Genomic DNA, 72,089 nt, shown 5'->3' with positions numbered 1-72,089 from the left:
GTTTAAATCTTGAGATTGAGATTCTCCTCTAAGTAAATGAGACTCTGAGACACTGAAAAACTTGCTGAAGAATTCAGAACTTTGAGAATTAAAGCCAGGATTTCAGTCACAAGCCTGTGCTCTTCCTAATACATCTGTCACCTGTTTCAAGTAAACACTCAGGTGTCGAATACATGGAACTGAATTTCACATCACTGAATGAATGGTTTGATACAAACATTTCTTTGGTAGTGTAGGACAGACTTTTATACTTTCAAACCCTTTTGTTTTGGCCAAGTCAAAGTTTGTACATTTGTTGAAGTCAAAGGGGGGTTTGTGAAAGAAGAGATGGTTCTGCCTCATTAATTCTATGAAAGTAAGTTCTAGAGCTTTTGACTCCATGACCAATTGGTTTGGTGTATTTTTTAGGATATAATTTAATTTTCTTTTACAAACACAAGGAATAGGTATAAGGCATAAAATTAGCTCTGTTAACTCATTTCTTTTGCCTTTAGCAGGCATCATACTCTACTACTTTAAAGTGTTCAATATATGTAATCTGCATCTAGAAAAGGTAGACTTTGGCATTAATATATATTTGACATTTCACTTCCAATTCAATTATCTGAGAGAAAAAATAGTCACAATTATTATAAGGAGATCACTAAAATGAGGTAAGATGTGAATTACATGTATGTGTTGTATATTAGCAAATAGAAAGTAATGAATTCTACACTCTTGAATAAACATGCTTTTACTCAGAACAAGGTAACCAAAATAGCCAGAGTTTGCTGACATCTAGTTTCTCAACAATGTCACAACAAAAAAGATAGGCAAAAAAGGCAGTTTTAAGTTTGGAATTTCCTAAGACAAAGTAATAGCTCTCTTCTGAGACTTTATTTGGGTGCCCCAGAAGACCTATTTTTGTGTTGGATGCTTGCCAGCTGTGTGGGAAGTTTCTTCCTGTATGCTGAATTCTTATAAGGGCATGGAGTCCAGGAACTCATCATACCATGAAAGTGCTGTAGTACACAAAAATTGAGGGTCAATTAGAGATTAATAACATCTTGGCAAATGTTTTGAAAGAATGTTTTTTGATTCTTTGACCTTCCTGATCTAAACAATTTTGGGGGGACCTGAGTACGTAGTATGGATGAAAATGCCTCTCTCCTAGTTAAACTCCAGGTAAAGGAAAGGAAAGGAAAGGGAAAAGGGAGGAAGATAGTAAGAAAGAGAGAATATGAGGTCATTTGATCAGTTTAGAATCACTAGAAAATTTTGGGTCCTAGCAGAAGTCCAACAAATCCTTTGTACCTTAACTTTCAACTATCCTGATACCTTTGGTTCCCTTTTACTTTCATTCTCAGTCTCTGCTGACTTCTTATATTAGAGGAAGGTATGATTCGGATACAATTTGTTTCCAATTCTTATTCTTTCTAAGTTTCAGTGCATTGACCCTGAACAACTAGAAGTTTTAAGGGACAAAAATGGCAGCCTTCTTTCCTTGCAGTGCTAGGCTTTTGGCTCCTCATACTCACATTCTTACAAACATCATCTATCTAGGTGTCTGTGAATTTCAGTAAAAGCTGTACATCACATTGAACAGTTGAAACTTACTCTGTGGAAATTAGAATGATACACAATCATTTCCCATTCACAACATCTAAAAAATATAGTGTGTTTATCTCATGCATTCTTCTAAAGCATTGCTTGCTGCTTCAATACAAATGAATGATACTTATGTATCTACACAGAATAGAAAGTATTATTGATCATTTTGAGTTATTATAAGAGAAAAAGCAATTTCTTTTTGTATATGTGTTGTACCTTTTCTTTTTTTTTTTTTTTTTCTGATGACTTACAGATGTGTTTTTCTAGTTTGGCTAACTTTTAATGACATTCCACATTCGTATGTAGTACAAACCTTTGAAAAATCGTATATTTTGACAATTTCTTTTGTCAAATATAACACAAGACTGTGTCTTTCACTCATATCTTTATGCTGAAGCCTCATGTCTTTCACTCATACCTTTCTCTGCATTGGTATCCAAAAGTTAACAAGGGGTAGACAAAATGTCTTTTTGGCTTTACGATCAATGATCTATATTGGTAAAATCTAAAATCTAACATGAGTCATTTAAACATCAGTTTCTCTTTGAAAAATGTGCACAGGGCTATTTCTGTTTAGTCAGGAGAAGCAACAGCAACAAGAGCAATCAGGTTCTATTTCAGGAGTGAGCAGAAGGGCCACTTGACCTACACTGATAGAGGAGGTATGTAAATGCTGATGTTTAGATTGGAACCTAGATCTCTATCTATATCTGTTCTATAAACAACTATATTTTGATGCCTCATGGTAGCTCACGTAAGCATTCTAGGCCATATTTTTTGCTTTGGATTTTGCATGACTAGTGGTCTTTGTGAATGTCCTTTTTCTGGTGTTTGAAAATCGATGCTAACTCTAGAAGTGATATACCTTGTATGTGAGGGAGAGGAAGTGATGCTGTAGAAATATAATGCCACAGTAGTGCTATATAACAATGCCACCTCAAAATTCAGTGGCTTAACAATAAGCATATGTAATTTTACACACAAGCGTATGAGCTTGATGGACCGTGTTTCTAGTTGGTTCTCACTCACACATGTGCCTATTAACACTGAAGCTTTGCTCATCTTTGCAAAGCTCTTTCCTATTTCTGGGTTTTCAGCTGGGACAGCTAGACTGAATTGTATCTGCTCCATATGTTTCCTCTGACAGTATAGATCAGGTAGGAATCCACAAGAAAAAAAGAAGACAGAAAGCAATGAAGGCCATTAGGCCCAATTTTGATACTGGGATATCATCACTTTCACCATACTCTATTAGCCAAAGCAGATAAAAAAAAAATCTATCTTTGAGTCATTGTGTAGAGAAATAGATTCCTCTTGTGAAGTCATTTCATTGTGTATAGCAAGACACATGGAGAATTGGACTATTTTATTCAATAAATATACCACAAGGAATTCTACATATACTTCAAAAGATAAAAAAAAATGTTTTCTTATAAATATTCAGTTCTCATTTATAGTCTTCACAATTCACTAAGAAATTACTTGAAATTAATTTCATTTATCTAAATAAAAAATTTCAACTAGATTTTTCTATCATTCTTAAAAATAGAATGCTTGTATGCTAATGTCAGCAGGTGAACAACATTAAAGTTACATCTCTGTGTTTCAGATCTAACACTCATCTGTATAATTACTGATCTCCTAAAAGAGTGAACTCAGCAACTTGGTGTTATGCTCTAGGAATCCCTCTTTGGAACACACGTCAATGTAGCAAAACATTGTTTTTAATTAACAAAATGCCAGGTCCATATGTTGCCCATGTCCTCACTGAAACTCCTGTTGACATCAACAGGAATATTTTACACAGCATATGGTCTTAATAGGTAACAATTTTTATTTTGAATAATGATTTTAAATCCCAAGCAATAGAAGCTTTAAATTATAATTTTGCTTTTTCCTTCAATTACCATTCTTTTAAGGGGTCTTAGGTTTATTAGCAACAACATCGTAAGACATTTTAAAAGCCCATTAATTTGGACAGAAGACAGTTTTGCAATGCTGATATGTGTTATAATAAAATATTATGCAAAAGTAATAGTTGATAAAAAATGTGTTATAGAAGTAAAAACAATTCCCTGTAATTTTACTTACTCATTTCTAACTTTTCTGATTTATTTATTTTTAAAAATTTGTATATGTTTATATTTACTTTGAGAGAGATACAGTGTGAGCAGAGGAGGGCAGATAGAGAGGGAGACAGAATCTGAAGCAGGATCCAGGCTCTGAGCTGTCAGCACAGAACCTGATGCGGGGCTTGAACTCACGAACCATGAGATCATGACCTGAGCCGAAGTTGGACGCTTAACCAAGTAAACCACCCTGGCGCCCCTGATTTTATTTTTATACATGCTTGCTATTTGAGGAAGAAAAATATAGATGAGTTCATAACTAAGTTCACAAGTTTTATCTGAAAGTAAAATGGACAGATACTTACATCATAACCAATTTATGATTTATTTTACTAAAGTGAGTTTTAGTGGACTAACACCATCCAAGAATGAACAGAAAAAAAATAGAGTTCAAGACCTCAAACAGTAGTGTCTGACAGAATAGGTATTAATTCAAACTCTGCAGTAAAATGAGCTGGTAAGTTTTCTTACCAAAGTCACAGTATTTTTACCTATGATATGGAAAAACAGTGATTCCGTAAGTAGATGATGACATGAGGATTAAATGACCGCATGCATAAAAAAGATTTTGCTTAGTACTGGACAGAAACAATCACCCAATAACAAGAAAATGTATCCTAAGTAAACTGAAGCTTTTGTGTTTTGTACCTATACTTGTCATTATTGTGATAACCTTCTCACATAGTTTTACTTTCTCCATCTTTCCCTTCTTCTACTTTCTTCTTGCTCCTCTTCTTCCTCTTCCTCCTCCTCCTCCTTTTCATTATTAATATTAATATTAGAGGGGCGCCTGGGTGGCTCAGTCATTTAAGCACCCAAGTTCGGCTCAGGTCATGATCTCAGGTTCCTGAGTTCGAGGCCTGCCTTGGGCTGTGTGCTAACAGCTCAGAGTCTGGAGCCTGCATTGGATTCTGTGTCTCCCTTTCTCTCTGCCCCTCTCCTGCTCGCACTCTGTCTCTCTTTCTCTCAAAAATAAGTAAACGTTAAAAAAAATTAAAAAGAAAAGAAAATGTTACCACTACAGATGTAATAAAACTAAGTTTATTCACTTTATTATTTTATAATTTTTCCCTTCAAGTAAGCAAACAGAGCAATATATAAGATCACATATCTAGTTAGCATTCCTTTTGGTAACTTGACATGGTTTATTCTTTCCTCATTCTGGTTGCAGATCTTTCACAAAAGGCTTTTCATATATCAGGCATCAACTCACTCCAGAGAATCACTAAGTGACCTAGCAAGAAATTCACTCTCACTTTTGCAAATTACAAGAGCCCTTTAGTGAGGTGGAAAATGAAGATGACATTTAAGGATGATTTCCTTTTAGGTTTTCTTCAGTAAAATATTGGACTGATGAAAACTGAGTAGTATGTAGTTCACGATAAGGGCTGCAAGTGAGTTAATTAAATATGTACAGTAATTTTTCCTTTTTCAAAAACAAACCTATAAAAATGTAAAAAAATTATTTTGTTAAATACATATTATTTACATAACCCTACATAAATTTGTTTAAAATGTATTTTTTAAACTATCACAGATGAAATGCTTCAGAATAATTTAGGAAAAAAGGACTTCCATTATCAGTGGTTGTCAGTTTTCTTAATCAGCATATGTAATAGAAAAAAAAAGATAAATGCTACATCACACAGTTTGTGGAAACAAATATTTATAAATACCAAATATCTGTATTGACCGAACCCAGGTAAGTAGGTAAATACTACTCATCTGGGACTTGCAAAAAAAAAAAAAGTTTGACTCATATAAATAAATTTCTAGTTCTGTTACAATATGATTATTAGGATATTTAGAGTTTGGTTGAAATTTTAGTTTAGTTAATTGGCTTTTTAAGTCTGCTATGGAAATAGATTTCATAGCAGTTTACCATTCTCGTTTTATACAAATATGCCACTTGGTAATTCATTAGTTACCAGTTGGTGAGTTTGAAGTTCACATTGACACTTGGAAGCAATCATGGTGTGGTATCTCTTTGTGGGCATATTTATACAAGAGAATGGGGAGTGATGGAGGAGGAGAAGTGTATAAAGGATGTGTCAGTTTCCAATTCAATTAAAATGAGTGAAGAGGAGAGATTTTAGATAAACACCCTATCAGTGCTCTCTCTGCACGCCTAATGAATTGGGAATGTAGGTCTCAAAGCACAAAACTACCTTGGGAACCAAAAGTTCTACCTATTTTTCCAAAAGATAACCACTATGTTTAATAGTGAATAATAATTTTATACTACACTGTAATTTTTAACCTCTGGAAAAGTGTGATCAAGACCTTTTGTGGTTCTTTTAATCATAATATTTTTTTTTAGGTTATGACCAGAAGAATTTTAAAATAAATACCAAGACTTTGTTGTGTTTATTATGAAGGTTTAAAGTATATAGATGTATATTTATACATCACATAATTACAGATCCCCTCCTACAGTTAATCATGCATGCATATCCATTACACTCAATGCTTCCATTCCTTAATCAAGCATTCTGTGATTATGCAAATTTGAAAGATAATGAGGTACACCCTATAAGAGATAGCAAATCAGCGGTGTTAAATAAGTCCTGAAAAATGAGAAAATTGACTCTTTTGGTCCTGAAAATCTTAGGGAACTTTCATAATTAGTGGATTATTCACATAGAGGAAAGTGGCACATTGTTTTATCTTGGTTTTCTCTTTGCATTTATTGGGATCTTTTCTTATGCTGTATGACTAAATATTCCCAAAATTTCTGGTCACATAAGTTATCAGAAAAATTAGGAAGTACATAAAAGAGTACTTCAATCCAGATACATACTTGGCATGTCTATAGCCTATTTTTAGTTAAGGATTGCTTTTAGAGTTCATTGTCCATGGATTATTTGCCTAATGAAAGTGTGATACTTTGAAGTCGATGCTAGAATTTTAGGTTTTAGTATTTTCTCAGCCAGCATATATTTGACAGCAGACTGTTTTGCAAACATCAAGCAAATAACTGCCTTCCCCCCCCCCCCCCGCATTTGCAGTTTCTTGTGCCACTGTTGATCTGTTGCATGTAATTTAGCTTTAATCATTACAATGGACTATGAAATGGTTATTTGAGAGTTGAAGGGCATTTTTTTAATGTTTATTTATTTTTGAGACAGAGAGAGACACAGCATGAGCAGGGAAGGGGCAGAGAGAGAGGGAGACACAGAATGTGAAGCAGGCTCCAGGCTCTGAGCTGTCAGCACAGAGCCCGACGCGGGGCTCGAACTCACGAACTGTGAGATCATGACCTGAGCCGAAGTCGGCCCGCTCAACCGACTGAGCCACCCAGGCGCCTCTGAAGGGCATTTTTGTTGAAAGTTTTCATTTCTTTCCCTTTTCAGAAAGGAATTTATAGCTTGGGAGGAGTTGAAACAAAATGTTAATGTGTTATTTTATTGAGCTGTTTGTGTTAATAGGTCTTTGTTAAGGAATGGGTTTGTAAATACTTCATCCTCAAAAACTGGGAAACATCACAATATAAACATTTTCTGTAAGAGATAGGAAGAGTGTTACAGATTGTTTGAAGAGCGCAATAAGTATTCAGCAATGTAATGTGGCTTGGAATTACTAAGAGGCCTTTCCCATCCTAGGACATTTTCTCTTGCTATATGTGATGGAGCCTGAAATGTTGGTTACTCTTTCAGTTAACATGTTAGTAGAGACAGACCCAGTGAGCAAACCATGCTCAGATTCCTAATAGTTAAAAATAAAATTGTAAGATATTTGATTTCATTATATATATATTTAAATAAATAAATGACAACAGTCATTCTTCTTCAGAATAATATTAAATGAGATATAGGTCTTGCTCTTAAGAAGAGGGAGAAAAAAACGACAACCTGCAGAAGTCCATGAAGAAAACAGTATTTCAGAAGATAAAATCAGATTCCCTCAAAAGTCTGTCTCATTGGCTTCAAGATGATAACTGGAAAACCTATTAGAATATTAGAATATTATATCATTCTAATATAGAATATATTTTATAGTATTAGAATTTAGAATATTATAAAAGAATAAATTATTTTTTTGTGGAAGAGGCATATTCATTTAAGGTCGAATAGAAAGTTGAAAGTGTAAGAATAATATCCAGTTGCCAGTAGTTTTGGTCTTTATTTGTTAAGTTGAATTCTCTCAAATACATTGCACTTTGTTGATTATTTGCATCAGATAGTTACATTTGAAGAGGCCCAGAGTGTTTGTTTTACTTTTCTAAAATTCCCATTTTCTCTTTCTTCAATAGTCTCTTATGTCTTTGTCATTAGAAGGTTTAATTTATATTTCAAAGGCTTTTTGATCCCTACTACAATGTTCCATTAAATTTTATCATGGGATAATATTTGAAGATTTTTAAACAAGGTATTTTTTTATTTTTCCAGATGTTTCTTGCCATTCAACAAATGATATTTCCCTCCACTCCAGGAGGTAGTAGGTAGGATCTAGAGTAAAAAAGTCAAAGTAATGAAGAGATGCTTTAGCTTATAGTTGGTACTTTGATTTGAGATCAAAGTGCATGATCAGTGCATATAGACATGTATATGTTGAATTCCAGAGGCTCAATTTGGAATATTCAGGCAGGCTCTATTCTGCTAGAATCTAGGTTATTGGAAAATAGATTTAATGAGAATAAACTATAGAATAGGGATGGTGCAAATTAAGCCCGAGGCCTGAGGCCTGTGGAAAACGTAAGTCTAGATATGTTGAGGGTCAATCCAGTATCAGATGGCTGTTCCCTGCTTGCCATTTAAAGGGCTGGCAAGAGACCATCTTACTTCAAAACGGGAAATCCATGGGTTAAGTCTTACATTTTAATGAATATATACTCAAAACAGTCAAAGTTTAAAACAGAAGTGAGCCCATATCTATTAGTAAAGACTATTATAAAATGGGAAATTTTAATGCTTTATTATACAGTTATTGAGCATCTGGTATAACATGTAGAAATAAAATAATGTCCCTAGTCTTATGGAAGTCACTTATAGGAAGAATGGTGGGCTGAAGTTAAGAGTTTTTAGATATCAACAGAATTAGGTGCTTCTCAGCTAAGTTGAATTTGTTATGGGAAATTAATGTTACATTTCTGTGCATCTGAGCCATGAATGTATATTTAGAATATAACTTTAGAACTTATCCATGTTATCTAAGGTTTCTGACACAGAGTTCAACTATTTTAATCCTTTACAAAACTTTTAAACTTAAGAGAAGTAAACAAAGGCTCAGAAGCAGAAGCAATCACATTTTTTAAAACTACTTTTTTAATGTTTATTTATTTTTGAAAGAGCGGAGTGGAGGAAGGACAGAGAGAGAGAGACATAGTATCTGAAGCAGGCTCCAGGATCTGAGCTGTCAGCACAGAGTCCAGTGCAGGGCTCAGACTCATGAACTGCGAGATCGTGACCTGAGCCAAAGTCAGATGCTTAACCCACTGAGCCACCCAGGCACCCCACAGAAACAATTACATTTTTAAAAGCATCACTACTGCGTGCTATTTGTCAGAATTGACAATTTTTCATTAATAGCAGTTGTTTTCACATGACTCCTATTTTTTCTGCATTTCTTGTATGGAGGTTATCAAGAAAAAAATCTTATCTATTGAAACCTAAGGAAACATTCCTACAAAACTTAGATAAAAAACGAGTGTACTTTTGAGATAGATAGACAGACAGACATAGTTTTGTTATCTTAATAGCGCCTCCTCAGGAACAGATTCACTAGTTATTTAATTGTTAATAACTCTTAAAGTTACTAACACCTTGTAGATGCTCATGCTATGCTTTAAATGTATTTGCTTATCTCAGCAGTTATGAGATGTGTTGCACTATGGCTAGGTTTATAATGTTTACTAATTTAGTGAATCCTGTGTATGTGTTTTCATCTTAGTTGCATATTCCCTGAAGAACTATAACTAAAGTTAGCAAAATTACCATTGTACTATAGAATAGACGGAGGGCCTTGTTAGTCAGTAGCACTATACTCATGGGGAGCTAGAGTTGACCCTGATCTAGTAAAAGGAAAAAATGAGAATGTTAGACTTTACACAGAAACCCAGAAACAGAAGAGAGACACATTGAGAAAGTTGGGGGAGTACCAAAGACACGCTTTCCTCTATTATGCAATTTTGCCCAGGGCTTGCTTTGTTTTCCATTTATGATTTATGACTGTGGGAGATCCCCAAGCACTTACATGATTTCACATTATCATCTTTCTGCTTTCTGGAAAGATTTAAGTACATTGGAACAGCTGACATTGACACAAAGTTTTGTTTAGCATGGAAGTGCTCCAGGAATTTTAGTTCATATGTGGGAGACTCCTTGTCACCTAATGGTATTTTACATGAAACTTATGTGAAGAAATTTACAATACTTAAACATCTGCAAATATACATGAAACAATAGGGTGAGTGAAGACACACGACAGTGTTTTAATTGCCCTTTTCTTCCTTAAAGTGGAAGAAGTTTACCTTCCCTGTCTCTACCACACAGGAGGTCACTGCTGCTAAGTGCCAACACTGTCACCAACACAGTGTTCATCAAAGATTTGGCCTTTATCATAAATGGAGCCAAGGCAGGAAGTTCTTGTTCCAGCTAGCAGTGATTTCTGGTCTGCCCTCCTCCAAGAAGAATACTTGTAGTAAATGCGGGCTCTCATTTTATCAACAAAAGACCTCACCATAAAAATAGAGTGCCTTGAACAACTTAGACCTAATTGGTAGAAATGGTTCAGAGAAAAGGTGCCAAAGGAATTTTTTTTCTTCTTCATGAATAAGTGATTGTACAGGAAAAGGAAACAGAACTGATAACTAGTGAAAGAGCTAGAAAACCGTTGTTCACTCAACTTTTGGTTAGTTGAGTATATATAACTAGAAAATAAAGCCTGTCTTATGGGTTTAATATACCACAAAAGATAATCACTGAAAGCACATCAACTTTACTTGCAAATCTGTGAATAGTTTTGCATGGCCCATTTTTAGGTTTGGGAAAACATCACTATCATCATTATTATTAACAATACAAATTTTATTAGGAGACTAAGTACAAAAAGTCCTAGGCTGCACTGTGCTATATCCAAGTAAAAAGGGAAATATTGTTAGATAAAAACAAAAGCTTACAAAGTAATAAGAATAAACATTTGGTTTGCCCTGTCAGTTGCAGTAGGAAATCCCAGTGATTTTGAGACAAGCTGATTGGGAATTAAATTATTTTTAATAAGTTTAAATCTTAAATATTTGATTTTTGACATTTATAGTGGCATTTAGTATCGGCATGGCAAGGAAGGAAAATCATAGGATGATACCAGTTGACATAGAAACAACATTTGACAGAACATCCACTGAACTCATTAAAATGGCTAACTAACATCATACTTAGTGATGAAAAAGTGAATATGCCCCCCCCCCCAGGATTGGGAGCAGCACTAGAAGTTCTAGGTACTATAAGTCAAGACAAATAAAGGTATAAAGAATGGAAAGGAAAAAATAAGCTGGTCTCTGCAGATGACATGATTGCATATGTAGAATAGCTTAAGGATCTAAAAAACACCTGTGCAACTAATAAGTTTGCATGTCAGAGTTGCATGATACAAGAATGTAATGAGGGGTCTGACTTCATTATTGATACTGATTGTGAGAGCTTCTATGTGTCGCTCATCCTTTATTCTCTTGTGACCCACATTTGGACTAGCTGATGAAAAGCCTGGGCAGTCCATCCTTTGATACATGCGAGGAGTTCAAACCATGCAAGGAATTCACTGTATAGGAGCACTGTCCCTAGCTCTACCCCCTAACTATGATATAAAACTAAGCCAGCCTTCTTTCCTTGTTCTCTCAAGCCATTTTGGACCTACTTGAGAGGTCTTTTTTCTTCCCTCAGAGACTTCAGTAATATAATAAACCTTTCATACCTTCTTGGTGTATGCGTTATATTGTCATATCAAAATTTGAGCTAAACATTATGTAGTGTCCATCTGCCTCTGCGGGTAACTATTAAAAAGACCAATGTGTTAACAATTGCATTGCCATATATTAATAATGAACACACAAAAATGAAAATTAAAACCACAAAACCATTTATAGCTATGTCAAAGAAAATGAAATACTTTAGTAAACACTTAATAAATATTTCTAGGAACTATATGCTAATTTAAAGAAATCCTAAATACATAAACATACTATGTTTATGGAGTAGAAGACTCAAGATAGCAAATATGTTATGTTTTCCCAAATAGATATTCATGTTTAATGCAATTAATATAGAAATTCCTGCAAAGTTTTTGTAAACACAGACAAAATTATTCAAAAATTTATATAGAAAGGTAAAGAAAATGTAATAGGTAATGCAATCTTGACTAAGAGTGAAGTGGGACTAGTCACTCTACTTAGTATTGAGTTTTGCTATATAGCTACAGTAAACAAGAGAGTTGCTATTGGTGATGTTATAGACACATAGATAAATGAAACTGTTGTATAATCACAAATATGCCCACCTGATTTTTGACAAGGTGCAACAAAAGCATATCAATAGAAGAAAGATAGTCTGTTTGATAAATGGTGCTGGGACAATTGGTCATCTTTAGGTGAAAAAATGAACCTCAACCTGAACTTCACATAGGATAAAAGAATTAATTCAAAATGGATCACAAACATAAATGTAAAACATAAAACAATGCAGCATTTAGGAGGGAAAAAAGAACATGTCTGGGGCCTGTCACTAGTCAGAGTTCATTATCTAAGGATGAAAATACCGCCCATAAAAAGAAACATATATGTTGGATCTCATCAATATTAGCAACATTTGGTCTACACAGGTCAGTGTGAAAGTCCTGCAACGTAATAGCAAAAACAAACAACAAACAAACAAAAAACCCCCAAAACCAAAACCAAACCAAAACAAACAAAAAAAAACAAAACCAGATTAAAAAATGAACAAAGAATTTGAACAGGCATTTCTCCAAAGAGAACATACAAATGGCAAACGGGTATAGTAGATGCTCCTACATCATGAATTTTCAGGAAATGCAAACCAAAACTACAATGAAATGTCACTCCACACTTTTAGGATGGCTATTATCAAACAAAATAAAAGGTAAAAAGTGTTGTCAAGGATGCAGAGAAAGGGGAACCCTTGAATATTGTTAGTGGGAATGTAAATTGGTATAGCAGCTATAAAAACAGTATGGATATTCCTTTAAAAATTAAAAGTAGAACTGTCTTATGATCTAGCAATCCCACTCTGGGCATGTATATCCAAAAGAATTGAAATGAGGATCTCAAAACTGTATCATCATTGCAGCATTATTCACCATCACCAAGATATGGAAACTATCCATGTGTCCATTGGCAGAAGAATGGATAAAGAAAATGTGATGTGTGCATCATTCCATCATTCCATGTGGAAGAATATTATTCAGCCTTGAAAAAGAAGGAAGTCCTGACATTTACAACAAAATGGATGAAGGACGTTATGCTAAGTGAAATGACCTAGTCACAGAAAGACAAATATTGCGTGATTCTACTTATATGAGATATCTAAAATAAACTCATAGAAGCAGAGAATAAACAGTGATTTACAGGAATTGGAGGATGGAGGAAACAAGGAGACGTTCCATGGATATAAAATATCACTGATCCTAAAGAAGTAAGATTTAGAGATATGTTATACATCATAGTGCCTATAGTAAACAATGCGGTATTGTTGTACCATAATATTTATTGAGGGGTTCCTGGGTGGCTCAATCAGTTAAGCATCCAACTTCAGCTCAGGTCATGATCTCACGGTTCATGGGTTCTGTGCTGACAGCTCAGAGCCTGGAGCCTGCTTCGGATTCTGTGTCTCCCTCTCTCTCTGCCCCTCCCCTGCTCATGCTCTGTCTCTCTCTCTCTCTCAAAAATGAATAAGCGTTAAATTAAAATTTATTGAGGGTAGATGTCACATTAAGTGCTCTTGCCACAGAAAAACAAAACAAATAAGAAACAAGAAAAAAAGCAAAGGCAAATAAGGAAAATTGGGTAGGTGTTGGATATGTCTGTTACATTGCTTGTGGTGAGAGTATCACAGGTGTTTGCATATGCCCAAATGCATCAAATTATGCACAGTAAATATATTTAGTTCTTTGTATATAAGTTAAACTTCAGTAAAGTGGACTTAAAGAGGCCTATGTGAAGAAGATGAAAGACAAGCTACATTCTGGAGGAAAATATTTGCAAGTATCTAAAATAGGATCAATATCTATAATACACAAAGAACTCTCAAAATTCAACAGTGGAAATTAATTAGGAAAGAAAGTGTAATTTGGAAATAGACAAAAGACATGAACAGACATTTCACTGAGGATATTCAGCATCATTAGCCAGCAAGGAGAGGAAAATTAAAATCACAATGAGATGTCACTACATACTTCCCAGAATAACTTTTTAAAAAATGATAACAAATGCTGGTGAGAACAGGGAGAAATTGGATCACTCATAATTTGCTCATGGGAATGTAAATGGTACAGTCAATCTGTAAAACAGTTTGCCACTCTCTTAGAAAACTAAACACACAACTACCATGCAACTCAATAGCTATACTCTTGGTTATTTATTCCAGAGAAATAAAATTTGTGTTCACACAAAAACTAATGCATAAATGTTTGTTGCAACTTTTATTTATAATAGACAAAAACAAACAAATAAACTGCCGTGTTCCCAGATGTTCTTCAATAGGTAAATGGTCAAACAAACTGTGTGTATGTACACGTACACCATGTAGCACAACTCAGCAATAAAAAGGAACAAACTGGATGTATTAACAATTTGGATGAATCTCTGTGAAATTCTGTTGAGTGAGAAATACCAGTCTCAAAGGGGAAGTATAACACATGATTCCACTTAATCTAACATTTTGTAAATGAAAAACTTTTAAAAGTGGAGGACAGTTTAGTGGTTGCCAGTGTGTAGGAACAGGCAGGAGGGGCATGGGAGAAGAGCAATAGGAGGGAGTCTTTGTGATACTGGAACTGTTCAATATTTTGTCTGTGTAACCTGAGTTTAGAAATAAGTACACATAGACAAATGAATACAAGTAAAACAGGAGAAATCTGAATCAGATTGGAAGATTGTATCGATGTAAATATCCTGGTTTTAATATTAAACTATAGTTGTGTAAAATATTACCATTGGTGGACATTGGATAAAGTGTATGTAGGTTCTGTATTTCTTATAACTTGCATATGAATCTAAAAATCATCTCAGTACCAATTTCAATTACAATGAAATGAACTAAAGACCAAAAAACTAAAAATGCTTTTAATTATATTAAAATGTATTGAATCACAGTGTATAACAAATGTTTCACTATCTTTCCTGTACAGTCAAAATATTATTTGTTAAACTGCATGTTCTTCAACCATAAATCAAGTTATTCCCTAAAGAGTTCCAGTCATTGTGTCTTTAGTACAGTGAGTGCCTTTCTTTGTACTTGCTCATACACACATTGGACTTAGTGAAAGTATATGCAACTAAGATCCATTAAATCTGGAGATATAAGCATTAATTTATGATCTACAAGGGGAAAATATAAAATACTTTTAGTCATTTTTCAGGTTTCCCAATATTTGGATTTTTTTCTTTTATCTTTTTGGCTATTACATTTTTGAAAAATGTAGGGCAATTATTTTGTAGAATATCTGAATTTGTTTTTCTTATGTCTTCTCATGATCTGATAATGATTATGCAGTTTTTGCAGGAGCATCACAGTTGTGATTTTGCCTTCTCAGTGTCTTATATTCAGGAGGCCTTTGAAATTGGTTTGATGCAATATTGATAATGTCTTTGATCACTTTGTTAAATATACACTAGATTCTCCATGTATAGTTGTAATGCATACTCTTATAAATTGTAAGTGATTTGTGGAAAGATTCTTTTAGACAATATAGATCTTGTTCTTCATCAACTTTTCACCATACCTGCTCTTCACTGATGAGTGTTTAATGTCATCTTTAGAAGAGATTTTCCTTCTTTTATTTATTTATATTTTATTTATTTATATCAGAAATAAATTGTTCCTATCATTGTAGAACTTAAAAGATATATATGCTTATATATAAATTTATAAATACATTTAAATATTAAATGCACATTTATATATATTTAAAATTCCAAGTAGATCTTTAAAATTTTTATTGTGTAATTTTTATTCTAATTGCACATTTATTTGCTATTTGTTTTGTTTTTTATCATTAGTCTATAAAGTTTAACATATATCCATATGATCTACCTAATATTTTGCACAACCAAAACTAATGTATGTGTTTACGGTCAGATTAGTGGTTACCTTTGGACAGGATGATTTAGTAGCTTTACATGTTTTATTTGTACATTTTCAACATTTTCTAAAACTTTATAAAAATAGCAAGAAATTCTTCACAGAGGTTATTGATATGAGCTCTGGAAAAAGAAAAAAAAAAGACTTTCCTCTAGAATGCGCATGGCAGATTTCTATTGCATAAATAAGGTCATGCAATTTCATTAGTGTTTGAGTGAAATGTCTGGAAATATATGTAAGTAACAGGGTTAAAATTAATTAGAAATTAATGAAATATTCATTAGGCAACTTTTTTTGCTAAGCTTTAAGGCACTTGGGGCATTTTACAAAGGGATACAAGAATAAATACGACATTACTTCAAAGTTACACAGTTGAGTGGGAGAGATAGGAGAGAGAAAAAATACCCCACAACTCTCATATTTCATATGAGGTTATTGCTCAAGTTGTGATATCAACCAGCAAAGGATGCTGACAAGAAATTCTCAGAAGAGTTGGGAGGAGTGACCTTGGGGATGAGAATGACAAACAAAAGTGATGAATTAAAATAATACAAGAGGTCATTGGATACTTTGAGGAAGAGCATTTTTAGTGGCTGTTGGGGAAGAGGAAATATTAGGTGAAGATGAAACATACTCTTTTGTTGAGTTTGGATAGAAGAAGAAAGAAACTATTTTTAAACTTGATAATTATAAGAAATTTTGAAGTAGATGGTGGCTTGAGGGTAGAGATACCACCAGAAAAGAATAAAGAAATTGAAAGAAAAATAAAGCTTGAATACTTGGACTGTATTTCTGGGAAGACTGTAGAGTAGAGTGATTATCATAAAAAGAACACCTTTTGTCAGCATATCAAATACAGTGACAAGTAGATGCAATTAAAGAGACTTGAAATAAAAATTATTTCCTGGTGTTTTTAATTTTGTCTTTACCTATGAATCCCTGGCCACAATTCGCTGTTTTTTATTACTCCCACACGCTTACTTTTTCTACCTCTGTTCTCCATTTCTTTAGTACCTCCAATCCCTGATCCTCACTTTTTTACACTCTCTTCTAATCTGACTGACTCTGCCACTGGATATGTACCTGATTAGTTACTGTCACTTCTTCTTTCAAATTCCATATTATCCTATCACTCTTAACAAATCCTTTCTTTTATCCTCTCTTCTGTAGTTTGACTTCTCTCTTCCTGAAATAGAAAGCTGTAACTTCCATGTCTCCTGGACTAGGAAAGGTCCAGGCTGAAATCACAAAAGGTGACTGGAGTAGACTGGAGAATGGAACATTACTGTGAAATCCGGCTCCCACACAACAGTGGAGAAATTATCTCAGATGGTGCCAAAAGTTGGATTCAGAGGGAAGGGAAATTGTAAACCAGGTGTTTGTTAATACATCATCTAGAGGTTATAGTCATAAGTTGGGGTTTGAATAGTGCTCTAAAATCATATGAGATTCAGTCGGGGAAGATTTGTTTGTTGGTAGGAGATGGTGGATTGTCAGCGGGGACATGGAAGTGCAGCCTGACTGATGCATGAGGGAAGGAATGAACTCCTTTTCAGAGAGCTCTAAGGGATACTGTTTTGAGGGGAGGGAGTATGTAGAATTCCTGTTAGTGCAAAGAGGGCATGGGAAATAGGGGTACTCTCTAAGTTCCCAATATTTCCCACCAAAAAATGTCTTTGCAAAGTTGGCAGAGGTTCTCATGAGCTGGCCAAGTCTTGTCTTCAGCTTCCAAACCAGTTGGAAGCTATCAAAGATCTCAGAAAGAGCCAGCATGGGGAATCTATGGTAGAAAGTTTCCTCTTTGTGTTTTTCTCTTTTTCTTTGCCTAGCATTCAGCTACAGAGGGCATCCTTCTATATCAGTGTATATTCATGGCCTGTAAACTGTGGGAATGGAGAGAAAATTTGTTCTTATTAAGGATCAGGGACTATTGCAGAAAGACTAGACCAGGACTCAGACCTACTCTTCTGTAACAACCAGAGTTACCAAAACTTAACAAGAAGTAGAAGGTAATAATGAAAAGTTTTAAAAGAGGAACTTCTGAAGAAGCAAAGAGAACCTGGATGATGAAATCCCAGCCTTCCTTTATATCTAATTCCTTCCGATAGGTCCTGGTCAAAGCTGTTGCCTTCACAGGAGACGATTAGACTCCCTTGCCAAGCCCACTCACATACTTGTTTTAACATAGGATAATTTAGATGCTGTAGCTTGTTTCCCTAAATGTCTTTCTAAGACCATTTCCTGTTTTTATGGCCAGATTTAATGTGCTGCCATGTTTTTGGTAGTTGGCTGCCAGACACTATTTTAATACTGGCATATCTCTTGCAAGGAAGCAACCTGATTCATTGTTATTAAGTTATCTTTTTTGGCAGTAAGTTCTGTGTGGCTCAAAGATTATGTAGAAGAAGAAGAATGTCCTTTCACAATCATGGTTGCCTCCTTGACGTTTCTCTGATAAACTTGTTTTGTATTATCTTCTGTTTTCTTTGTACAGCTTTTCTTCTAAGATTTCATTACAGTCAGGGTGACAAGGATTTTGTTGTTGTTGTTGAAGTGAGGTGGCATGTGCTAAATTGCCTCTGATAGAAGAAGAACTCAATCAAAACTGACATTGTCTAGTGCTTCACTAAAAGTCCACTAGGTTGTGATATGTTTTAGTGTTTAGACTTCAGTTCTGCAATGAATATTAAATCAACAATTCTGGTTCGCATACCAATTCGGCGAATTAGCACAGAGCTCAGAAACTCTTGAAAATAAGGTGTGACCCTGCTGAAGATAATTCTGGCTTCCAGGCTTTCATGGAGGATATATTAATTCATTAAATTATTCAAGCATGCTGCATACAAATGCTGACAGGGACTGAAAGGTTTGTTGTCTCCTATTAATCACTTTATTATTCATATCATTCTTTCACTAGAGGCATTAGAATATGTTTGATTAATATCTCATTTCTCTTGTTTTTGTGAGCAATGTTCATTGGCTCTGCTCTAAAGAACTTTGTTTTCTTTGAAATAAATGTGAACAGAACAATAGGTAATTATCAAATCTTGGTGTTGTTTTCTGTGATTGCACAGTGTCTCCTAACAACCATGGCTATCACAGCCTGTGTTTAGGTTGGATGATGGTGATAGGTGGTGTCTCATCTTAACCTGACAAGAAATGAAGAGTCCCTGAAGATCACTTGACTTCAGGCAAATCTTAGCAACCACTTAGTGTTAACTGGCTACCTTATTGTTCTCTAATTTGTTGGCTTTTATACTGAGATCCTATCCACTTGGTTTGAATGTCAGATCCAGAGATACTGTTTCTACTAAACATAAAGAGAGTTGAGGGAAATTCTAGAAGATTCTTGATGCTCCAAATGTTGAGCTCAGGTTTGCATGTATTACTTGCTCTAATCTTTTTTTTTTTAATTTTTTTTAACGTTTATTTATTTTTGAGACAGAGAGAGACAGAGCATGAACGGGGGAGGGGCAGAGAGAGAGGGAGACAGAATCGGAAGCAGGCTCCAGGCTCTGGGCCATCAGCCCAGAGCCCGACGCGGGGCTCGAACTCACGGACCGTGAGATCGTGACCTGAGCTGAAGTTGGACGCTTAACCGACTGAGCCACCCAGGCGCCCCTTACTTGCTCTGATCTTGAAGGCATAACCATTAGGTAAATCTTAATGGTTTATATGCCAGGTAATTTGCTTTGCTTTTTGAAGCATAAATTACTCTAGAGCATGTTTTGAATTGATATAGGAAAAACCCAGATTTGGTTGTGTTTCATGTACAAATGTTATAAATCAGTTTTTGAATATTATTCTTAATGTTTTAATAAGAAAAAAACAACATTTACTATAAAAAAGAAGGTGAGCAAACTAATCCTGGAGAATAATGGAAACACAATGCACACAGAAGCATGTTTCATAGCCCAAAATATCCATTCTCAGTTGCTAGTTTTTTTTTCTGTATCCCTAGATTTAGCATCTATTTTATTTAATATAGGTAGTTGCCCCTGACATTAGGGTTCTTCTCTCTCCAAATTGCTTTACCTTTTATTCCCTGGGCTGAGTGGCTCACCACAGGAAGCTCCACAGAACATGCTGCTTAGAGCTAACTCCTCAACATCCATATGGCTCGATCCAGGTCCTTTACAAGCTTGATTGCATGTACATTGTACCTGGTATTTATTGACGCTGCTGCTTTCCTTCTGTTTACCACATTGCCATTGTATGCTTGTTCTTTTTCAGCCTTCCTGAAGTTAATAAAATATCAACCAATTGGGAAGAAGATTGCCCCACAGAAGCTAATGCCATCTCACTTATCCTAATTTCAGTTTTCTGTCTTAATTCTATACAATTCAGGTATGAACAACCCCAGATGGGGAAGAAAAAGTCATTGAATAAGAGCTTAGATTTATAAGTGAGGGCAAGTCAGCATAGTACTGTAAGGGAAAGGAGACTACCAGAAGCATTGCTGCTTTGGGTAAATTATTTCATCACTTTGGTACCATTCTTTACAGTCTTTTGTGTGTTATTAGAAGGGAGGTAGGGAGAAATAGGAAGAGAAACAGCACTTAGGGAGAGGGCATAGGATAATGGAAAGTTCATAAGTTGTTTTTTTTTTAACGTTTATTTTTGAGAGACAGAGAAAGAGCATGAGCAGGGGTGGTGCAGAGAGAGAGAGAGAGAGAGAGAGAGAGAGAGAGAGGGAGAGAGGGAGAATCCGAAGCATACTCCAGGCTCTGATCTGTCAGCACAGAGCTGATGGGGGACTCGAACTCACGGATCACGAGATCATGACCTGAGCCAAAGTCAGATGCTTAACCAACTGAGGCCCCAGGCGCCCAAGAAAGTTCATGGGTTTTAAGTTCAGAGAGACAAAGTTTCAAATGTTGGCTCTGTCATTTATGACACTGTCCAGTTATTTAAAGTTTTATTCCCTTCATCTGTTAAATAGAAAAATACTACTTTATGTTTATTTACAGGTTTTTGTGATTTCATCTGAAGTTTTTGACCCATAAATATATCCTTAATGATTGAAATGTTATATTTTCTTTCCTTTAATTTTATTAGTCCAGGTTCCCCTTTCTTGGGGACATTTCCACATTGTATGATACAATGTCATTTTCCTCACTGTATCTTTCACATCTGGAAGGTGGGAAGAACCCAATAAGCATGTGTTATGTGAATCTATGAATGGATATGTAATGCACAATGTTCCTTTAAAGAAATATTGGACTTTTGTAAGATATCTTTATAACTCCTAATCTTTTCTAATAAGGCTAGTTATCTCATTTTCCAAGATTCAGGAAAAATGGAAAAAGCAAATTAGACTCAAGCTTGCAGACTGTTAGTTAGGCACATAAATAATAGTAAAAGTTACAGCTGACAGGTTGAGGATACAGAAAAACGGAAAAACACTTGAGTGTGACCTATTCTATAGCTCCCCAAGACACACTGATCCCATCCACTGTCATATTACAGAATAGATTGGCATTCATGTAGATAGACACTTTGAGCTTTAATGGAAGGGTAAAATTATATCAAATTCATTCTGCTTTAGAAAGCATAAATGTGTGTAATATGTTTTAGAAATATTTCTATTAAAATGGTTACTTTCAGTGCTTGAAAAGTTAGGCTTCTATTATCTGTAAAATTAACATATGTGTACAGATCATTCTCCATCAATGTCACATTAATAGAGTGTTCTGCCTATTGCCATTACAAGTCATTCTGCCACCACCCTTTAGTATTTTTCCCCTTACCAAAGTGTGCTACAGTGATGAGTAGATTTTTTCTTTTTTTTAAGAAAGATTCCTCTTATGGAAGGTAAGAAGATCTGCTTTAAAATTAGCGAAAGCCATCCTAGACCTGGTTCATGTGATCATTCAAACTTATGTTTCACTGTGAGGTCAAGGAAATTCCCAGGCTCAGCCTGGCATCAGTGCCATTGTATGCGCTAGTAATCTGAGCCAGACATCTGTGAGTGAACTCAACAAGCCCCAGGGCAGGAAGGCTGGCATTTTTCCACCTGAATGACTATTTAAGTAAAAGCAGGACAGAGGAGAAAGACAGAGTAGTCTGTTCTCTTTGTAATTGGTGTTGGCTTCAATGTATGCAATTTATAAACTGGCTCAAAGGCTGTTCATTTTCAAGACTACAGTGCTTTCGCATAATGTAGCAATCATCAAAGAGCTGGAAGATACAGTAAAGTTTTAAATATATGAATAATTTAAACTTTTTCTTATAGGTTTTCATTCATACCTCTCCTTCCCAAACAGCTCTCTCCTTCCCAGACAGACCACTACATCATTCACCATATACATACACCCATGTACCTAAAGTATGTGGCAATTCCCTTGCTTTCTTGGCTTATTTGATATATATATACACACACATACACATACATATACGTATATATATATGTCTATATATGTCTATATATGTCTCTATATATGTATATATATATGTATATATATACATATATGTATGTGTATGTGTGTGTATATATATATACCCACACACATATAATATGTAAAATATTTTACCATAAAAGCAAGTTCCAAGTTCTTTTTGGTGGCTTACTGAGTTAAAACAATTATAGATGGCCTGATGAATATTGAATATGAATGAAAAATTCATTAGAAAAAGCATTATACAAATATTTTGATAGTCCTATGTATGTTAGAATTTAGAAATTTGTATGAAAGTAAAAAGTGATTAATAGTGTCCAAAAGTAGAAGGTAAATGGGAGGCTAGTGTCAGTAATAATTTCTGAGGGCAACTTTAATATATTGCTGTGAATACTAGGACAGGTTATTTGGTATAGGGCCAGGCAGAAGGTTCGACTGGTGGCAAATTATGTATGGAGTGGCATTCACTGTTGACTGCAGAGATAAACATACTATGTGGGACTTTATATGGGACTGTATCCTAGCAATGGGACCCTCCTGTATTGCTCTCACTTTTTTATGGGTTTTGTCTTCAGAGAATAAATATTTTGGGCTCAAGCATTAATGAAGCTTAGCCTAGTTGCCAGTTTTGAGGACACTGCAGGGAAATGCTGTCTGCCTGATACTAGCAGACATTAGGGGTCTTCAGCTCCTGTGGACAAATTGAATGTGGGCAGATCCCTTCCCCTGAAAGGACGAATGACAAGTTCCCAGTCCTGATTAGGTCACTGCCAGATAACCTGTAATGAATGTCTATAATTCTCATCTTATTTTCCTAACTGCTTGTTTTCCTAAAGGGTTATAAAATTATTGAATATCAAATTTAAATCTGAGGTTTTAGTATTGCTATTTTAAAGAAAATAAGAATTTGATAAAATTTATTTAGAAAGCATAGAGTTAGGAGGATACTATAATTTTCATCAAACCCTTCATTTTGCATGTGAAAAAAAAAAGAGTTTAAGCCTTAAATACTTGTTGGGAATTTTAACCTTTCTTGGTTTGTGCTTTTAGTCCTAAACCATCTTCTCAATATCTATCAATTTTCCTAAAGTAAAGTAGTTGCACATGTCTCAGGCTTTGCCAGCCACAGGTCACCTTTTTTTCCTTCTAATTTTTATACTTTCTTTTTATACTAATTCTGAGTGAAACAAGCCCCACCAGCTTCACTGACACAAATTAACTTCTGTTAACACATTCTCGGTTACTAGGAGTTTCAAGAAAGGTCTCCAGCTCACACACACACACACACACACACACACACACACACACACAAATTAGTCTGTCAGTTGAAGTTACTATGTGGCATGTGCCCTCTTTTTCTCTATGACTGTGACATTTTCTTTTTAATATCTGATTTTGTGAATCCTCATCTTTGGCTCTGCCGAAGTTTTGATCTACAGAAAAAAGCCACTGGCAGTTTCAGTTAGTGCAAATACTTCAGTCATAAGGGTGCAAAATCATTTCTGTGTTTTCTGAAAAGGCTAAGAGAATGACCTCTAACATACCCCAAGAGCCCTATACAATAATGTTTACTTTAGCTCCAAAACAAACAAATAGAAATCAAACCAATTAAAAAATCCATCAAAGGAGCTGACTAAATAAACCATGGTAATGTATATCTATACTAAGGCAAGGCTCCTCAGATAAGGAAGGGCGTCTGTGGAAAAATCCCCAGATTATTACATTAAATAAATAGATGGTCTCAGCATAGTATTTGTACATTAAGAATAACAATGAAAGTCCGCCATAAAATACAATATTTATGATTTAGGTACTTAATGAACCAAATGCATAAAACAAAAAGGACAGAAAAAAAAAAAAAAAAACAGAGCAAGTTAGAAAAATACTTTCCTCTGAGGAATAAGGAAGGCAATAGGGCTGAGGAAGCTGATCAAAAGGACTTTTATTTAATTTACTTATTAATATGCAATTACAAATTATCTTCTAAAGCAGTACACAGACAAGTAGGTCTTCTTGCTCAGTATCTCTTTTTTCTGTAAACTTCCCTCGGGAATTGTAAGTTGCAATATCAACTCTAGGGAGTTTCAACTGTGCCAGTGTTCCAGGAAAGCTGAATCATTCAAGTGCGCCCTCTGTTGGGCAATATTCAGAGACTGATTTTACTTTGCACCTTTACGGGTCATCTGAAGAAAATGGGAGTAAAAGAATTTCTTGTCTAAGCAGGCAATCCCTTGCTTGAGGACTACAAGTGCTGATGCCTGCGTAAACATTATGTTATTCAGGCAAGCTGTCTTGAACATGTTTCTCCTTAGTCTCCACAGAACTGCATTTTGAATCAGGAACTCCAGTGCTCTTGGTGATACACCAAACTAACACTTGTTAAGTCCCCACCCCTCCCTGTCTTTTTGGTGAATTTTCCCTTGTTCTGCCTTCTGGTTCTGGATCTCCCCATCTCCCCATAGTCTATAGGGGCAAGACCCCTGCTGAATAGGAAACTAATTTAAAGATCAACTCCTACTTGATGAAAATTTAGTAGTTTGTTTTTGTTTGTTTGGCTTTGCTCTTTTAGTAACCCAGAGTAAGTATTTCACACTCAGTGATGAAAGTCTCTGAAGTTACAGAGGTGAATTCTTTGCCAAAGTCCTAAACAAATAATTCAAATAAAGACTCAAGAACTTTCTTTACAAAATGTCAAATGAGTTTCTTCCCTTAGATAAAACCAGTTAAGTTCATGATTGTTCCTTTTCTTACCTCCTCTGGGGTTTTAATTCATTGAAAGTTTTCTCTTTATTTCTCTGTAGTTCTCTTTCTTGTCTCTCTACAGTGAGCTGCCCCTCAACTTCTAAACTTACTCAGTCTTTCATATAAAATTAATGGACTGCCTAACAAATGGAATGTTCCTCAGCTGTTGTTTACTCTCTTTTGCTTCTTGTGGTGCTCATTTCCTCATCTGTCATTCTTTTCATCCCTCAGTTAACTGTAATTTGTTTTGGCTTCTCTCAGTGAGGCAGTCAGGGAATTTTTAGGTATTAAGGTAACACATTGCTCTGAGAATCTGTTTAAAGATTTAGGGTCCCACTCCCAGGGAAAAAAAAATGAATATACCCATAGTATACTCACAAACAAAATTTGGCAGAGGCCTATCTCTCTGTCTGCCCTGACATTGATTAATCCTCAATTAAATACATTGAAAGTAAAATCCATGAGTCCAGGAGACACAGATTTCTTTTTCTCTAGTACATCCTTAACAAGCATAGTTACCAGAAGCTAATAGGCATTTAATAAGCATTAAATGATTAAATCAGTGCCCTAGTTGCCGTGGATTATGAATATTTTTTGCCCTATTAATAACTAGAATTTATTGAATGGTAATAGTGGACCATGCAATGTACTAAGCCTTTAAAATTTTTTTTTAATGTTTGTTTATTTTTGAGAGAGAGTGCGCACACACGCGCGAGCCGGGGAGGGGCAGAGAAGGAGGAAGACACAGAATCCAAAGGAAGCTCCAGGCTCTGAGCTGTCAGCACAGGCTGTACTAGGCTTTTCATATAGGTTTTATATATGTAACTCACATGCATTTTGGAATTAGTATCTGTCCATTATTACCTGGTAGGCATTCAAACCATTCAATTCAAATAGCTACCAAGAAAAAGACAATCCAGTCCTTACTTAAAGCACATTAAAAACAGAATGCAATTCTTAACCTCCAGCATCATTTCTCAGTACCTTAATTTTCACAATTTGAACTTCTCTGAAACTTTTTATCCACTGATAACATCCTAATTTCTCTCCCTGGAACTGCCCTCTATTTATTCTATTTACTTTCATCTTTTTTTCTCCTCAGAATTTAGTAATTTAGATTGGCTTAATCTCTTCATCTAAGTAATTTTCTTTCTCTTCAAGTGTTAATGACTCTGCCTTTTTGTGCTTGTCATATTATACTCTACAAAATTCAGGATTTGTCTGAGGAAGATCAATTTTATACACAAGTTGGAAGAGAGAGGAGGGGGTGTGTGGAAAGAGACAGCATTCTGTTTCTGAACCCTAAGTAACTGTAGGCTTTATTAATACCCTTCTATAACTTACCAGAAACAAAAGCTAAAAGATATAAAGCTGCTTTCTCACAGACTCACCAGGGTGACACCAAGACTCATCCAGATCTATTTGATTAAAAAACAAATTAGCACCATACTTTGCTGTCCACTTGAAATGGTATTTATTCAATACATCTATTATTTACCAGGGATACGGGATTTAACAGAAAACTATATAAAATTCCTGACCTTGTGAGTCTAATTTTCAACTGGGGAATACAAAATAAAGAGTAAAAATAGCAATAAAAATGTATGACATTTACAAGTGCTACAAAATATAGAAGAATATAGAACAAAATGAGGGAGTGTCTGGGGCTGGGAGAATAAAGTTTTAAATAAATCTTTTGAAGTCATCCATATGAGAAGGGGACATTTAAGCAGGGACTTGAAGGAAGTGAGAGAGCAAACCAGAAAGATAATGCCAGGAGGATCATTACTGGTAATGGAATTGTCAGTGCAAAGGCACTAAGTGGTTCTGGCTCTTCAGAAAACAGCAAAAAGACTACCATGGCTAGAGTGGAATAAGCCAAGAAAAGCATAAGATATAGAAATGTATGAAATATTTTGTGTGTTTGTGTATTTTCCTAGATTAATGGCACATTATTAAGTCCTCCAAAGAGTCTTTGAGTCCAAAAAGCTAAATTTCACTGCCTTGGGGGAAAGAGTGTTGGTAGAGGGTTGGGGTACTCATCTTACGCACATTAGCTGCTAAATTTGTGTGTTAGGTACTCCCTGAAATTCTTTACCCTTGTTTCTAAGATCCACTGCTCCTGGATCTCCTCCAGCTCTTGGAATTTGCAATTTATTTCCATCATGAGCTCATATTTCTCAGCCTAAGTGGTTGGAAAATGTTCATTGAAAAACTAAAGGAAAGAGAAACTAATGAATCAAATATTTGGAACCTGTGTATTTAGCAACAAAATAGAATATTGTGTTATAGGAACCTAGCAGAGAATTGATCCATATAGTGACTTTGAACACTTGTCATAAGCTTTCTGAGACGGACACTTGAGAGGCAGGCTTTCTATATTCTCAAAGTTCTGTCCTTGTCAAGAGTTAACTCACCAAACTGGCATTCCTGAGTTAAGTTTTCAGTTGTCCTTGACTTTTAAAGTGAAATGTTTTGTAAAAGAGTATCTACCTGAAAAGTGTATTTTGTCTTGGGAAATTATAATTCAATATATTTTTCAGTAAGTTCTGTTCCCCCTTACGTGAGTACCCATTTGACATAGTTCTTCTGGAACTCATTGAAAGGTAAGTATTTGTTTTACACATTAAGCTTCATGCTATTGTACAATTAAGCCCAACCCTTTTCTTATGTGCCTGTCTTCTGTAGAGCTTAAAACTATATTGAATATTTATGGAAAATCTGTAAGAGGATAGAGATTGGTACAGAGATTAATTGGACAGTGATACTGTTTTCACAAAGCCTGCAGCACAGTGTTATACTTTTGTGTGAATAATCATGGCACAAGAATAAAGTGATAATGACTTTAGTGAGGTTAAGGAGACAGATTACGTTCAATAGTAGAGAACTATAGCAATTAACTCTTAAAAATGAGTATCATAGTTTAAAAATCTTTTTCCTTTTAGTCATTTTATTCTGTATGCCAAAGCTAACTTACATCCTTTCCACAGATAGGCAAGAGATATATCATTGTTAATAAACATTGCAGGCCCTATCATACTTGCAAACCTATATGAGAATGACAATATAAGGACATCACACATCCCAATAATCTTCTATGTAATTTTATTTTATTTTAAATATTTATTTCAGAGACAGAGAGAGAGAGAGAGTGAGAGAGGGAGGGAGGGAGAGAAACAGAGAGTAAGCAGAGGGAGGCGGAAACACAGAATCCAAGTCAGGCTCCAGGCTCTGAGCTGTCAGCACACTGGGCTCAAACTCACAAACCACAAGATGACCTGAGCTCAAGTCAGATGCTTAACCGACTGAGCCACCCAGGTGCCCCTCTTCTATTTAATTTTAGGATTTGTTCTAAATTGGATGCAAACAAAGACAAATGCCACTCTGTAAGAATGATGAAATAAGAAAAAAAAATTAAAGAAACTTCTGAAGATTTTGTGGAAAAGACCAAGTAACAACCTGTTTTGTATTGTATAATTGCTTACCTTTCTTTTTTTAAAAAAAATTTTAATGTTTATTTATTTTTGAGAGAGAGACAGACAATGAGTGGGGGAGTTTCAGAGAGAGAGGGAGACACAGGATCCGAAGCAGGCTCCAGACTCTGAGCTGTCAGCACAGAGCCCAACATGGGGCTGGAACTCATGACCTGTGAGATCATCAGATCATGACCTGAGCCAAAGTCAGACACTCAACTGACTGAGCCACCCAGATGCCCCAAATTGCTTAACTTTCTGAAGTTAAATGAACCAGATAAATTATGGGGTCAGTTGTTTCATAGGTCTCTTTGTTATGCTGTTGATTTTCCAGATTATAGTAAGAGAATCATTGTCTATGCCTAAATATGTATGCAAATGACAAGGGGAGTGTGTGTTGTCCTGTGTCTCCATGTGTCTGTGTGTTTCTATGAGTCTGACCTCTACATCTATATAGGAATTTTTGCTTTGGCATCTGGAGTCTTATCCAAGATTTGGTTGGCTTTTGAGTAAGATTTGACTTAGTGTGAAATAAATAAATTCAGCAACAGGATAAAAATAATAAAGCATGCTTTGGGAAATAAGAGAAAATAAAATACGTGTTTTAGAGGGGGTAGAAGTAATTACATGGTTTTTCACGAAGGTAGCTATCTTCAGATCCTATATGCAAAAGATGGAATTTTGGTGATTTCCATATTTAACATTCAGGTTTTTTTTTTTTTTACGTTAAGAGGAAGTATGCATTTTTCACAAGAGTATTATTTGTTCAATATCTCATTTAATTTCAGAAATTATAGTTTGCTGAGCACCACGGTATTTACATGAAACCCCTACAGAGATATATTCTCTTACTCCCTGTCATAGATAATAGCTAGATGTTGTTGAGGAATTCATAATTACTGGTCAAAGCCTGACTTAGTTGACCTTCAGCACTAGGGCATCATCTCAATTTCATGATAAATGAATCCAAACCACATGGAGTAAACTGCTTTTATGATTAAACATGTGTGTGTGTGTGTGTGTGTGTGCACACGTGTGTGTGTGTACACAAAAAGAATCATGGTTGCTAACAATTTTGGAGTCAGTCAGTGTATCTAGAGACTTTTCCTGGTCCACATTTGCCGTTTTCCAATGCTGCAATCAAGGCTTAGCTTCCCATTATGATTTAAAAAGCTTGTTATAATGGCATGATTCCATAAATGTGATAACCACTGCTAAAGAAGCCTTGGCTAGCTAATTCATCTCATTTCACAGTTGAGGTAGGGGCAGGGTAGCTATGTTTAGAAGTCCTTTAAAATAGGGGTTCCATGGTACTCTTTTTGTCTACACAATAAGCTCTCTGTGATGAAAGAGGATCTTACATAAAATACATTTATGATCTGAAGAGTACATTCTCATTACATTTTTAGATCTCCATTTCAAAGACGTCAGGCCTACTTTCCTCTTATGAAGTAAGACCTCTCTAAAGAGCATCACAAATGGGCTGTCATGAGCTGGGTCACAAACTGCATATTGGTTGATTAGAGAAAAATAAAAGGTAACGTTGGGATTTGCTCCCCTGGAAGTTGGTATTCTTACCAGTGACTTTTACCCTTACCTGTCTTTAGCACCTCTCCCAGCACCCCATCTCATTTCTTTGAGATCAAACTGGTATAAAACATCCCTGTAGGTGGCTTTATTCTCATGGTAAGGCTTGTGAATTTGAGTTCTTTGTTTCACAAAAGCCTGACAAATTCGGCTTTCACTCAGCCTCTGAACACAGTTGTAAACCAACTCTACAAGAATAGTAAAAAGCTGACAGCTGACAGCCTTTGCATAGATTTTATCTGGAAGGAGATATTTCAAAGAATTTGAGCCTGATGATTTTGATGAAAACTTAATTAATTTACACCATACATTGTTCTGTCAGCTGCACCGTAATACTTAAAGGTTGGGGAGCTTTAGGGCTAGGTCAGATGAACCTGAACAATAAAATGTCTTTGTGGTAAAAGAAAGTGATTTGAAAATGTCATATCTCAATCATTTGTTGATTTCCTCCAGAACTCAGTCATATCTCAGACATTCCTATCCCATCTACAGACGGCAGTGGTTTCTGTCTCCTAGGCTTCTAGCTATTCTTAAGGAAAAGGACAAAACAAAGTAAGTAACTGGCTGAGGATGGAGTACAAAAATGAGAGACTTGTGAGAGTGGTTTCGTTAAAAAATACAGTGAGTGGACTTACTAACAACAAGTATATTTTTGGAAACGAATAACCAAAACTTGAATAAGGAAGCATAAAAGTTAAATACTCATGAAAACACAGCTAAGTAATAAACAAAATGTTGTGAAATATTATTAGCGTGACTGATGTGTAAAAATGTCATCAATTGTGGAAAATATCTAGAAGTTAAATGTTAAAAACTGGACAATAGGTTAGAAAAAACAGTTTACTAACACCAATATATAGATTAAAAGACAACACATAAATTTAAATTGTTCTTTCATGAAATTATATTTTTCATAAATTATGGCAAGTTTTAAGTGTGTGTGTGTGTGTGTATGTGTGTGTGTGCCTGTGTGTGTACGTGCGCATGTTTTTCCAGATTACTTTTAAGTACTGGGGAGAGGAATGGGATGGGAGCAGGTGGTTGGCAATATTTTGGGAAAGAAGTTAATTTTGAAGCAGCTGCTGGCAATTTTCCTACAGTATTATTCATCATTTTAAAAAATTAAAATGATTATAATTACCCTGATATGTCACATCATATGTGACTGAAAAGAGGAAATGATGGAGATGGAGAAAATGTCCATATCCCTGAAGTAGATGTTCATTACCTTATAAACTCCTGAGTGACAGGCTTCCATGGGATGTTACCCCGATGAATGAAGCTCAGGTGAGTAATAAAATAGAGCAGAAGGCCTGCAAGTGCCAGTGGCCACCTAATCGGAGCTCATTTAGTGATTGTCATCACTTTGTAGCAACCATGCAGTTAATACCCAGTGTATTTGACACCTGCTATGTTAAATTAGTACTTGCAGAATTAACACCTGCTGTCAGCCACCCAGCAGGAATGTTGCTTTCTTCAGAATAAAAGGGAAATGAATTATTTCCCTAGAAATTTGTGTAAATTATTTTTGTGGATGGAGAATTACTTGGAAAGATCTTGGGACTGGCAGTCAAGATTCCTCTTTTTTTTTTTTTTTTTTTTTTTTTTTTTTTTATAGACTTGGCACTGTTAGTAACTCAGAGTCTTTTTATGGCTGTCAGAATAGAGGTCTCAAAGTGAGCTTCATATCACTAAAATGTATTTTCTAAAGTATTAAAACCTACACAGATGTGATATATTGTGATAACATAGTGATATATTAATTGTCCATTAATAATAAATGTTTTATTTTAAATTTTCATTGACTATTTGTTAATAGGAAAATCTTTATCTCCTGCTGTACATTTTATTAGAGCAGGGCATGGGATAGTTTTTATTGATGTTTCTGTCTCTTTCTCTTTATAGTGTATGTAATACTTAATGTCTTTTCTTAAAATGCTTTATATATAATAATTGATATTAATATTATTCAATTACATATTGTCTTATAAAATATATACACCTCTGCATAAACAGTGGGCAAATTATTTAACTTCTCTAACATGTCTCCCTATACATTAACACTAATAATAATAGTATTATTGTAAAATAAATAAAAAGCACATTAGCACAATGTCTAATATTATAGGAGAGCATTTTCCTGAACAAACGATCAAGCAAAATAAACCAACATAAAACAAACCCAAAACACCATTATACTGCGAAAATGTCTATGGAACTATAGAAAATAATGAATGTCTAATACTTGAAAGTTACCTTTGATTTGCTTATTTATTTTGATTCCACAAAACTGTATTAAATGCTGTGGGAAATAGTATTAAGGAAAAGATACAGTTTCTGATTTAATGCAGCTTAAGATACCATTGGAATAGTAGGAGGGCTTTTTTTTTATTGCAATAGGAGTTTTATTATTTCCTATAATCCAAGGAAAATTAAGTATGTATTCAGAAGGAACACAATAATAAAGAAGTAGAAGTTAGGAGATTTTATTTTGAAAAATAACAGGACATTTATTAAGAGCTTGGAATTAAAGCGAGAAAGTTGCATTACCTCTAAGCAAGTAATTTAACCTTTTGGGCTTGAGTCTCTTTATCAATAAAATGGGGATGTGACAGTATCTGTGACATGTTAGCAGGTGGATTAAGTGTGTGTAACAATGAGTAACACATAGTAAACATTCTAAAGGTATTCATTACATAATTGAAAAATGGGGAATTTGAAAAAGGCTTTATCAACAATTTTAATTTGGGATAGACCTTTGGGAAATTATACTTTAAATCAACAAAATCAATGGGAAACAGTGTGAACATGAGTAGAAGACTTGGAAATGCCTGGCCATCTGTATATTTGTGACAAACCATATGGGGATAAATCTGGAAGGCAGAATGGGGGTCTGCCCATGGAGTCCCTGAAAACCATAATGAGAAGGATACTTTATAATCCATAAGTGATAACAGCCATTGAAGATTCTAGAACAAAATCCCTCTTGTTTTCAAGAGAAACAGTCAAGGAAATTTAGGAAATTTAGGGGGAAACAAAAGGTGTTATCAGATAGAGAGAGAACTGGACCAACAATGATAATAGTTCCTGGTCTCCTGTCAGAATCTAAGTCTCCTTAGTGATTATTACTGAGACAATTACATATAAATAAGCCAGTGACTGGAATCCAAAATATAAACCCATTTATCTTTTTTTTTTTTTTGGTCTGACACTCATGCCATGGTTATGACCTCTAAGCATCTCTTGAGTATTAGCTATGTGGAGAATTCTGTCAAGAACTCATTGGTATTGTGATGTGAGGGCTGCAAAGAATATATGAAACTTGAAGAAACAACAGTTCTAGATATTTAGTTGCCACAAACCTACCACTTCAAGTAGTTTCTAGAAATCTTCTTAGTTGGATCTGCAGGGATCTAGTTTAAGTACATTTTGCTTTGAAAGCTATTCACAGGAATGGAGAGATGCCAGCTTTTGGAATTCAATCAAATCCAATGACTTTAAGTCTAAGATCAATAACATTTTTATAAAAGAATCAAAAATCTAGAGTTAAAGACCATACTGGCAACTTCTCTTTGCTAAAGCCTGACTGAGAAAAAATGAATTAATTGAGCTAATTAATGAAAATTATCATCCCTTCAGAAAATGACAAAAATTCATGTCCAAGTTGGCTTCAAGAGCTCCATAGAGAGAATATATCTAGTAGAATGATCTTAATAAAGGAATAGGATTGTAAGTACAGTGCAGTACAATCCCAGTTATTCAAATCTAACCCTTCTTTTGCCTCGTGGCTATGGTTTTTAGTCCTGTGGAGAGATAGAACATATAGTTTTTAAAAATACAAAAGTGATTTTCTTAAACTCTGAAGTACATTGGGGCATAGTCAGTATTGTATTGGGAATCCTCAGTTATAGATTATTACACAGCTTGAGATTTCTGAAATGGTATTTATGAATCACAATGACCAGAAAAAAAATTAGAAGTATTAAAATGGACTCGTGAAATGCTACAGATTTCTACAAGCACAAAATATGGGGAATATACCTTGTTGACCCTCAAAATAATTGGGATATTTTGCAGAGGGCTGTATTGCTAAAGATTCAGAAAATGAAGACAACTGTCAGTAAACATTGATGTAACTTGTCAATATGACCCCTCTGCCCATTAGACCTCCAGTGGAGTTCAGTCTCATTTTGGGTAAATTCAAAATCTTATGATGGCTTACAAGGTCCAACTGAACTGGCCTCTTCATTATCTTTCTGTTCTTATCTCCTTCAACCAGGGCAGCTTCCTGGGCATGTGACCATAGCCTGTGTTTGATACAACGTTCTGCTGCCTTCTTAAAATTCGTAATAATTGTATCCTTGAACATGTGAGTTATAAGTGAAATCCAATGGATAAGGAAGCAAGTGAGGACATTTGCACAATATGTACATTGTCTCTTGCAGTCCCATTCTCATATAGTCTTTGCAAAGGCCCAGGAACACAGAATTCCAGTGCTTGCATAGTGCGTGAATCTTTATAAGATCCAAAGTGACAATAAGGTCAGTATGTGTCTCTGTGACTGAGCAAGCAGTATGGTGCTGATAGCTGCTAGGGGCTGCTCTTCCATTTGATAACTTAGTTTGAAAGGGAAAAAAAGGCAGTGGGGTTGTATTCTAAGAAACACGCATGGTTAAGGAACCCTGTCGTTCCTTCGTCCTCATGTTCATATTCACGTAAAACATTTCTATATTAACTAACCTCTTACACTAAAAATGGTGGGAAAGAAGGAATGGGAAAGACAGGTCAACCAATACTTCTTTTCTTTTTAGTCCATCTTTACTTGTCAGTAAGCTGAAGGTAGAGAGGGTTGGGAGAACATTTGTATATCAGGAAGTGAAATAAGAACAGTTGAATATATTACACTGTTTTCACTGTTCTGATATATATGTGATACGAAATGCAAATTGTGTTACTTCAGTGATTCTTCATGAGTTCATTGTCTGTATGTTTGCATTTAAAACTGCTGTTTCACAGTATAATCTGTAAAATTAATGTTAATAATTTAGAAGTTTAATTTGTCTTTACTTAGGACAATATTAAAAAGTAAATAAAAAATAACATGACAAGTCAAAGAGAGACCATGGGAAGAAAGGAAAAATTTTAAATTGCAGTGTCCTTACCAGTATGTTTTTTTCAGGCTTTTAAAGAAGGAATCTCATATTTTCATTTTGCACTGGGCCATGCAATTGTTGTAAGCCAGGCCTACCTATTCCTTTACAACTACCTCACCCTTCCTCATGCAGCTACACTTGCTGTCTTGCTTTTCTTTATACATGTGGGTATTTGTACCATTACAAGGCCTTTATATTTACTCTTGCCTTTACCTGGCATGCTCTCTTTCCAAATGTCCGTGGCAGGCTTCCTCACTTTGGTCTCATTATTTCCTCCAATAAAACTTTCCTGTTAAAGCCATCCCTGTCCACTCTGTTTAAAGTGTAATCTCTCTCAACAAAGGAACTCTCAATTTTTCTCAGAAATTTATGGTACTTATCTCCTAACTTGTTATGTGTTTTACTTAATTAGCTTATTATCTGTCTACCCCATAAATATGTATTGAGAGAAGGGATGGATTACCATCTAGAGACAATGGTCTAGGGAGACACAGGGAAATTATTCATGATTTTCCCTATAGGAAACATCATTTTAGCCAAACAGCAAGTTTTAGGCCTCTCACCTTTTAAGTTAGCATTCAAAATGAGATCAAACTTGGTGGTCAAATGGCATCTTAGCCTTAATGTAAAATTTTATTTTTCTGGAAATAGGCTAGATTCATATGCTATGTGTGGAATAAAATTTAATTAAGACAAATACAAGTTAAGATTATAGTTTATTTACCTTTAAGCCTTCAACCAATTTAAAGCCTCTAACTTTTTAGTTTCTCTTTGAAATTAGTGAGTAGTAAGCATTCTGAGTGGCAAATGGCAGGTGTTCATTGTAATTTAACAAAGCAGGTGTCAAATATTGTTTACTGGGGCTAGCTGCTACTCTTGCTGGAAAGCTCTTTACTTTGGGGTTTCTCCTAATTAAACAGTATCTAGCCATCACCTGTCAACTTTGTCGCCATGGAACAGTGAAACCTTCAGGGAACATGACTTGAGCAATCTTTCAGATAAAGAAAGAAAGGGGGAAAATGCCATTAATTATTTAGAGATAATTCTTTCTCTACTTCTAGAATTAAAGCTGCATAATATAATTCACTCCTTCTGGAAAAATATTTTTCAAACTCTGATTTCATACCATCTGATAAGTAAATTAAATCCCAAAGATGATGCATAAAAAAGAGCCAAAAATGCAATGTTGGATTATAAATTTCACATGTCTTGCATTATTCTGTTTTCTATAAAACTTCAAATACTACATACAGGTAGTATGTTCCGAGAATCACCCAGAGAGACACAAAGAGGTCAAGCGTATAATTTAATAATTAATTGTATTTTCTAATAATAGACATGTTCCTAGTTTTTTAACTATAAGATGATACTAATTTCCAGGTAATTAATATTTTGGATCATAGCTTGTACTCACTTTACTGTGATTATAGTATTTTAAATAATTTATATATACTATGATGTACGTTGCAAAGACAGAGCATGTAACTTCCTTTGTCTTTACAAAATAAAACTTGGTTAATGGGACATTTTCATAGAGAATGGTGTTGTGAAGTTAAGGAGTAGTTTTGTTTTAGTACCTGGAAATGTTTATTAAAAAGTTTGCATCTACTCACTAGGTATAAGTCAAGTTTTTACTAATTTTCATCTCATCCTCTTTGAATTCTACCCAATACACAGCTGTATTGTGCTATACTTTCTTAAATATGTAGAGCTCAATTGTTGAGTTCTATCAGTTTCATGAAGTGCATATTAGGTTTAACCATAAAAAACCTGATGAGATAAACACTGCCTATTTAATATTTAACCTAACACATCCTTGCTAGGATTAACTGAACATTGATTTTCAAGTAAGCTTGATTCTGTCTGTTCTTGGGAGAGGTACCTGTAATAACATACATAGGGAATAAGCTGAATGAAGTGTTCTAAAGCCAACTAAATAAAATTTATAAAACTTATTTTCTTTTAGATAAATATTTGAACAACAAAATATGTTTAGTCATCACACCCTATATTTTCCATGGACTTGTAGATTTCATACTTAACTTTTTCTCGGTATGAACTATGGTAGCAGCAATCACACATGCACACACGTTCAAAAATTGCCATTACATTGAAGCTAACCTCTTGAATTATGTATCTTCAGCAACAGGTATAAGATCTGTACATAGTAAATCACTCAAGGTATTTGAAGTGACTGCTGAATTAATTCAAACCCTTTTTAGAAATTAGCAAAGACATTTTCCTCCAAATCCTACTCACCCAAAAAGAAATTTATGAATGAAATAGCATCAAAAAAAGTAAACAGTTTGGTTCTATAAAGAAATTCAGCAGAATCTGTAAAGTTAAGTTCTAGAGTATACAGTAGAGCAGGTTATTAATTCCATTGGATGTTTAAATCCATATTGTCTTTTGTTATCTTGGACTTTTTCTTTATGTAGTTGGATAGAAACTTTATCTTTTATGGATAATATTTTCATGTTTATAGGAGTTAGTTTTTACAATCCTCCTTCTGCTCTAGAAGCTGCAGTGGCCTTGATTTCAAACTGATAGTCAAACACCTCGGCTTCATCCAGTTCAAAGTTACTAAGAATTAAAAAATAAATACAGATCTGAGAAAAAAAGAGCATTACATTAATAGCATAAAAATATGCTGTGACTTCCAGGCACAGCTTCTGGTGTCCCTGTCATGCTGAACTGTGACATATCTGAGGCTGACTGGGTGTGCATTAGCTCATGTCAGTGAAACCATCAGCTTGGGATTCTTTCAGCTGTCATCCCTAGTTGGTCATGCAGCCTCTAATGGGACCTACTAGCTCCCATTACCCAGTGCAGGTGTGCATTTTTCATATAGGTCACTCAGTACATAATACATAGTATCTGCAGTGAATTGTAGATACTTGGGCCTATGCGTAATCTTTAGTGGGCTTTTCATTCATCTTGGATCTGATGAATTTCTCACAATCCCAGGAGTTAATGTTATAAGAGAAAATTACAGATTACATCCAAAGAAGCCCTTGAGCCCACAGCAAAGACCCTAAACCAGTTGCTGACCCTTTTTTTCATATGTAAAAAGTGTAGTGTGTATGACTAGAGTGTCCACTAGGATTTGAAAGGATTAAAATAGATTAATTATTTCTTTACATTTCAAGATGTTTATAAGGATCCCAGAGTTCGAGGAAGTAAAGCTTTCATTTTTTTTCTTTAAAATTAAAGTGATAGAATTGAAATTCTAAACACTGTTACTCCCTTATTATTTTGTAATGGTATAATATGAATGATTGATTTTTTTATATTGAGTACTTTAATTTTTGAAGTCTATATAGTAATCGATGTCAAGTTGAATATCGTGTGCCTTCTGTATAAAAATGTACTTAGGCATACACATAATGAAATTGTAAAAAAGAAAGAAAAGGAAATAATACTGTACACATTTTCTTCTCATATGTTTGCAAAAAACTTGGTCCATTGCATCACTTCCAAATGTACTTTCATATAAAAGTGCTCATTTTAGTAACTGATGAATTTTCCTTGGTTCATGTTGACACTATACTTCAAGGTTGTCACTGTTATTGCCTCAGAGAGCAAACCTATTCTTTTTAACATAAAAAAGTCAATTTTGTATTCTAAATCGTATTTAATGTATTGTTTATTAAATACTTTGACAAAATTCATAATCTTTTATTTTCAAAATGAAACATCTTAATTTGAGTAATGTGAGTTTGATAGCAATTATCTTGTTTTTCTCTCACTTGAATGCAATTGTTAATGTATTAGTCAGAAAAATACATAACTTGTTTCAAATCGTTTTCATAGATTTAAGAAGACTCTATGAGAGTTCTAGGTACATACTATACTGATAAAAGAGTATATTTTACAATTTTAGAAATCTGTTGATGATGGGGCACCTGTGTGGCTCGGTCGGTTAAGCATCCAACTTTGGCTCCGGTCATGATCTCAGGATTCATGAGCTCAAGCCTGCGTCGGGTTCTGTGCTAACAGCTCAGAGCCTGGAGCCTGCTTCAGATTCTGTGTCTTCCTCTGTCTTTCTGCTCCTCCCCCACTTGTACTCTCTCTCCCCAAAATAAATAAACATTAAAAAATTAAAAAGAAATCTGTTGATCACCAAGTTACGGCCTTGGTATTCACGATGGAAGATTCAGGTCAGAGAAAGAATCTTATCTTTATATATTCAGGCAAGTGATGAACCAGTTTTCCTTATTGAAGGAAGAGTATAAGGCACTTAACTCAGTTATCTTGCACATGAAAGTCTCCAGTGTTGCTAACTCTCTTGTTTTAATGTGAATCTGGAGGACTTTGGTAGCAGTGCAAACTATGGGTATCTGTTTAGTTACTTTCATTCAGATTATATAAATCAGTGAGATTCCATTTAACTGCTCAACTGACAGGACCATGTTTATAGAGTATCATAGTAAAAGATGACCAAGCCATGAATAGAAATTCAAGAAGAAAATAACAGCTGGGTTTTGGTAGATCTGATTTGAGTTTAGTCCACTATAAATTAAAATCAGTTAGTGCTTCAGGTGTAAGTTAAGGGCTAACTTGTATTGTTATAATCACAGAGTGTGCTATAAATGTCAATAAAAGTTATCAGATTACCAAAACCATGAAATTGATCAGAATATACTAGCATCGGGTAAATAAACATTCCAGCCTTTTGGACAGATGAAGCAACAACTATATAATCATTTATAATTGGTTTTGGAAAAATCATATATCAGAATTGGTACTTATGAAAAAACAGATTAGTGTCTGGGATTATTATCTTTTATCATAATATTTGTAAGGATTAACTAATAGTGAATTTTATCGACTATAAATTGGATGTTTTAGAGATAAATAAGAGTGTGAGTAAATGGTGCACCAACCCAAATGGAGTTATGATAGATGATTAAAAAAATCTTTATTACTAAAACTACAGTCTTAAAAAAATCATAATAGTAGCCTAAAGCTGCATTTATCTTACATAAAGTTACTTAATTTTAACAAATCCAGAATGAATTTAATAAATTATTCTAGGAAATTCTATATTATAAATCACTTTAAGATCCAATAACCTGTTGAATAGAATGATCAGTAACCATACGCTATTCTTTCTAGTAAAATCACAAAGCATTTCAATATGATGAAAGTAGTTCAATATTGGAGTTTATAAAGGTATAATTTTATCTGATTTTATCTTCTTACTGCCCACAATAATGGCATGGTTATTTTATTCACTTAAATATTAGAACTACTCACTTGAATCAGCTGATTATAGTAAGATTGAGTGCTTGGTATTTGACATTAAATAGCCAATCCATTTTATTATAAAGATCCTGCCTTAGGTTTCCCTTATAGCCATTAAAATTTAACTTGTCTTGTAATTTAGGCAATGAGGGATCTGTTTAATCAGTTGTAATAATTTTAAGTGACTGTGTTTGACAAGCAGTCCTTTCTGCTTTCAATTAGTCCCTAATGTAGACAGCCAGATCTGATAATTCAAAAGTGTTTTTTTTTTTTAACCTGAATTATCTGGTTTGGTTTACTACATTGGCTGAGTTAATTGAAAAGTTGCCAAATATCCACTTCATGCTGTGCTGTGCAGACAGAGCAATAACGTATTTGATATACCAAATGATTTCACAGATAAATATGATGAAAACAAGACACTTTATTGCCTTGTTTATCTTTAGACCTTCAAACAAAGCAAGGCTTTACAAATTTGGTCTCCCATTTTGGTTATCATTGTAATTATTGCCATTTGCCAAAACCAAATTGATGAGTTGACAATTTACAATAATTATCCAAGCCAATAATTTATAATTTTTATAAAAGGAAAATTTGAGGAATTACTGCCTTAGAAATATATACCTAATTATTTAGAATCAATTCATTTAACTGAATATATCTTACTGTGGAAATTTGGTTATTAGACGATCCTTTCAGATTATTTATGTTTCTTTTTTTCCATGTTTTTTTATTTTTAAGAGAGAGACAGACTACAAGTGGGGGAAGGGTAGAGAGAGAGGGAGACCCAGAATCTGAAGCAGGCTCCAGGCTCTAAGATGTCAGCACAGAGCCCTATGTGGGGCTCAACCTCACAAACTATGAGATGATGACCTAAGCTGAAGTCAGATGCTTAACTGACTGAGCCATTCAGGCACCCCATGTTATTTAGTTTTCTATTGATATTTCCTTTGCAGTATTGTTTTATCACATTTGTTTCAACTGCCAATACAAATACTATTCACTGCTTAGAAATTTTTTTAAAGTGTGTATTACACAATTATATAGTTTTTTTTGACAAAGCTTTGTAAATAAATTAGAGTTACCTTTGCTTTGCTTATTGATCTTTTATGAAGCTTCTTAGTGACCAATATATTGACATTTAGAAACTATACATATACTTAAAAAATGGTATGTCATGATAACAAATTGTTGAAAAGTACAGAAACAAACTGGAGAGGATGCTAGCTTTCATGATTTTTTAATATTGATTGTCATTTTTATAGAATGAATATTTGGTTTAACTCACTATACCTAAGTTTTGTCATTTCTTTATTTTCTTAAAACAAAACACAATTTGACACTCCTGTGAAGGAGGCAGGAAAATTGAATCTTATAAATGTTTTCCCGGTTGATGAGACCATGTGGGAATTCTGGGAGGTATGGAGTCCAGAAAAACATGGGCACTTAGTTCATACCAATCACTGTTCAAGTTATCCTTGACCTTGACTAGTACAATCCTGGCTGATTTCAAGTCAGCAACTATTTTCTTCCACTTTACCATGAAAGTGACTCACTACCTCACTCTCAGCCATTAGGTTTTCCACACAGGAGTCAGACTACAGTTCAGTTTTTCTAGCTTACTGCAGGGCATACTTATTAAATTCTCAGAAGAGTTCTCTTAAAGAGAACTTCCTTTCTTTCTTGTCTTTCTTTCTTTCTTTCTTTCTTTCTTTCTTTCTTTCTTTCGTTCTTTCATTCTTTCTCGTCCCTAATTTTTTCAGTTTTAATATTGTAGAACAGAGAATATGAACATTTGGACTATTTTTTTTTCTGATAAACTTTTAACTAATTATCCACCTATCTTATTATTTCAGATAAATAATAATATGTGATATAGCAGGCATTGCTAGTTGCCTACATGGTCTCATATTATTATTAAAAATTATTGTTGTTTTGGGTACCTGGTGGCTCAGTCAGTAAAGGATCTGACTTGATTTCAGCTCAGGTCATGATCTCAAGGTTCATGATATCAAGCCCCACGTTGGGCTCTGTGCTGTACTGTGAAGAGCCTGCTTAGGATTCTTGCTCTTTCTCCACCCCCCCCCCACTCCCAACCCTCCCCTGATCACACTTGTGCTCTCACTTTCAAATAAATAAACATTTAAGAAATAATAGCTGTTGTTTGCTTTTTAGGAAATTATACTTCGTTGTGCAAATGGTATCAAACCGGCTTTAGCCAAAGAAATATGGCCAAAGTGTATGTCATACCCAAGTGTTATGACACTAAATTACTAATTTTTTAGTGTATTTGTTGGTTAAGTTTTTACACACAGACACTCATAGAATCACATGGATCACATAATAAATTATGCTTCTGAAAACAGACTAGTGACTTCTGGATTCAAATAGAGAAATGAAGGGGTGCCTGGGTCAGTTAAGCATCTAAATTCGGCTCAGGTCATTATCTCCTGGTTCATGGGTTCGAGCCCTGCTTCGGGCTCTGTGATGACACCTCAGAGCCTGGAGCCTGCTTCAGATTCTGTGTCTGCCCCCACCCCCTCTGCCCTCCCATGCTTGCACTGTCTCTCTTTTAAAAATAAATAAACATTAAAAAAAAAACAAATAGAGAAATGAAGCCAGTTTATAAAAACTACCTTCATATGAAATCTGATGAAATTAAAATATGAACATGGAAAATAAAAGTAGACCAAAGAAACTACCAGGAACTCTCAAGCTAAGGAAAAGAAAAATTACCATAAAATACACTTAGACATGATCTTTATTGAAAAAGGAGAGACAACTTCAGAAACCAAGACAATTCTTAAAGCAGTGCAGGGAAAGGAAAGGATTTTCATGGAACAGTTGAAAGATCTCATTGATAACTTTCCCTAGTCCTGTGGGGTAACGTTGGAAGCCTCACAGGGAGGAATAGAATTCTCTCTGAAAACTACCGACAAGAAAAAAATTAAAGCAACCACAACATTTTTTTTCTATTTTAATAGAACAACAGAGGAGATGGATCAGTAAATAATGATGATTACACCAATGTATTTATTTAACAAGAAGGTAGATGAATTGTCAACTACTGAATAGCATGTAGAAAGTTAACAATAAGAAACCCTTGTCTTCAACCTAACACAAAAAACAAGACATATGCTAATAAAATCATAGCTATTAGGAAGCAGAAGATGGAAATAAAACCAAAGACCTGAGGAACTAAAATGCAGAGAGTGATTTTATAGGATAGAGATGACCTGCAACTCTTTTCAGCCCAACTGGAATAATGGGACAAGGTGGACTCCTACATGGATCTCTGGAACACATGGGTATGAGTAGATTGTTAAGTAACTTTCCTTCAGGGTCTGAAATTAACTGTGGTGTTGTAATTAACCATTCAATAATCGCATCCTAAAGAGAACCAAATACAGATAGAAGTTAACAGGAAAATAGATATTAGGAAATTAGGAAAATAAGAGTAGCTAATCATAAGGGAACAATAGCCAAATCATTAATGTTTAGACTGGTTTGATAAAAAATAATTCTGAGTTACCCTAGTCACAGAGCAAGTCTGCAGCTCCTTGTTATTGTTTTTTATAGACAATTCCTGAATGAATATAGATATCAGATGGTATGCCAAGATAAAGGGCAGGGCAGGTGAGCGGAAAAACATAGCCCCTCAGATACATGAGAGATGTTCTGTACCTACAGAGCAGTGGAAACTGAAGTTTGAAGACAGATCAGAAGAGCTAATCCAGGACAGGCAATGTAGATTTTTTGTTCAGAGGCAACTATATACGGGTCTTTGGCATTTCTGCGTATCTTGTGATTTGAGATATTGACAGCCTTTTATCATGGATTATCTTTTCAAGAATGTTTTATAGCAAAAAGCCTTGAAAAGAAAAGATAGCTGTTTGCCTCTAAACAAGAAGACGATATTTTGCTGTCCAGTATAACAAACACAAAATGTCTCTTTAGGACAAAGGTTCTACAGGTTTGCTTGCAGCTATTATAAAGATTTGGGTTTCCTAAGCTCAGTGTTACTCAGTTGTGACGCACGCCCACTATGTGTGTAGCATCCAGCTGGGTCTACTACCACCTTGTAACCATAGGACTTGGTGGGGAAAGGGAAGCAGTGTGAACATGCAACAAATTTGCCTACTATCTTGTGACCCAGGAACCTCCTGCCTTTTTCCAGCATACGTGAAATTGTAGCAGACTAATATTTTAGCTTGCAAATAGAGAAAATTTTCACACTAAGAATCTTGATAATTTTCACCAGTTGTAAGGCATAAATTATTAAAGGCTGGGATCAAGAAAGCATAAATGAGAGAGATTTCACAATGTGTGGTAAGACCAAAGAGATTCTGGAGACCAAAGAGAACTTTCCAGTGACATCAAAATATGACAGACAATTGGAAATCTCTAAAAAAAGATCATGATTGCACAAACTTTAAGCTCTATAGAAGGGAAAGTTCTGATATCGCATTCAAAATCAAAGCACTCGTGAACTGTATCAAACTAAGACTGCAACAAAGTCCAAATGCAACTGAATTAAATAAGAGAGTCAGCACTACAAACTACCAGTTTCCCACAATAAATGGTGTACTCTTTTATGAAAATATATGACATGAAAATATTGTTAATTTAATTAAATCTCTTGGCCAAGAGAAGAAAGCATCAGTAAAGGAGAATCAGAAATTGCCTAAAGATTGGAATTATCAGAAAGATACTTTAATAACTTTAATACTGATAAATACATTAATATATAAAGAACAAAATATGGATACTCTGTATTGGTAAGGGTGCTTCAGAGGGAGGAAAGTACAAATTATGTAACCAATGAAAGAAAAAATATGAAATAGAAAGTACAAAATACGAAAAAAATGATACATTTAGCAGTAATTCACACATAAAATGAATGAATCTGTGTGGATGAATATAGAGTCAATAGAAATGATAAAAGTGAAGTATCAAGAGAAAAAATGTGAAGAATATAAAAATGTATATTTGAGATATGTGGTCAACAATAATTGGTATAATATTTGTGCAGTGAAGTACTCAACAGGAGAGACAGAAGAAGATATTTTAAAAAAAATTATTAAAGGGATTTGCCAAAACTGTGGAAATACTATAAACAACAACAACCAAAAACAAGCAAGCAACAAACCTCAGCAAACATACACAGAATGAATACAAAGTAAGACACACTGATGCATACCAAATCAAGTCACAGAAAACCAATTAAAGAGAAAAAATTTTAAATATTCAGTAGAGGAAAAAAAAAGACCCATGATGTATAAGGGAACAACAGTTCAAATCCAAATCAGAAAGAAAGAAACAAATGGCCTCTGTTTGCAGATGATATGATCTTATATATTGAAAACCCTATAGGCTCCCCCCCCGCCCCCCCCCACAATAAATACTGTTAGAACTAATTAGAAAATTCCTAGGAGCACCTGGGTGGCTCAATCGATTAAACATCTGACTTTGGCTCAAGTCATGATCTCATGAGTTGAGGCCCACATCAGGCTCTGTTGACAGCTTGGAGCCTGGAGCCTGCTTCAGATTATGTGTCTCCCTCTCTCTCTAACCCTCCCCCAGTTGTGCACTCTCTCTCTCTCTCTCTCTCTCTCTCTCAAAAATAAACATTAAAAAAAAACTAATTAGAAAATTCCTAAAGTTGTAGTATACAAAATTAATATACAAAAATACTTGTTTTTACCCAATAATAATAGACTATCTCAAAGAAAGAGAAATTAACAAAAATTCATTAAATAAGATTTATGAAATTATGAAAATCCCATTAGTACCAGCATCAAAAACAATAAAATCCTTATGAATAATTAAAAAAATTTTAATGTTTATTTATTTTTGAGAGAGAGAGAGACAACACAAGTTGGGGAGGGGCAGAGAGAGAGGGAGACACAGAGTCTGAAGTAGGCTCCAGGTTCCGAGCTGTTGGCACAGAGCCTGACTTGGGGCTCAAACCCTCAAACTGGGAGATCGTGACCTGAGCCGAAGTCAGTCGCTTAACCAACTGAGCCACTCAGGTGCCCCCCTTATGAATAAATTTAACCAAAGGGGTGGTAGATCTGTATGCTGAAAACTATAGAACACTGGTGAAAGAAATTGAAGAAGACATAAATGGAAAGATATCTTGTGTTTTTAATTAAAAGAATATGATTAAAATGTCCTTTTTACCTAATCTCCCACAGTCGATGCAATCCTCATCAACTTTCAGTGACATTTTTTTTTCTTTACTATTGCAGTCATCTCCTAATTGGTGTCCTTTCATTTTGTCCACCTAAAACTCCTTCTCTGCAGAACAGCCATTTTGGTCTTTGTCCCTTGCTCAAATCCTCAAATGGCTTTCTATCACAATCAGAATATAATCCTCATTTTCAAATATGGCTCACAAGGCACTTCATAATTTTGCCCCGACTCTCTCATCTCATACTCCTTCACTGCATGGTCACTATGTTTCAGCTATATCGGCCTTTTTACTCTTCAGACATATTGGGCTTGCTCCCATCACAAGTGCTTTTACACCTGCTGAGTTTTGTTGTGACATTTTTTACACAAAGAGAAAAAACAATCCTGAAATTTGTGTGGAACCACAAAGCCTGCAAGTAGCCAAAGCTGTCTTGAGCAAGAACACACCCGGAGCTTTCATACTTCTTGGTTTAGACTATATTACAGACTTACAGTTAGCAGAGATAATGGTACTGGTATTAAAAAAAAAACAAAAAACAAAAAAAAAAAAACAAAACAAAAACATAGGCCAATGGAACAGAATAAAAAGCACATAAATAAACCAAGCATGTACAGTCAACTGATCCTTGATAAGGGTGCCAAGAACATACAATGGAGAGAGAGTAGTCTGTTTCATACATGGTGCTGAGAAAACTGCAGAATAAAATGTGCTTTTACACATGCAGAATAAAACCAGGTCCCTGTCTTACACTACTTCTAAAAATTTTTTCAAAATATGTTAAAGACACATACAGGTAAGACCTGAATCATAAAACCATAAAACACCTAGAAGAAAACATAAATAAAACCTCCTTGACATTGGTCTTGGCAATGTTTTGTTTTGGATATCACACACACACACACACACACACACACACACACAACGGGCAGAAAAAACTGTGCAACTACATTAAATTGAAAAGCTTTAGCACAACAAAGAAATCAGCAACAAAATGAAAAGGCAAGCTACAAAATGGGAGAAAGTATTTGCAAACCACATCTCAGAAAAAGGGTTAATCTCCAAACTATGTAAGGAACTCATATAAATTCAATAGCAAATAAATAAGTAAATACTGATTAAAAATGAGCAAAGGGCTTGAATAGACGTTTTTCCAAAGATGTCATACAAATGACCAAGCATGTACATGCAAAGGTGCTCAGCATCACTAATTGCTAAGTAAATGCAAATTAGAACCGTAATGAGATCTCACATCATGCCAGGTAGGATGGATATTATAAAAAAGATAAGAGGTTAAAAATTTCCATGAGAATGTGGAGAAAAGAGAACTCTTGGACACTATTGGTGGGAACATAAATTGGTATGGCCATTATGGAAAACATTACAGAGGTTTCTCAAAAAATAAAATAAAAAATAGAACTAAGTATAATGGACTTTGTTGGGAGGGGTACTTTCTAAAATTTTTTTTTTTTTTTTCAACGTTTATTTATTTTTGGGACAGAGAGAGACAGAGCATGAACGGGCGAGGGGCAGAGAGAGAGGGAGACACAGAATCGGAAACAGGCTCCAGGCTCTGAGCCATCAGCCCAGAGCCTGACGCGGGGCTCGAACTCCTGGACCGCGAGATCGTGACCTGGCTGAAGTCGGACGCTTAACCGACTGCGCCACCCAGGCGCCCCTGGGAGGGGTACTTTCAAAATAAGAGTTCAGTGCGGCGAGTAGTCTAAAATTTTCGAGGCAAAATTATCTTAATTGGCAGGCACCTTGTATGGCTTTTAAAAAGAAGTTTTTCTAATGTTTGCCTGGAATGAGGTGAGCTCTTTTAGAATTTATAAATATCTTTCAATTATGAATTTATTATTTTTTCTCTTCCAATCAGTTTTTTCTCACCCATGGTGAACTGATTAGTTTACATTGTCATTAGCAATGCATATGAATTCCATTTTCCCTACAAACTTACCTGGATTTGAGATTCTCACCTCTTTGTGAATTGTCATTGTTAATGCACTGATCTAAGATGCTAACATATTTATATAGCAATTCCTTATAACTGTCTGTTTCAGTTTCTGGGCTTTCTATTCTGTTAATCTATTTTCCTAATACTGCTGAGGTTATTGCACGTATTGTGTGTTGTTTTAACACTGTGTCTTCACAAAATAATTAAATATTTGTTAGACTTTGCTCCTGTATTAAAGAGACTCTTAGAATCCCCAAATAAATTTTTTATTCCTTTACCCAGATAAATAATTATGCTTACTAGAAATCATTTCTTTTCATGGACATTCACATGCATTGGCTAAGCTCTCAAAAACACTGTTGAATAGTTCTGATAATGGACACCTTGTGTTGTTACTAATTTTAGTTTTACGTTGGGGAGAGTTACACCATCTAGTATAATGTATGCACTGTTTTGGTAGTTTTCTTTCGCCAAATTAAGGAAATTCACTGGTACTTTTTTATTAGGAGGTTGCTTGTTTTTGTTTCTTTGTTTCTTTGTTCATTTTATCATGTGGGTGTGGGTGTGGAATTTTATCAAAACACTCTAAATTTAGTAAGGGTGTCTAAGCAAATGAGAGAAAAGATGATTCAGAAGGTAACTTACATCATCAGCTTCTCTACTACTGAGCCATTTTCCCTTTTTTTCTTTCATATTATTTAATAGTTTATGTCAGACCACATTTTACTTTTCAGTACCTTTTTTTCCTGTTATGTCATTAATTTCTTCAGTGCTTAGTGAATTGGTTGGGTTTTTCTCTTACACATTTCCTGAACCATTTCATGTATTATAGAGTCTAGTTCATGAATGTTTGACATATTGTACATATAGAACTGTTTAAGCGTGTTGTCTTTTGGGGTACAGTATTTTTTACCTCTTCCATTCTTTAATCTTTACTGGCTGTGCCATCATCTTAAATATCTGCAAATACATTCTACCAAGTGTACTGTACTTTAATTGCAATTATTGCTGAAAAAGTTGTGGTTTATAATTTTAAATATTTATAAAAATGGCATTCTGAATATTCAACTAAATAAAATAATTGTTCTATATAGGATATTTAATTTAGGATAATTAATAATAGGTTAGATAGAATTAATAGATAATTCTAGGAATTAGATGGTGGTGCAAAGATTTTACACTATTTTAGGATTTTCAGTATATATTACCAAGTCACCCTGTATAATTTTGCATTATGAATCCCATGTGTGTATGTTTTGTTTTTTGTTTGTTTTTTGTGTTTTTGCATACTCAATTTCTGAAGCAACTAAGCTGCTGAAATAAAAATGTTATTTCCTTTCTGATTCTGTGCTGAGAATGTAAGAGTTCATGAGGTTTGAGAAAGTTAGTAACCATACACATTTTTATACTAAATACAAAAATTTAAGATTGTTCAGTGGAGAACTGAGCTAAGTGAACAAGCAGAAAACAGAGGAGTTGTTCTATAGGTCTGAAAGCAGTGTCTCCTGAACCCTACCCTACTGAGTAACTCAGGAACTCTGTCTAAAACCCTGGAAAGGTCAGAGCATGGGGATATGAATGGGTCTATATTAAACAACCTTTACTACTGCAGTTGTAGTGAATAGAGAATAGTTACTTTAGCTTAACTTTGTCCTTCATCTTTTTTTTCAAAGCCAAATAAATTGTTATAAACTCTCAGTGTTCATTGATTTTTTTTAACTGGGTTCTACTTTTAAAAACTGAAACATTGATTTATTCTTTTTTTTCTATTTTAATAATAAAAATTCGGATGCTCCTTCTCACCATAGCAAGATACATACAATTCTAGAATAACTTTGAAGTCTAGTTCTTAGTGCAGGAAAAAAGTAAATACATAAAATTGTTTGCTGAAATTCCTTTGTGTCCTCTCATGTTGGAATGTTGCTGACATATGAAATACTATCATGTTTGCATAGCGTGACATCTTTGCAAAGAGAGGGATTCTAGGAATACTTTTCATCTGATATTTTCATCTAAATTGAGTTATATGCATAGATTTTAGATTGCAGGAAGCTTATGGATAATTATCCCCTTTATGTTGAATTTTATTTTATGAGAATTTAGTTATATTTGTTAAGTATATAAAATGTGTATTAAAAATGGATAATCTAAAATTATTGCTAATTAGTCCATCTGCAATTTGTCAGGGGTTTTAGAGTAAAAAAATAGATCACATACAAAATCAACACAAACCTACAGGTTAGAACCACAAATGCTTATGTGCTGCTATCTTCCAGTCTGTGAGAAAAGGTTCTTGGTTAGTTTTGCTGCAAGCAGGCCGGAATCAAGGACCCAAAGTGGGTCCCACAGTACCAACCAAGAGGGTCCTTGACTTCCCATAGGATGGAAATCAAACACAAGCCAAGACGAAGTAAGAGCAAAGTTTATTGAAAACACAGATAGAGTGTTTGGAAAACTCAGAAAGGAAAAGGCACAGGGATTTCATCTTTGCTTGGGGTCTGGAGTTTTTACTGAGGACAGTGGTCTGGTGTGTGTGTCCTCTCAGGCATCCAGGAACTGATGGAACAAGGACAAGTGCTCAAGTGTCCTCCATAAGTCATTGATACCCTGGAGCCAGGGGTCTTGGCTTCAAGGTATTTGGAGTTGATGGTCTTGAAAAATGTTCATTGCAACATTTTATTGTCATGGAACATGTTATTTTTGTGCTGGAAGATTCCAAGGAAATCAGTAACTAAACTCCTTGACCTTTACATGGTGGGTATTCATTAAGCCATGTGTAAAGTGAGGGTACAGACACTAGCAAGACTAGAAGCATGAAAAGAAGCAAAGGAAAAAATCAGCTTTTTCTTTCATGGGGTCCCTTTGGTTTCCCTTTCTCAGTTTCACACATTTCTCCTCATTCCTATAGATTTCTTTGCAGCATGACTTTATCTTTGATGTTAGTGAAACCAGTAACCTTGGATTAGCTCTGTGAGTATACTAGATCCAAAGAGAAATAGGCTTATTTGACTATACTTGGAATCAGTATATGTAAAATCCTATCAAAGAGCTACTGCCTTGACAAAGTACCACACACTGGGTGGCTTCAAACAACAGAAATTGATTGTCTCATAGCTCTAGAGGTTAGAAGTGGAAAATCAGTGTGTTGGCAGGCCATACTCCCTCTGTTACCTGTTGGAAAGAATCCTTCTTGCCTCTTCTGGCTTCTGAGGGTGGCTTAATCCTTGGTGTTCCTTGGCTTGCAGCCACATCATTTCAGTCTCTGCCTACATTGTCACATGACATTCTCCCTGTATGTCTGTATTTTCACATCTACACGGACTCTGTTTCCAAATAAAGTTACAGTTCTGAGGTACTGGGAATTATTATGTCAATGCATGTTTCTGAGGGAAACAATTCAGTCTGAATGCCATTTTATATAGCATGTAGAGAGCCTTAAAAGACTATTATTGGCCTTGATGGGTTGAGTTCTTTGTATATGAGACAGACAAGGATGGTTATATTTAGGGTAATACACAGAATCTGATGTCTCATACTCTAGAAATCACCTGTAGTTACACAAAACTAATAAGAAAAATTATCTGAGACCATGTTTCACATTTTCATTTCTAATAGAAAATAATTATTTCTACAGAAAATTATGAAGGTTGTCTTTTATCTTCTGTATATTTACTATGTAGCTTTCTTGTTATTTGAAAATAAAACATTTTATTTCTGAAAATATTCTGATAAAAATTTTGATTTCTTAAAATGGCACATGTCAACTACCTGACCTCTTGTTCAACTCTGCCCTGATATCCACTGATAATATTAGATAACCATATTCAAGTTCTTTTAATATAAGGTTATGTAACAGATCTTTTGCACCTTATGTATAGATACTGAGTCTATTTTACTGTCAGTATAGTCATCATTTTCTTTTATCACGGCTAAGCTAGAGGAATGATCAAAAAAGCATATTAGAATGAAAGAATAAAATTGATTGTTAAGCCTTAAAGAACAGTATGCATGGTTAGTAGGGTAATATTTCCTAAATGAGTTTTCTTAAGTTCAGTGACCTAATAATCAGCTCTTAAAATTATTGTAAAGGAATAAAATTTCAATATTCTAATATAAGTCTCAAATATAAGCCACATTTTAAAAAATCTCACTTTTTTAAAAAATGTTTTTTAATGTTTATTTTTGAGAGAGAGAGAGAGACAGAGACAGAGCATGAGAGTGAGTAGGAGAGGTGCAGAGAGAGAGGGAGACACAGAATCTGAAGCAGGCTCTAGGCTCCAAGCTGTCAGCACAGAGCCCGACGTGGGGCTCGAACTCACAGACCGCGAGATCATGACCAGAGCTGAAGTTGGATGCTCAACTGACTGAGCCACCCAGGCATCCCTAAAAATCTCACTTTTATCTAATGCATAATTATATTATGATTACATTAAATCACCCTTGTGGACATTATGTCTAAATCTTTTAATACCTTTCATCAGACTTCAGAGACCTCAGTGGAAAATTTGTATATTCAATAATTATATTGGGAAGACTCACACGGAGAATATTTTTCTTAGGCCAAATTAATAATTGCTTTGATATTGGAGTGGCATCATCATCATAGAATAAAAGAATCCCTGAAGGCAAAAAGTAGTGAATATCACTTTGCCGCCCAGTTTAGTAGCTAATACATAAATCCCCTTTCCAAATTAATATGTATTGACAACAAACAGTATTCAATATATTATTCTGAATGGGCAAATAAAGTATCCGAAGGTGTAGCTCAATGTTTTAATAAATATTAATGATTCTCTGATGCCCCTAATTTGCTTACTAGTTTTTTTCCCCTTGAACTTCAAAATCATACTATTCATCTACACTTTATTTTTTACTATTGTTCTCTATATTAAAATAATGGAAGAGTAAAAGGAAGGAAGTTCATGATCAGTAATCAGCCAAAGTAGACATGGGTGGGACCTTAGTCCTGTGACCGACAAAGAAACTAAATTAGAATTACCAAAAGGAAATAAGACTTTATGATAGATTATCTCGTAGCTTATATTAATTTTGAATAACATAAAATCCACACTGAAGATGTAGAGAGACTCTATCACAATTTAAAACATTTGTAAAAATAAAATATGTGGATTATGTACTGGAGCATAGACATTCATATTGTCTATTAATAGTAGGCAACCGTGGCCTACTGAGGAGCTATCAAAATTATTGACCACATTGAACGCCAAATTCACTTTAAGATTTGAAATTTATTTGTGGTACACCCACATCCAAATTCTGACTTGAGATCAAAATAAGGACATGGTAATTTTTAAGTCTTTTAAAGTAAGACAAAACACATTATAAGGAAATCATATCTAAGTTGAGAAACACAGGAAGGGAAGGAATGTTTCTTTTTGACACCTTCATAGATTTAGGACTTAGTTTTAACAAAAGTTGTACTTTAAGCATTTTATAACGTTGGCAAATAAGAAAACAACTTTAATGAATTATCTTATTGTCCTTTTCACAAACCAATCAATGACAACTCTTTCCCTCTAGAGATAATTAAAGTTGATCTAATTAGATTGTCTTCACTTACAAACATGTCATGTAAATAAAGTTAATTTATTATCACACCTAGTTCACCTCTTGGCATTATTATAGTGTAATAATGGAATTATTGTTGCAAATCTTATGACAAACTATATATAGATGCCTAACATTTTTGCTTGAGGCAGGATCCCTTCTTTATTATGTTATAATGAAAAAATATAGCTCATTTTCTGTCACACCATGTAAACTTGGGCAAGCACATCCAACTATGTGTCCTTAAAACATTCAAGTTTAAATGTTGAATACAGCTGATACCTTTTATACCAGGAAACTGTATGCATGAGTGTATTAATGCACGTTATTATTTAAGATCCTATACAATGTTTTATATTTATATAATGAAATAAGAATTACTATCAATATAATCGTTTGTAATCAAAAGGAAAGAAATATACTTAAAATGGAACTATTTTATTTTGTTACTTAAAGCTTTCAATAATTCAGCAAACACTTCTTCAGATTTTATTTTGTATTACAATATGCCAGTTAATAGTTTATGGTGGTGAAGTATAATTATGATGCCACAATATGTAGGATATTTATTTCAGAGCTTAATTGGCATGTGTGCAGATTGTAACCAACAGATTAAAGAAATTCTTTGATGTTGTTTCATGGAAGAGAGCAAAGAGTTCCCCAAATCAGGCATTATTGTACTGTCATCATGATAAGTGCCATGAACACAGATAACTGAAGATATTATTTATTTATAAAACTTCCTTCAAATTGACTTTCATATAACACATATTTTAAAAATTTTTTCAGTTTACCTACATATTTATTATTTTCTTTGTTCAACATCTCTGTTTGTACCTAAGAACTGCCGTCTGGAATAATTTTCTTTTTCTTGAAATAGTTTAAAAGTATTTTAATAAGGGAATTTTAATTGAATTATCTCTTAAGATTTTTACTTTTATTTCACCCTCATTTGGAAACTATAGTCAACTATAGTTGTTATGTAATTGTGTGTTCCCTAATGAAGAATTTTCCCTGTTTCTAACTTTTTTTGTTGGTTTTGAGAAGTCTTACTCATCCTACTTTTCATTCCTTTATAAGAAATCTGTCCTTGATTTTTAAAGTTTTCTTTTTTAGAATATTGTTTTAAAATATTCTTTGTTTTTAAGGTATTCTGTTAATATTTATTGTTTATGTGACAGTACTTATTGTCTTTTGTTTATCTGTTTGGGATCTGTCTTTCTCAATGTAAGGATAGTTATGTTTAATTATTTATGAGAAAGTCATAGTCTTAATCTCATTGATTATTGTCTTTTCCCATTTGTGTCTCTTCAATCCTTCTGGACCTAGTGAGTCCTGAAATCTCTCCATTGTGGGACCAAACCTTTTCTTCATTTTACCAAATATTTTTTTTGAGCCACAGTGATTCTTTCTGGGTAATTTCTTCACACTATATTCTCTTCAACTGTGTCTAATGTAATATTTTACTTAACCTGTCATTTGAGATGCGAATCTTAATTCTTTATTTCCAGAAGTATATGGCTTTCCTTCAAGTTTGCATATCATGTTTTATCATTTCTTATTCCTTAGTAATGCTCATTTCATACTTTATATATAAAATATTAGTATTTTCATTTTTAGTATTTTATTTTGCAGGTTTTTTACTTGATGGTCCTCTTTCCATTTCTCTTACTTCACAATTTTCTGATTTTGTCTTTATTCTTCTTCTTTTTTTTCTCTTTCTCAGATTATAAAACTTTGACTTTCATTTGTGAGTAATCGTTAATCTTTAAACAACCAGTTTAAATTTATTTTCCAGTTAGAGTTTGTCTTTGCATGTATTGGGCTCCCAGGGACATTACAAACCAAGATCGCTTTAAATGAAATTTTCAGCTCTCATTTTTGAGGCATCACAGGTAGAATAAATTCATATCTGAGAGTCATGTCTTTGAGAGCGCTCAGAGGATGCTTTTTTTTATTTTTGTTTAATTTAAAGGTATAGTGGAAACAGGCAAACTTCGCAATAGCTTCATCTGCCGGGTAGATTTCTTACTACTTTGCCACCAGAGTGTCATGTTTAGATGATTGAGGGATCTCCACACATAGCTCCCAACTTGCATGTATCTCAGGTTGGTCTTTACTCCCACATGAAAACCCAGGCTCTAGGCTACTAGAGATCAGTAGATGTCTATTGCACTGACTATTACCTTTCATTTACCTTTCTGTATTTATATTTACCATCCCTTCTGGGCTGCAGACATTTCCTTTACTCTTCATTTAGTTCATTCAAATATTTAATATGTGTGTGTGTGTGTGTGTGTATGTATATATATATTTAAAACATGTTATAAAACAATTTTAAGTGTTTGATGGTGAGAGCTTTTCTGTGGATAACTAGGCATCCTACTCCTGAAAGGGGTGCCTCACATTTTACACTGAAATGAAGTTAGCCATGCCCTAGGCAATAATATCTGTGAATTCACCAGTTGGCTCCTCTAGTCAGTGTCTTATTTTAAGGTACACTTAAGAAAAATACATGCACTTACAAAGACATGTACCTGTGTGTTTCATAAAATCCTTTTAGTAGCTGAGATCTATGTAACACATTTGTTGAAATGTTGGAATAATACAGAAGTCTAGTCTGAATTCTATTTTCATCACTAAGTATCTGTATGAACTTTGGGAAAATACTAAAAAGTTTTTGTATTTACAGTTTATTCATATAAAACCAAGAAAAGTGTATTTACTTTAAAATATTCATGTGATTTTCAAATAGGGTTATTTATATTAAATTCTTAGCACAACTCCTAAAACAAAGTAAGTGAATAATTATGCTCTTTAATTTATTCAAAACATGTTTATTTACTTCTGTCCATGTCTAGGTACTCTTTTAGATGTGGTGAATACACAGGTGCACAATACAGACACATTCCCTATCCTCATGAAAAGTCAGGCATTAAACCTGACTTTATTTATTTTTTTTTTTTAATTTTTTTTTTCAACGTTTATTTATTTTTTGGGACAGAGAGAGACAGAGCATGAATGGGGGAGGGGCAGAGAGAGAGAGAGACACAGAATCGGAAACAGGCTCCAGGCTCTGAGCCATCAGCCCAGAGCCTGATGCGGGGCTCGAACTCACGGACCGCAAGATCGTGACCTGGCTGAAGTCGGACGCTTAACCGACTGCGCCACCCAGGCGCCCCTAAACCTGACTTTATATATATGGAGTATCACATGTTGAATTCTGAAGAAAAATAGAAAAATGATGCTGGATAGCAGAGAGAGTGACAAGGGAAGGAATGCCACCTTACATAAAGTAGTTATGAGAACCCTTTCTAACAGAAAGAGGCCAGATCATCCAATGACTTGTAGATGATGTAATGGAATTTCTATTTCATTCTATTTTGTCTTAGAGAAACTACAGGAAAATATTGAGCATAAGGGTGACAGAATCTAATTTAAGTTTTATGCAGATCAATCTGGCTACTCCAGAGAAAATAAAATGTGGAAGAACCACAATAGTGATAGCTACTAGAGCAGTTAGAAGGCCGTTTTAATAATGAAGGTGAGAAATCATAGTGACTTGGATTAAGAGAGGTCGTGGAGGTAATGAGAAGTATTTCGTTATCTTCAAATATATTATGTTAGAATTAATAGAACTTACTGATAGATTGGATGTAGGTTATGAAGGAAAGATGTCAAAGGTGAGTCATAGTTTTTAGCATGAGCACTAAGTGAATTATGTGGCATTTATTATTAAGATGGATTATGGAAGTCATAGATAGGAGTCATGGGAGAAATGGCCATATATGTCACCTCAGTTTGCCTAGGAAAGTCCTATATGCCAGCCACTTGAACATCGTTCCTAGATTTTAATTTTTTTAAGGATGTATATTTATAGTGCTTTCATTCAAATAAGCTCCGTCAGTTTGATAGACCTTCATTTTGTACTTGCTACTTTTGCCATTGTCTTGTCTAACAGTGTCTTATTGTCTGTCTGAATGCACATGCATTTTTCTTGTAGTTATATGAATTTTTGTTTCACATATTTTGAAGCCCTATGAACTGCACATACATTTGTGATTTGTCCATTTTCTTGATTGAGACTTTTAAGAATATGAAATTACCTTATTTATCCCTGGTAATATACTTTGTTATGAAGTATACTCTGATACTAATATAACCACTCCTACTTTTCTTTTGATCAGTGCTCACATGGCATAACTTTTCTATTATTTACTTTTAACCTATTTATATTATTATAATTACAGTGGGCTTCTTGTAGGCAGTGTATAGTTGGATGTAATTTTTAAAAATCCAATTTCAGAATCTCTGTTTTTGAATTGATGTACCATTTGCATTTATTGTAATTGTTGATACGGTAGGATGTAGGTATACCATTTTGATATTTGTCTTCTATTTACCCTCTGCTCCCTGTTTACCTACCTTTTATATTTTCATTATATTTTACTATATGATTTTAATCTATTTACTGGCTTTTGGGCTACATTTTGTTATTTTAGTTTGCTAGCATTCATTTCAAGGAGAATATACACATAGTTTAGTCTAATGAGAGCTAATATTACAAAATCACAAGTAAAACATGGACCCCAGAATTCAACACACCTTGAAAATCACCTGCACAATTTTATTTTGTTGTCATCATCCATATATACTTAGAAAACTTAAACATTGAACTATACACTTTTATATTTATGCAGATATTTTCCATTTCTATTGCTTTCTTGTTCCAAAAGTTCTGTGTTTCTTTTGAGGATCATTTCTCTTCAAGCTAAAGACCTTCTATTAGCATTTATTTTAGAGCAGTTTTGCTGGTGATGGATCCTCTTTTTTTTCCTTCGTCTTTATTTATTTAGCTTTATCTAAAGAATATTTCCATTTGATGTAAACATCAAGGTTGGCATTCCATCTAACACTTCATAGACATTGTTCTACCATAGTTTCTATTGAAAATTTACTGCCATTTGAGTCACCACACCTTTACAAACAGTATGACATTTTTCCTTTATTGTTTCAAGATTTTTTGCTTTGTATCTTATTTTCTGCAATTTGATTATATTTTGTATGAGTGGGCTTTTATATTATTTTTTCTTTGTTTTTTTTTTTTGGAGTTTATCTTCTGTGGGATGTGCTGCTTCTTGAATCATTCAGTTTATTATTTTTACCCAATTCACAAGTTGTAAAGAATGTATTTCTTCAAATACTTGTGATATGCCAGTCACCTTATCCTGTCTCTATGGGGCTTCAGTGACAAGAGTATCAGACCTTTTGATATTGTCCTACAGGTCTTTATACATCTATTCATTCTTTTATTTGTTTCACTCTGTTCTTCATATATGTGTTAGTTTCTCGGGGCTTCTGTAACACAGTACCACACTGTCTGGCTTAAAATAACAAAAACATATTTACTTATGGTTTTGGAGGCTAGAAGTCAAAAAGCAAGATGTCAACAGGGTTATGCTTCCTCTGAGACTCTGGGTAACATCCTTCCTTGCTTCTTCATAGCTTCTGATGGTGGGCATCAATCATTGGCATCCTTGATTTGCAGCTACATCACTCCCGTCTCTGCCTCTGTCATCACATAGTATTCTTCCTGTGCATCTGTCTCCTCTTCTTATAAGGACACCAGTTGTATTGGATTAAGGGCTCACTCTACCCCCTAGTAACACTCATCTTAACTAGTAGCATCTGCAATGAACCCATTTCCAATAAAGTCACATTCTAAGGTTCTAGGAAGGACATGAATTTTGGGGGAGATGTTAACTAACCCAGGACAAACTGTATAATTTCTACTGATATATGGAAAATTCCACTGGTCCCCTGACTATTGTCATCTCCATTCTGATATTGAGCCCATTACAGTGAATTTTTTATTTCATGTATTATATTTTTTAGTTAAAAATTTCAATTCTTGGGGTACCTGGGTGGCTCAGTCAGTTTAACATCCAACTCTTGATTTAGATTTGCTCAGGTCATGATCTAACGGTTCATGGGTTGGAGCCCCACATCGGGCTCTGTGCTGCTGGTGCGGAGCCTGCATGAGATTCTCTTTCTTTCCTTCTCATGCTGCCCCTCTCCTGCTTGTGCGCTCTCTCTCTTTCTCTCTCTCTCAAAATAAATAAATAAATAAATAAATAAATACTAAAAAAATTCATTTCTTCCTTTTCTCTTATTTTCTAATTTTCCTTCCAGAAGCGTTCCACACTCATTTATAAGTTAAAGAGAAATGAGATATGACACACATTCAGCAAAATCAAGTGGTTTAGTATGGCTGAAGGGATGTATGTCTGTGAGTGGTAATTTGATAACACTAGCAAGCTGTAGATTATCAGTGTTTGAAGGAACATACATGTTCAATAAGGTATGTTTACTTTACTTCAATAAAGGATGTTTAGCAGTGTTGTAATTCTATAAAGAAGCAAGAAAATTAATTATTTAAATCCATGAAGGAATTGATGTGAGTTTAAACAAATAACAGTAAATGGAGACAGGGGAACATACTTTTGAGGATTAAGAGTTGATTGGATGTGTAGGGGTGAAAAAGATAAAGATTAGGGTGTTTCCTAAATGTTTCTTGGAAAAATTTATGGACCTTGATGCAACTCACTCAGATGAGAGCTGTAAGAAAAGGAACAGAATAGCCTAAACAGATTAATAATTACCCTTTCAACATGTAGAATTTGAGTAGCTGTGAAATATCCTAGGAACTATTTACAATAGGCAGATAGATATACACATTTTAAGCCCATGAGAGAGGTCTGTATTAGATATAATTTGCTAATTATTGTAGTTTTCTGAAGCTTACAATATAAGCCTCATGAGAGGCCAAAACTGTCTTCTTTGTTTACTCCTATGTTCCAACACCTAGTAAACTACCTTCCCCAATTAGACATTTGATAAACATTTGTTGAATCAATGAACCAGTTTGTATCTGATATTTAGTTTATAGGTGTTGATGAGATCACCTGAGTAGATTATATACCATGAGAACAGAGGACCAAGAGCACAGCCATCCAGATAGTGCACACATATGTAATGTCAATTCCATTACATACAATTGAAACTTGAGGAGAAATAGCCACTGAGATAAATGGGAACCTAGAAAATGAAGTATGTAGAAGTGTAGACAGAGAAAGTTTCATAAAGTTTGTCAGAATGAAGTCAGTGACTACCGAAGTCATGTAAGGAAACAAAGAAAAAGGGTCTCCAGATCTGGTGTCACTACAAAGATTGGAGATGACCATATTGAGAATAGCTATTGGAATGATTAGGCAAAAGTGAGATCGAGGTATGTTGAGGAACAAATGAGAAAGGAGCAAGTGTTAACTTACTTGCAATGAAAGGAAGGCAAATATGGGTTATAGCAAAAGCAAGGTACAAAATTTGCTATTGTATGTGTACTAAAGGGAACGAAAGAACAATATGGGAAAACTGGAGGACACAAGAAAAAGTAGGCATAAAAGAAGTGCAAATTTACAAAATTTAAGTTCAAATGCTATTACTCTTTTGATTTACTAGTGCATTTCTGAACACACGCACATTGTTGAATGGGCAGTTATACATAGGAGGATTAGACAAAGTTTTAATTAAGAGGTTTTTTGGTCAGTGTCTTGCAGTGAATGCTAATGAGGTATATTGCATACATTGAGACTGATTTTCATTTGTGCATCAACCCTGTTAATAAGAGTATCTAATTAAGACATTCATTAAAAGTCTATAATGTTAACTTAATGGGAAAAAATTCAATAGAACTCCATTAGGTTCTCCTTGTTACCTTAAAATTATACAAGTTTAACAAATGCCTTAATTAGTAAAGGAAAGGAATATTAAACAATTTAATTTAAAATTATTTAATGTAGAGAATAACATTTTCTAGTGCTGATGTTTTATTTTATTGATACATAATGTAGATATATTTTTAAATATCTAATAATTTATTTCATTATAGGTCAGTAATACATGTTTCTGTGGAGGTTGTAGAGCTGTGATGTATAAAATAAAATTCTAGAGAGACCATCGTAAAGCCTTTATGGTAGTTCTTGTGTAGGTGTAATTCTCATTATTTTGTTTCCTTCAGAACTGGAAGTTCAAGTTGATAATAGATATTTGCTCAGTTTTCAAAGACTTTTGACATCATGTTGTATTAGAACAAAGAAGAAAGAACAAAGCAAAAATTTTATTGAGATAAAGGTCTTAGGGTTTTCGTGCAGTGGATGCAGTCATGATGCTTTCAGTTCCTGTTGCAGCTGTGGTTGCATTTTTTCCCCTCTATTTTAATCCAGTGTTTTCCTGTTTCCTCATAAGGGTTATTTGGATTACTAAAAATTTTATGATTAATCATAACATTAGTAACAGTATTCATCTGCCAACAGCCCTTAATAAAAGATTTGACACAGTTATAGAACTATAAATCAAAGATTTTGGAGAAGGCTTACTTCAAGGAATATGGTATTTGAATATTGAGTATTGAAGGTCATAATACTCCTTCTCAGTAAGTTCTGAATACTAAAAATTAACCAAAACCAATGATTTTAGGAACCTGCCTCTTACTTTTGTATTGTGATGATATCAAAAGTCTTAATGAAAATACTACATGACAGAAATCTATTCAAAACCCAGTAGTTCCTATAATCTGATACCATTCTGGATATCAAAGAATTTTGCCATGTTAGTCTGGGAATCATGATTGGCTTACCATAAGTTTGCGCCAAAGATTTGTATTAAGTAAATTTCCTTAGAAGTAGAACCTGAGATGGGGAATCTTGATCAATTGTTGTACTGGGGGAGTATTCTCAGTAAAGAAGTTGAAGGAAGCAAGTAGAAGAAGGAAAAAAAAGCAAAGTAAGAATGCCGTTATAGCTGGGAACTAGCTGCAGTTTGCACAGGAAAGTGCTGAAGCGCAAGTTGCACCATGGAATTAGTAGCACCTTGACACAAGAGAACTTTTTATACCCTTGTATCAGTCAAGTGACTCAATGCTGCATCAGAACTGGAGAAAAGAAGTCAAGAGTCCTCAAACATGTAGCACTCATTCATCTAAGCAATTTGCTGGGTAAGGGAGTAACTCAAAGTTATCTGCTAACATTCACAGCAGCTGGTAAAGTGTTTCTGGGGGTTCATTCTTTGAATAGTAATTCTCTTTTACTTAATTAAATATTCCCTAGTTCTTGTCTTTACCTAGAAATTTTGTATTATTGTAACTTATATTGAGTGTTTCAAACAGCTGATAGATGATTTTCAAACTATTCCACGTGCATTTTGTTTTTCCTTTTAATGAAAGTAGAGGCAGGATATAGTCTCAGATTTGATATTTTATGATTTTTAATGTTTATTTTTCATTTATAGAGAGAGTGCAAGCAGGAGAGAGGCAGAAAGAGAGGGAGAGTGAGAATCCCAAGCAGGCTCCATGTTGTCAGTGCAGAGCCTGATGTGGGGCTCGATCTCATGAACCATGAATTCATGACCTGAGCCTAAACTAAGAACCAGATGCTTAACTGACTGAGCCACCCAGGCTCATAATTTCTGAGTGATACAGACTAGAAATAATAAAACTGTCTAACACAGTGTGATACCGATTTCATTTTGTTAAGATTTTACTAAAACACATGCCAAAGAGACAAATGCAGCAGAAGAGCTAAAACAAACATAGAAAAAATGTATTGCAACACATTTTTCTCTAAGTCAATGAAATATCTAATGTAAAATAGCTAATTAGACTCCAGAATATTTTCTTTCATTTTTTATACAAATATGTGGTGGTGTTTTTGTTTCCTCACAACTTCTGGAAAAGCTTTCTTGTGGGACAACCTACAGACTTTGCTGTAGTAATTTGTCCTGAGCGTATAAGTGATACTAATTACCTTTATTTTGGAGAGGATGCTCAAGCCTTTGAAAGCAGTGCTAATCTCTGTCATTCACCTTAGAGGTGTGGAATTGCTGTTGATTTACTATCTTGGTGAGCAGCTGTGTGTGTGAGAGAACAGTTTCAGCATGTATGAGATGAGGCAACGTACAAAGTAATTCAGAACCTACCAAATTTATTTAAACATGCCAATTGAAACACACAAACCAATAACTACAAAGTCATTCACAGAACCAAGTAATAGCTTAAAGTTAAGGGTAATGAGAGATTCATCAAAGAGGTGAAAATACAATATTCAAAAAATAATAAAAATTGGACAAATAAGCATGGGTTATAGAGAGAGAGTGTGAGCAGGGAAGGGTCAGAGAGAGGGAGAGGAGAGAAAATCTTGAGCTGGCTCTGTGCTCAGCACAGAGCCCGATGTGGGGCTCGATCCAACAACCATAAAATTATGACCTGAGCTAAAATCAGGAGTCAGATGCTCAACTGACGGAGCCACCCTGGCACCCCAAGATAGTTTTAAAATACAAAGATAAAGTATTGTCAATGTATGGGAGCGGAGATGTAAAATGCATGTGCAGTGAACAGTAGGCCAGGTAGGTTGGAATTGGGTACTGTTACATAGAAAGAAAAAAACAAAAACAAAAAGCAAACAGTAGAAAGGGGATTATATAGAGTCTTATGTAATAGGCTCAGAAAACTGTTGTTTTTTAGGGCAGAAATATACGATGGACTTTTGAAATATAGAATGACATGAACAGAACTAGGGTTTTAAAGATGGACATAGCTATAGCATTACTCAGTGGTATTTATGTGGTAAAGAAATAGTTTAGAGAAGCAAGTTAAGTAACAGTTTTAAAGTGGTCCCAAAGTAGACTCCCTCCCCAAAATAGTAAGGACTTAATTTCATAATTGCTTTTGAAAAAAATGCAGATGTTTCAGTCACATTGCATACAGATTTCTTTTCATTACAACCACAGCACAAAGTTCACTGACACGCTAAATCCCACCTCTTCCTTCAAGGAAATAAAGAAAAAAAGGTATACATATGTGCTGCACTCATTTCTGCTGCTTCTTAGACTGACATCAAAGAACCTGTGTACATAATATGACATTTGTAAAATTTAGATTCCTTTAATTCAAAATAACGTTAAGGTCATAAAGGCCATTACTGTGATAACAAATCTGAACCACCTTGACATTTAGGATACATGTTTAGTGTGTGTATATACACACACACACGTGTGCACACACACACTTTTTTTTCATTCTTTATTTCTACGAGATGACAGAATCAAAGAATTATTATAGGTTGGTGGGAAAAAACTGGAAATAGAATTTCATACAATTCCATAAGAGGAAAAAGGAAACACAGTGATCAATTAGCTGTGTCAAGGAGAATGTATATTAAAGAAGCCTCAGTAGGAATTAAATTATTTTGATTCAATGTATCCTTTTATTTATAAGTCCTCTTTCTTTGACACATAAATGACATTGTGAACACTGAGGTCAAAAATGGTGTCTTTGCAACCATAATATATACTATGTGCAGAGTTCTCAAATACTGTGTTCTAAATTGAATTATTAATATTTAATTGAATAAGTCAGAGAAAAGAACAAGAAGAGGTTGTCTTCAACTTACAAAGGGGTTAGGTCCCTTAAAGTCACATAAACCAGTGATGTGGAATAATAGATGCGTGTTTATCATTAAAATAGCAAGAATTGAATTCATTCACTTATTCATTTAAGCAATTACTTGTTGAGTATGTACTTAGTCACATTGCAAAATATTACCCAAAAAAAGGAGGGGGGAGATGTTAACCCTCCTCTTAAAAAATGCCCTTTTCTAGCTTAGTGGAGAGGAAAACATGACAGCAATTCAATCAACATAACCTGTCAGATTCATAGTATAATAAATGTATAACTGTGCAATGGAAATAGATAGGCAGGTGCTATTTTCTACTGAAACAGACACAAAAAGGTCTTCTGAACAGTCAATGGTAATGTCACTCTTCAAGGCTTGTGGAATATTACAAGTAGATAGATAGGAAGGGACCGAGAAAGAACATACCAGACAGAGGAAAGAGCACATGCAATGGCCTAGGTCATTAGGTATAATGACATATTTGTGCAAAAATAATTTGTTATGTGTGAGCAAAAGAAAAATTGGCAGAAACTTAGGCCAGATAATAAGTGATTGAGGAGTTATTGAGAAGTTTTATGTGGTGGAGGAATGTGATACCAAATAATCAGTGTCTGTACAGGGAAAAGATTAAAAGCAGAGAAAATCGTTAAGAGCCTTTCACAATAGCCAAGAACAAAAAAACAAAACAAAACAAACAATAAAACAGTGAGAACATGAACGAAGGCAGTATCATGGAGTAAAAAGGGATATTTTGTATTTTTCGAAAGATATTAGGGCAATTGGTGATAAAGGGAGGAGATGAAATCCAGGACATTTTTCACCTTTCTGGGTTAAATGGCCAGTGGGCTGGATGACAGTGTTTTATACCAGCCTATAAAATTTTAGTTAGTCCACAGTATTGCTAAAGTATTGAGCTTTTATATGCATAATCTAATTTCGGTGCTGTCTCCCTTGGAACACTGTACCATAGGACCAAAGAGGAATGTCCCTGAATCTCCATGTTTCTTTCTCAATGCTAATATAGCATGATAAAGCTGTGGTAGTGAGATGAGAGACAGTCTCTGTCTTTTCTTCTTTCAGTTCCCTGATTGGAAGATATTTGTGCTGAAGCCCATTTGGTTCTAGGGTGCCCCTATTTTCATTCTTTGTGTGTCATAAAAAAACTTAACCTGCAGAAACCATTTTGTAACTGATGACTATGATCCTAGGTTAAGCTGCATTACATATATAACAAAGTTTTGTTCTGCATAGGAACATCATCAAAACTTTGAAATTAATACAAGTTCTCCCAGACAGAGAGAACATTATATAATCAGGAGCTATAGAGAATGGAGCTAATCACAAGTTTCTGGCTTCTCTGGCTTCATAAGTGAAAGTAAGTGAAACAATATAAGATGTAATGCAGGTTGAGTGGGCATTATAGAAATAGAACATGCCAGTGTACTCCTTTTTAAACCCTTTGTCACTTCATATCATAGTCCCATTTTCTGTAGCAAATTCTGTTTTTTCTTTGATGAGCCTTATATTTAGGACATGTTGTGCATTTTAGTGTCAGGTGCCAAGTTAAACTTTATGTAAAGATTAGAAATCATCAAATTCTCAACCCTTCTGGGTGATACTGAAGGGAAAGTGAGAACACATAAGCAACAGATTAAGTGTTTTTAGCAGGGAAAGAAAATGATCTTCCACCATTTTTCAATTCATGGGTGTTTCCAGGTAGTAGTGTACAATAGTAAATCAAGTGAGACATAATTGATATGCAACTTATGAGAAATGATATCATGGCTGACTTCAAACAAATTCAATGGAAAAAAAAAAGAAACAAAAGCTGTAACAACCAAAAGATGTACAACTTACTTAAGTATCCTTAATTATGAACCTTTTATTATTTCCTGTATAATTTTGATTTTATCCTTAAAATGATAAATGATTTAGTTAAATGATATTGTGTCATATTGCAGAAACTCCACCCAAATATTTTCCCACTTTTTTTTAACCAAGATAGAACTAATTAAGCCATGAATTAATTATTCTTTTTCTAATTACTATTCAATTATTTTTTTATGGTTTTCAATCATAAAGCCATCATCATAGGATAGGTGCCTTATTCCCAGGGTACAGAATTAATGCGTGCATTGGATCAGACTCAGGTAGTTATTCTGTTACATTCACTTAAATTTCTTTTTCTAGTTAAATAGATTTTCTACTCAGAATTATTTTATGATAAGTATTGTCCACTCCATAAGAAAAATAAAAGACATTATCTTAGTATGTTGCAAACCATTTAAATACATTCACAGATTCATCCATAGTACTGTAAAGTGTGAGGGAAAAAATAGTTTCTTCATTTCCCTGAAACTATTCTAATTTATTTCAGTATAAGAAAATATCAATTTTGGTTGACTGTAGTAATTTCAGGGTGATCCTGAAGTTTGATCTTTTTTTTTTTTTAAGTAACTCTCTCTTTTTTTAGATTAATGTTCAGTCCTTCAGTCTTTAAGAACCCCCCTCTCCGAGTTAAGCTCTCTCTTGGGTCCTATTGGTTGAGGGAAAGAAAGTGCCTCTGATTTGTGCTCAATATTTTTTAACTGTTCTCAGTCCTAGTATCTATTGTAACTATCAGTTTCTTTCCTGAGAATTAGGTCAAGATTAGCTTCTAAAAGTTGAAGCAAAAGGAATTCATGGTCTGTACTCTTTCTCTCTCTGCTTAGTAATATGCTAAGCCTCCTAGGAAAGGCACTGGTCCAACTTTGTTTTTGCTTCTGCTACTAGTGCTGTGAATTTTTTTTTTTTTTTTTTTAGTTCTACATGGTACCCAGCTCAGGTTTTCTGCTGTACCGCCATCCATTATACCACCACTTTCTACCTGATGATGGAAATTCCCTTACCACAAATTATTTGATTATGTAACGTCAGCTAAATACCATGCCTCCCACAGGGACAATCAGGAGCGTCCTGGTCTCTTCTGTGAATCCTGGCAACTAAAAAAGCTCAAGACATCCTAGGCTTGGCATGGTGTATCAACTGTTTTATATTGATGTCCCACATTCAAAATAAATGCTCTTGAGAGCCTGTAGTATGATCTCTTTCAGGAGTCTCAAACATAAAATCTGAATTCAGGCAAAAGCCCTTAGACTTGCCATTTTTTTCTTAAAATAACCTCACATACCTTCATCACATTGCACTGAACACCAAAGAGCAGAGATCACTGCCATGAAAATCTTTCCTTCCATTTTTTTCTTTCCTTCTTATATAGTAATCACCTTTGCTAAAAGAAATTCTGTTGTTCTTCCTTCCATTTTTAATTAGGATTAATCGATGTTATATCCTCTTCCCCTGGGACAGAGGCCCTCATGACTTATACCATGGGCACAAAATCTATCCTTTCTACAGTGAGGCTGAAAGTTGATGTGAGCCATGCAGTATTGAATTAATATGATAAAGAAATTCAGAATCATTTCTTTCTATAAATCATGGCTTTAAAGTGCTCTCACTTTTCCTTTAGTATTGCCTGGAAAGGTTAGGCCTTTGGTAATGATTTCTAATCTTCACATAAAGTATAACTTGGTATCTGACACTAAAATGTACAACATGTCCAAAATAGGACTTTAGATACAAGAATATCTGTGTTTAAAATTTTAACCATATTAAGGAAAAATCCTATTGGATCAGAATTTGAATATTTTTCTCTTTCCTATTAAGATAGCTCTGAAGCATTCCCTTTCTCTCTGTCCTACCTGCCTTATCAAAAATAAACTAAACAAAAACACAGAAACCTCAGAAAATTGGATGCCTCAGGCTAACATCAGCAAGGATTCATTAATATTTCTCAAATTATTACCCATATTTTACATTTTATGATATGTGCTTACATCCTGATTAATTCAAATTATTTTTATGATATGGACATAAAACAGTAATATAAACCTAGTTCTACTTATCTAATCAGAATATTTACCAAACCATTCTCTTGTGGTTCATATATGGTTTACTTATGAGTCTCTGTATGGATTTTGGCTAAGAACCTTGTAAATCTGAGTGAAGTTTTTGTGTGTGTACCTTCATTAATCATTTCTGAACAAAAGAACAACAACGTTTTCATCAGTTTCTCACAGGAAACTATGACACACAAAATATTAAGCATCTTTTCATGGAAGAGATAGTAAAAAAACTATAAAGAATTATGACAGCCAATTAAAATAAGAAATAAAAATGAAGAGGGAATGCTCATTAAAACATTGAAGTGGCCAAGCTATAGTTGTGTTAATGTAAGGATTATGTTAGACTTTCTCCCCTGTCAAATGCACTGGTCTTCTGCCCTGTCTGTCCCCAGTGTCCATTCATTGCTTTCTCTAATCCACTTCTAGCACAGCTGTCAGAGACATCAAAATGCAAATCTCATCACATCACTCCTCCCTCCATAAATACAGCAAGAAATCTATAAATCTTATTATTGTAGTCTCATTTTCTTGTTTGGTATTTCACAAGTGTTTGTATTTTAATTTAATAAGACAATAAAAGGGCAAAGTATGAAAGTCAAAGGGAGGAACTGGAGATACTTGTATTTTAATGTAAATAACTGGTTTGTCATGATGTATTTTTGATTACATCTTCATCTTATATTGCCATTGTCAATTTATTTTGACAATTTCAGTTTTTATTTATTTTATGTATTAGCATTCCAGAAGATAATGGATTGGCCGATTAAAAGAAAAAAAGATAAATGATACAATTTTAATAAAATAGCTGATTAAAAAAGTGTAGAACAGGTTAATGGGAATCAGAAATCATGGAGCACTTTCAGGATGACAATTGAGAGAAACTAATGACCACATCTCATGGAAAAAAAAAAAAAAAAAAAGAGAGAAGCAGGAGTTACCAAAATTCAGGGAAAGCTGGTAGCTAAGAGAGAGCTTAGGAGAGATCCAGGCATACAGAACATGTGCTCTTTATTAAATAGGGGAATGGAGACAATGTCAACCAACATCTTCCAGATGGGAAGGAACTAAGGCAAGAATATGTTGGGCCTTTGGTTCTCCTTTTGTTGCATCTCATTAGGCATACCCAATCAGAAACCAGAAAGCAAGAGGATCCTATTGATGTAGTGTGACAAGGTTCAAAGTCTAGACACAGGGCTTGGTGGAAAAGGGTGAAGAGTGAATCTGGAGGAGAAAAAGAGTAACTAGATTGTAAGTATAGGATCAAAGAGGATGAAGAATTAGTCTGACCTTGTGAGAATATCTTATCTTGGCTAAGTTGTTAGTTTTCAATACCTGTTAACAAATGATCGCAATTAGTGACTGCTGTCATTGTTTATTTTTTCAATTCAGTATTTTTATGTTTTCTCACAGGTTTGCAGAATACAGAGATTATATCTCTTATTTCTGTATAGCCAAAAGAAATCCAGTTAACTTTTAAAAGTAACATTTTAATTGCATGGTATGCATGTGTGTTTGTGTATGTGTATGTATTAGCATTGAATCTGTTGCTGGTATTGTTTAACCCTTACACTCATTGATTTGTGAATAGCTAATAAAATGATTCAGTTATTAAGATAGATGAAAATGTTAACTTAGGCTGTCATTTGATGTTGTTACATGTTACTAATCCCAAATATGATGCCATCTGTAACTAGATTACATATTTTTATATTAAGCAGTTAAATTTTCATTTAAAATTAGGTATTTATAAGTATTCTAACCTAATGAAAGTATAAAGAAGAGATTAATTATATTACAGAAAAAGAATAAAATGTATCTATGTTGGAGTTAATTTCTTTCAGGCTTTAATCCATTTACTTAATGTTTCTATATTTATCATTGAAAAATCAAATACAACTATAGAATTATTTAAATACATTCTATAACAATATAATTACTCCTATTATTCCTGAATTAATAATTATTATTCGTATTTACATCTTTTGCTTAATAAATACCTTACTTAGGATTCTATTTAGCTCACCATGCCCGGCAAAAGCTATTGTTTTAGTTTTTATTTGCAACAGAAGTTAAGCACTTTATGCAATCTCTGTGGAAGGTGGTATACACAAATTACCAGATTTGCAAATGGAAGATTTCTGACTTTTTCCTAGGTGTAAATGTGAGGAAATAAAAATTGATACTGCATTATTAATGTATTTTAATGTATAGGTATTATACATTAAAACGTATAGTACATATCATTTTAGGGTGTAACACGAGTGTCTCAATGAATTAATGGCCTCATTGTCTACTG

The sequence above is a fragment of the Lynx canadensis genome, chromosome A1 (genome assembly GCF_007474595.2).
Source record: "Lynx canadensis isolate LIC74 chromosome A1, mLynCan4.pri.v2, whole genome shotgun sequence".
Classification (NCBI taxonomy): Eukaryota; Metazoa; Chordata; class Mammalia; order Carnivora; family Felidae; genus Lynx; species Lynx canadensis.
The sequence above is the reverse complement of the archived record's forward strand: the minus strand, read 5'-3'. Positions refer to the sequence as shown.